The 71,595-nt window shown below is 43.8% G+C and overlaps 1 protein-coding gene, 1 long non-coding RNA gene and 1 other non-coding gene across 3 annotated transcripts; 2 read left to right on the plus strand and 1 right to left on the minus strand.

Moving 5' to 3' along the window:
* Positions 1 to 3,329: 3,329 nt before the first annotated feature.
* LOC125175286 (uncharacterized) lies at positions 3,330 to 24,314 on the minus strand. Its single transcript, XR_007155738.1, has 3 exons — positions 24,066 to 24,314; positions 18,512 to 18,594; positions 3,330 to 3,520 (listed from the first exon to the last, which is right to left on the minus strand). It is a non-coding gene; the product is annotated as an uncharacterized LOC125175286 (long non-coding RNA).
* On the plus strand, positions 22,151 to 37,421 carry MOBP (myelin associated oligodendrocyte basic protein). Its single transcript, XM_047875711.1, has 3 exons — positions 22,151 to 22,249; positions 36,660 to 36,869; positions 37,130 to 37,421. Exons 1-3 carry the CDS (start codon positions 22,170 to 22,172, stop codon positions 37,383 to 37,385), a joined length of 546 nt encoding a protein of 181 aa, XP_047731667.1. The 5' UTR covers positions 22,151 to 22,169; the 3' UTR covers positions 37,386 to 37,421.
* A 27,369-nt stretch (positions 37,422 to 64,790) lies between these two features.
* On the plus strand, positions 64,791 to 64,894 carry LOC125175894 (small nucleolar RNA U13). The gene has a single exon (XR_007156054.1). It is a non-coding gene; the product is annotated as a small nucleolar RNA U13 (small nucleolar RNA).
* The last annotated feature ends 6,701 nt before the right edge of the window (positions 64,895 to 71,595 follow it).

The following is a 71,595-nucleotide window of genomic DNA, read 5'->3' on the forward strand; positions in this document are numbered from 1 at the left end:
CTAGAAGTGGGCCAGGAAGAGGTATCTACCTACTTTTATGCAGACAAATGAGTTTAACAGAATTTTCCTACCCTTCTTGTTTGGTCTAATAAAAAATAGATATGTATATATTTGGTCTTTGTCCCCAGTTCCTGGCACAGAGCTCCTAAAATCCTTGGCAATTCCTGAGGGAGAAGAAGAGTGCCCTGTATGCTAAGATGACTCAAAGTGGGGTCCCCTAGATCACTTCAAGATGGCAGCTGCTCACCCAGAAAGCAGCCAGGTGATCAGAAGGCCAGAACTTTCAGCACAGCCCTAACCCTGTGACCTCCAGGGAGGCAAGAGGGACCAGAGATTGTGTTCAATCAACAATGATGGACAATTTAATCAATCGTGCTTAAGTGATGAAACCTTGATTTAAATAAAGAGAAAAAGAGGGGCACCGGGGTGGCTCCGTCGGTTAAGCGTCCCACTCTTGGTTTCAGCTCAGGTCATGATCGCACAGTTTTGTGAGTTCGAGCTCGAATCAGGCTCTGTGCAGAGCCTGCTTGGGATTCTCTCTCTCCCTCGCTCTCTGCCCCTCCCCCGATCACACTGTCTCTGTCTCTCTCAAAATAAAGAAATAAATTTAAGAAAAAAAGAAAAAGAAAAAAAAAATAAAAGGAAAATAAAGTATCCTTTAAAGAGCTTCTGGGTGGGGGTGCCTGGCTGGCTCAGTTGGGAGAGCATGTGACTCAATCTTGGGTCTCAAGTTGGAGCCCACATTGGGTATAGAGATTACTTAAAAATACAAATACAAATAAAATAAAAACATAGAGTGCTTCTCGGTTGAAGGACTCATCGGAATGTGGCTGTCTCAGAGAGGACACATGACATCTGTACAGATCACCCTCCACCCCCTGCACTGAAATATCTCTTCCCCGTTTTTCTTCCATTTGACGATTCCTGAGTTAGGTCCTTTTTTTTTTTTTCCCCCTTAAAGTTTATTTATTTGGAGACAGAGAGTGAGAGAGAGAGAGAGTGGGGGAGGGGCAGGGAGAGAGAGGGAGAGAATCCCAAGCAGGCTCTGCACTGTCAGCACAGAGCCTGATGCTGGGCTCAATCCCACCAACTGTGACGTTAGGACCTGAGCCGAAATCGAGAGTCAGACGCTCAACCCACCGAGCCACCCAGGTGCCCCCTGAGTTGGTAGGTTCTTTATAATAAACTAGCAATATAAGTAAAGCTAGGGGGCCATTTATTTTTATGTATAATAATTTATCGAGTGAGTCACTCCCGCATGTCACATAAGGAGATTCCTCTCAGAATTAGAAAAGCCCTCCACAGAAGACAAATTCCAATCCCACACTTATTGTCAAAAAAAAGGCAATTTTAGGGGCGCCTGGGTGGCTCAGTGAGTTAAGCGTGGGACTTCGGCTCAGCTCACGATCTCACGGTTCGTGGGGTGGAGCCCTACATTGGGCTCTGTGCTGACAGCTCGGAGCCTGGAGCCTGCTTTAAATTTTGTCTCCCCTGTCCCGCCCACTCTGTCTCTCCTTCCAAAATAAATAAACATTTAAAAAAATTTTTTTAAGGCAATTTTAGAAAGCTTGCTTTGTCCTGCCTTCCAGTGATCAAAGTTCCAGAAATATAAAAATCACCTTCCTGTTACTGGACAGGGGGTCTTGGGACCTCGCAATGGTACCATACACTATTTGTCTTTTTTGTGACTGGCTTATTACAGCAGCGTGTTTTCCTCACAATTATTATTACTCTTATCCGAAAATGAAAAATGAAAACAGAAAACCTTGACATAGAGTCACGATCTAGCCTCTTGAGAGTCACTTGATTAATGTGAGACTGAGGATTTTTTGTTTGTTTTCAGTGTATCTCCGGCCCCCTTGTTCTTCTGTTGCTCTTTTCTGGCCTTCTCTTGGGCTCCTCGTAACATTTGCAGAATTCCACCCTGATTTATATCGTGCTTTAGTATATCATTTTGTCAAAATTTGTTTGGTAGTTGCTCTAGATGTGACAATACACATACATAACTTCTCAATCAGCCAAGTGCAGAAACCTTACTTCCATTTACGACCCTTTGCTTCCCACTTTTAAAATGTAATTGTCTTAAGTATTCCCACTGTATACATTGAGAACACCAAATGGTGTTATTTTTGCTTCCAACCATCGTGTCTGATGTGAGAAACACATAAGTAGGATAGTCTATTTTATAATATCCCTATTTTTACCCAATTTTTACCTCCCCCCAACCTTAAATTTTTTTAGTGTCTAATTTAGAGAGAGAGAGTAAATAAATAAAATTAAAAAAAAAGATTAGAGGGGTGCCTGGGTGGCTCAGTCACTTATGGGTCTGACTCTTGATTTTAGCTCAAGATCTTGTGGTTTGTGAAATCAAGCCCCACATCTGGCTCAGTGCTGACAGTTAGGAGCCTGCTTGGGATTCTCTCTCTCCCTCTCTCTCTCTCTCTCTGTCCCTCCCCAGCTTGTGTGCTCTCTCTCTCAAAAATAAATAAATAAACATTAAAAAAATAGATTGGAGATAAGAAGCGTGCCTGGTTGTCTCAGAAAAGCATGTGACTCTTGATCTGCTGTGTGAGTTTGAGCCTCACGATGGGTGTGGAGGTTATTAAAAAAAAAATAAACTTAAAAAGAAACACTTAAAAAAGATAGGAGAAACTTTGTTTTTATGTGCTCTCTCTTTAACCATATCTTTTTTGTGTGTTTGTTTATTTTGAGAGAGACAGAGACAGCATGAGGGAGGGAGGGGCAGAGTGAGAGAGAGAGAGAGAGAATCCCAAGCAGGCTCCCCACTGTTAGCACTGTCTGACCTGGGGCTTGATCTCACAGACCATGAGCTCATGATCTGAGCGGAAGCCAAGAGTCGGCCACTTAACCGACTGAGCCACCCAGGTGCCCCTAGAATTTGATTTAAAAAAAAAAAATTTTTTTAACGTTTATTATTGAGAGACAGAGCATGAGCATGGGAGGGGCAGAGAGAGGAGGAGACAGAATTCGAAGCAGGCTCCAGGCTCCGAGCTGGCAGCACAGAGCCTGATTCAGGGCTCGAACTCACAAACCGCGAGATCATGACCTGAGGACGCTTAACAGACTGAGCCACTTGGCGACCCTAGAATTTGATGTTTAAACTTCTGATCCTTTCCCTCTTTCCCCACCAAAATCGTGTGTGTGGGTCTGGGGGGGGGGAGTGAAAATGGGGGGTAAATGAAGCAAGAAAGGAAAATACTATTACTGGAAGTAGGTAAAAACAAATACAGAATTCTCCCTGAATTTGGTGTATATTTAAAAAAATTCTTCATAATAAAAACAAGTTACCAAGTTATCATGCCAAACACTGTGATTCACTGAAATCTACTGAGAAAAAAAAACAAATCAATATTAAATATTTAAATGAATAAATGAAAACACTGACCGTAAAATACCATCTCCTCAGCATGTTTCCTGAAATAAAGATCGTGTTCAACCAACGTTTTCATGGAATCTTGGTTTGGGGCCTTGTTGTTGTTCTTTTCTTCTAAACCAGTCGCTGCAAGTAAGTCATATTCAAAATGTTAATTATTTGCAGAGAGATTAGAATCTCATGTTATAAAATAACTCTGATTGTGGCCCACTATGGTCAAATCTGTACAAAGACTGAGGGCATTTGTCCTTGGAGTGTAAAATCACACTTTGTGCGACTAACAAAGACACTGCAGATGTTGAGAGACACTACACGTTCCTTATTTGCATGCCTGGGTGCCCTGCCCTTCAGTATTTATTTCTTCCAGTCACTGGTTCCACGAGACCAAGTCTATAGCCTCACGAGTGTGGACTTCACGGCTTTGCTACGAATCACTACGGTTGGATATGTGTCTATCTGCAGTGTCCGAATGTTCAAGCACAGAGTGGTTTTCCTTTAGTAACCAGTGTTGCACATTTATAGAATTTAACATATACTGTATCCATAATCGGTTCATATTATTTTATTTTTGAAAAAAGGTTTTTTAAGGTTTATTTACTTTGAGAGAGTAAGTGAGCAGGGGAGGGAGAGGGAGTGAGAGAATCCCAAGCAGGCTCCACACTGTCAGTGCAGAGCCCAACGCAGGACTCAATCCCATAAACCATGAGATCATGAAATTGAGCCGAAATCAAGAGTCGGACGCTTAACCGACTGAGCCACCCAGGTGCCCCGTGTTCGTATTATTTTAAAAAGAGTATATCTAGAAGTTAATAACAATCTAAAACTGAGTGATGGGTAGCACCTTCATATGGAGAGGCCCCAGTCTCAGAAGCTGCTAATGCACCTGTTGGAGCAGGAACTGGTTGTAGGACCAAGGACTGTCGTGGCATCTGCCTTAGCAGCAAACAGAAGCAAACACTTGGCTGAATCGTGCCAAAAGTTTAGGATGACCTAGGGCTCAGTTGGTCCAGGTGGGGAACGCCTTCCCTTACGAGGCAGATACACCTTCCAGGTTCGATGAGGCTCCATATTTTATGAAGGAATAAAGGGCAAGGCTCATGGGAAGACCATCCTGTGGTCTGTACTTAGGTTGGGATCCCCCTGAAGTAGACCCAGGGACAAGGAATCTAGTACAAGTAATTTACTGGGGTGGGGGGCCATCTCAGGAAGCCTGGGCACTTAGCAGAGTGGGGAAGGGAAACTGGGGACATCACTGGGCAGGCAAGTGCTGTGGCCAAGTGGGGGATCCATCCACTGGGGACTCTGGAGGCAGGTCTCAACAGAGGGGTGCTGGGCAGGGTGGGAACTGATTACCAAGTTCCTCAGGTTTAATGATAATTGTGATCTGCTAAAGCTTCAAACACTGAAGTCGTTTGGTGCTCCATTCGTCGACTATTGAGCAGAGTTATGATGGATTTTGAACAAAAACACAACCCAAATTTAAAATAATTCATTTACAGGAGGGGCCTGGATGGCTCAGTCGGTTAAGAGCCAACTCTGGCTCCTGTCATGATCTCAGGGTTCTTGTGCCCCATGAGGGCACAGCGCGGGCTCCGTGGAACCGGATGTAGATTTTCCTCCAATGAGGCTGCACTTGCCCAGAAGCCAAACTTGGAGTCAAGAGCAGAGGAGGAGGGTCACTTGGAACTTTAGATGCAAACTGCAGTAAAGACTGTGTTAAAGATCGTCTGTTCTCAGTCACGTGTGTGCTGTCTACACTTAATGTAGACTTCAGATTTACAGGATCAGAAGCCAGATTTTTAGTGTGTCAAGGGGCAATAAGTTAGAGAAGCCAGAGGTATTATTGTATAATGATACAGTGTGGGCAGTGTGATAGGCACTTTTATTTTTGAAGAAGATTAATGGCAACTGTGATTTTCCCAAGGCACTTTCTCAACAAACTACCAGGTAACAAAATGGTACATTCTTGGCTGTTTGGCAAGCCTAAAATTAAAAACAGACAGTTCTTTTTTTTTTTTTTTTAATAAGATTATTCCCATTAACGTCGGGTCGCATCTCACTGTGTGTATTTCCTGTCTCTAGATAACTGACATCACTAACTAAAATCAGGGGTCCCTCACTGCAGCACGCTGACATGTGATAGACACCCTTCTTGACCAACCTCAGTCAGGCTCCTTTGGTGCCTCTTTCCAATTAGGCCTCGACCTTGGGACTTCCAAGTCTGTCTTTGCCTTGACCGATTTGAACAAGAATCTGGCTAAGTCAGTTTATCGAGAATCCCCCAGCCCATCTCTGACCAAATTCCTCACCCCCACCACCTCCAGGTGGATGCCTGATCTCCCTGGCTCACCTGCAGCAAGGACCCTGTCAAGCTGCTTCAGCCAGAAGTACCCCATCTCTGGGTACCCATCTCTGCGACTGTGAGATCATGATCTGAGCCGAAATCAAGAGTTGGATGCTCAAACAACTGAGACATCGGGGCGTCCCTTTCTCTTTCTTTCTTTCTTTCTTTCTTTCTTCTCTCTTTCTCTCCTTCCTTCTCTCTTTCTCTCCTTCTTTCTTTCTTTCTTTCTTTCTTTCTTTCTTTCTTTCTTCTTTCTTTCGCCTCTTGTAATTTTCTACCCACCAGTTCCTCCAACCTGCTCCTTGGCTATAAATCCCCACCGTCCCTATTGTATTTGGAATTAAACCCAGGTTTATATCAAAGTCTCTTTCCCCCTATTGCAATAGTTCCTGAATAAAATCTATCCTTAACCCTACTGATAGGCTCCGGTTTTCTTTAACGCATCACACCGACACAATCATATTCTGAGTCTCTCCTTTTGCCAGAAGCCTTGCATCTTGCTACCCTGTGTCCACTTTTTCCCGCTCTAGCAGTAATATTACAAGGACTAAATCCACGCACAGGGCCCAGGAAGCTGAGTAGCAAAGGCATGTCTGCCGCAGACCGGGTTTTAACACAGCAACTTGGACAAAACCAGACCCTCAATTAGGGAACACAATGTACATGATTGCAGGTCCCCACTGGCCAGAACACAATTGTGACTGGCCCCTGGCATAGTGCAGAGGGAGAGAGGGATTGGGTGTGGAGCCTGGGAACACACAGAGGCTTTGTCTGAGCGGCTGGCGGCTCAGTTGGTATCATAATCCTCTGTTTACCATCGAAAGTTGGGCTCTGTGTAGTCCAAGATCTATAAGACCAAAGTCAAAGTCTTGGAGGAGACAGGTTTGCCCTGAAAGCGAGGATTGAAGGGCAGACTAGAAACCATTGACTTTTGTTTCTCTCAGATGTAATCAACGAATTATTTGTCTTGTAATAATTAAATGGTCTTGCGGTTATTTATAAAACTCCACCCCCCCCCCCCATATTCTACAGGAAAAAAATAGAATTCTTGTTAGGAATCTGAAAATCTCTCGCTTGTCTTTTATCATTTTAATCAAAAAGCAACTTTTACAACACATATTTTGATACATAATTTGATAGGGGGAAGGGCTCATCTAACGGCGGATACGACTTTATGTACATTTCGTACATTTCAGTTTTTAGGTGAAACATGGGGATGTCTTTATCTCACCGATGACTTTCCTAGGGTAATTTTCTCCTATAGATGAGTCACTCATTTTATACTCATTTTCAGTAATCCCTTTAACAAAATATTTGCCATACTCTCTAACCTATTGAGCGCTTGACTATCTATGTGCTGATATAAAATAGTATTATGTCTGAGTGCTAATAAGTTGGGGTTTGTTTTTAGAGTGATGACAATTTTATAGAATTAGGTAGTGGTGATGCCTCCACACCCTTGTGGGTATACTAAAAATCTCTGAATTTTACATCACAGAATTGTGCATTCCGTGGTATGTAAATTATATCTCAATTAAACCAATTACTGCATTTGTTGCTTAAAGTGGCAGGTTAGGGGCGCCTGGCTGGCTCAGTTGGTGGAGCATGAAGCTCTTGATCTTGGGATTGCGGGTTCGAGCCCCACACTGGGTGTAGAGATTGCTTAAAAAAAAAATGTATTGTAGAAAAGTGCCAGGTTAACTCCACATGCTTATTTTATTTCCTCTCTCTTCCAAAAACTTATTAAAATTATAGTAGTAAAAAGTATCCTTTTAAAAAGTAAAGAATTAAAAAAATATATTTTATTCCAGAGGGGCAGTAGAGAATTTTTTAAAAGTTTTAGCCCCCCAAGAAAGGGAGACACCAAAAGGGGAGCGATTAGAACCCATTTTGGGGACATACAGACTTGGTGGAGGAAGTAACTGACCTGGCAGAGTAGAGGAGATTCCAATTTAAGTGCTTTCAAAGGGTGTCTGGGTGGTTCAGTTGGTTGGGCGTCCGACTCTTGATTTCAGCTCAGGTCCACAATCTCACGGTTCAGGGGATCGAGCCCCACATGGGACTGTGTGCTTACAGCACGGAGCCTGCTTGGGATTCTCTCTCTCCCTCTCTCTCTGCCCCTCCCCCATTTGCATGCACAGGAGCCCTCCCTCTCTCAAAATAAATAAATAAGCTTAATGTTTATTTATTTTTGAGAGAGAGAAAGACAGACAGCACACGAGTGGAGAGAGGGCAGAGAGAGAGAGAGGGAGACCCAGAATCCGAAGCAGGCTCCAGGCTCTCAGCGGTCAGCACAGAGCCCGATGTGGGGCTCGAACTCACGAACTGTGAGATCATGACTTAAGCCGGTCAGATGTTGAACCGACTGAGCCACCCAGGCTCCCCTAAAATAGATAAGTATGCTTAAAAAAATTTTAACTGCTTTCAGTGACGATGCCAGAAAAAGCAGGACAAATGTATGTGCTAGAATGCTGGGAGTGTCCACATGGGAAGTACTAGTCATGAAAGACAACATCCTGAATGGATTTCCAGGTTCACTGCACCAACTTGCTCCGGTCCCTGGAAGTTGATTATGGAGAAATTTCCAGACTCAGGATCTGTGGAGAGCAGAGGCGATGGGCAGGGCTTGCAAAGGGGACACATCCGCAGAGTCGTGCGGTCCCTAGCCTCTCCTGATCACAGAATCAGTAGCAAGATATTCAAATTCCCCTAACATCCCTACTCCTTCCAGGCTGGAGAACGCATTGCTCCTCCCTGAACAACCTGAATGACCCTAGAGGAAAATCTTCCAGCTACTTAGGTTTTCAAATCTGCCCACATAAAGGCTAGAGCGGCTGCCCATTGGACCACTCGTCAACAAGCCCTGTGCTGGTGCTTGGAGCATCCAGTCACCCCCTGCATGTCTAACGGACAGAAAGAGACAGTGAAGGTCAGCAGACAAAGGAGAGAGCTTTCAACAGGAAGAGGAGAGATAAAAACAAAAGAAGGATGAAGGAATCTGGAATAAGCTCGCTAATTCAATTTAAGGAACAAAGCCAACAAAGAAGCAAACAAAACAAAAGTAATGAACAAATCCCACATAGTATAGTTACTATCTTCCTGGGGCTTAGAGAAAAGACTGTGTGCTTTGAAAAAGGGAACGTCAGCAAACAAGAAAGAATTGAAAAATCTGATCACCGAAAGAAAATATACAATGGTATACAATGAATAAAATAAGAAAACTTCATGAAAGGTGGAACCAAAAGTCAAAGAACTGTAAGCTAGGAAAGAGAGGAATGAGGAACAATTTGGAGGATCCATTTAGCTTTCTATCATTACTTTTCAAGAGCCAACCAATAAAAGTTTTCAGGCAGAAGAAAAAAAAAGTGGACAGGGATAAATGAATAAAAACTACATAAAAATTAAAGAATAGAGTGTTACAAATTCCCAGGGGAAAATGACCTACCAAGTGGGGGTGAGAAAACACTCACGTTGAAGGAATGGGGGGGGGGGGTTCAGGACAATTAGGTTGAAAATAAGACCTTGAACATTTCCAGACATTTGTTAAAATCACAAAAGGAAAAAAATTAAAAAAAAAAAAAAAAAAGAAAAACGATCTCGCGGTCCGGGAGTTCGAGCCCTGCGTCAGGCTCTGGGCTGATGGCTCAGAGCCTGGAGCCAGTTTCCGATTCTGTGTCTCCCTCTCTGCCCCTCCCCCGTTCATGCTCTGCCTCTCTCTGTCCCAAAAATAAATAAACGTTGAAAAAAAATTTAAAAAAAAAATCACAAAAGGAGGGGCGCCTGGGTGGCTCAGTCAGTTAAGTCTTCGACTTCGGCTCAGGTCACGATCTCACGGTTCGTGGGTTTGAGCCCCGCATCAGGCTCGCTGCTGACAGCACAGAGCCCCAGCCTGCTTCGGATTCTGTGTCTCCGTCTCTCTCTTCCCTTCCCCTGCTCGTACTCTCTCTCTCTCTCAAAAAAATAAATAAAATAAAAAATCACAAAAAGAATGGGAATCTGAAAGGCCTAGAACTTCTCAACAATAAGTTGCCCTGTAGGAAAAAAACACAGAAAAACAATACAGTCACAATTCTGAGGAACTCTAGTTTTCTGTTTTTTAATTTTAATTTTTTTTTTTTTTTTTTACTGCTTATTTATTTTTGAAAGAGAGCGAGAGACAGAGAAGGAGCAGGGAGGGGCAGAGAGAGAGGGAGACACAGAATCCAAAGCAGGCTCCGGGCTCTGAGCTGTCAGTGCTTGAACCCACAAACCATGAGATCATAACCTGAGCTGAAGTCAGACCTTTAATCAACTGGTGCCCCTTTAATTTAAAATTAAAAAGAATTTTTTTTATTTGATTTTAGAGAGAGAGAGTGAGAGCATGGGAGGGGCAGAGGGAGAGAGAGAGAGAATCTTAACCAGGCTCCAGGCTCAGTAGAGAGCCTGATGTGGGGCTCAATCCCATGATTCTTGTATCATGACTGCCAAAATCAAGAGTCAGATATTCGAATGACTGACCCATCCACGTGCCCCAGAACTCTAATTTTCAACACAGAATTCTATACCCAGACAAACAAGCAACCAAGTGTGAGAATAGAATAAAGCAGTTTTCAGGTATTCGAGCACTCGAAAAGATTCATTTTACATATGTGGTAAAACCTTGGATTGCGAGTAACTTGTTCTGTGAGTTTTCCACAAGATGAGCAAACATTTCTAATAAATTTTAACTTGATAAACGAACGATGTCTTGCAATACAAGTAGTAGGTGACACCGAATGTCACGTGATCACAACTGAGCCAATGGTTCCTGAAATTCACTTTGATATACAAGTGCTTTGGATTACAAGCATATTTCCAGAATGGATTTTGTTTGCAAACCATGGTTTTATTGTATATACATATATATCCTTTCTAAGGAAGATACTAGAGGTTGTGCTTCAGGAAAATGAGGGGGCAAAGCAAAAATGAGAATGACATGGGATCCGGGGCACTGGTGATCTATTACAGGAAAGCAATGAAAGGGAGTCCCCGCCCTGCACTGGCTTTGAGAGCATCCAGTCTAAAAACAGAACAATTAGAGAATAGACAATCACAGAAGACAATAGATGGAAATGATTATTTGATGGATAGGAATGCTTGAGAAAATTATTGATAGATATTTGAGAGATCTGCTGGAATAATTGGAAAAAAAATGAATGATACATAAATAAAAAACTAAGCAAATTAAAATAAATAAATGAAAGCAAAAACAGGATAATTATTAACTCCAAAAAAAAAAAAAATGAAGTTGTAAAGAGGAAGGAAATAATAGAGTTGATTACGAGTTCTGTAGGAAATAATATCTATCATCTATCTATCTATCTATTTATTTTTAAATATTTATTTTTGAGAGAGAGAGAGAGAGAGAGCACAAGCAGGGGAGGAGCAGAAAGAGGGAGACACAGAATCCAAAGCAGGCTCCAGGCTCCAAGTGGTCATCACAGAGCCTGACGGAGCTTAAACTCAAGAACCGTGAGATCACGACCTGAGCCGAAGTCAGACGCTTAACCCACTGAGCCACCCAGACACCCTCATAGGAAGTAATATTTATAGAAATAGATATACTGACTGACAAGACTACATTCAGTGGGTGAAGGAGAAGAGAGAGCAAAGAGTAGAGAGTAAGAAAATGAAACCCTCATTAAGAAGTCAAAAGCCTACAATAAATAATAAGTATATAAATGGCTGTTTGTGGAATTATTTAGCAATGTGGAAATAAATCTAGAAAAAATAGCTAAAAAAAAGTTAACTGTGGCAATGTGGTTGCCTCTGGTAAGTGGGATTATGGAGCGGAGTGAGGTGGCGTATTATTTTGATAAATATGAAAATTAATTAAAATAGTACTTACGGGGACTGTGGCATATTAGTTTGCTAGGGTTGCCGTAACAAAGTACCACAAACCAGGTGGCATAAGTAACAAATGTATTGCCTCGCTGTCCTCAGGCTTGAAGTCTGAGGTCAAGGTGTCAGCAGGGTTGGTTTCTTCTGAGGCCTGTGAGAGAAGATCTGTTCCAGATCCCTCTCTGTGACTTGTAGTTGACTATCTTCTCCCCATGTCTTCTCATGTTCTCCTCTATGCATGTCTCTGGTTCCAAATCACACACCAAAGGGTGTGTGGTTTGGAGCTGATGTTTGGTTTGGTTGGATGTGGCCCGTGGTTTGATGTGCCGTGGAGTTGGTACGGAGTGAGCCTTGGTGAAGGCTTTGACATGGAGTGTTGATTATGTGGGATGAAGAAGGTGGGGGACTGAAATATTCGAGTGTATGTGGAGATATAGTGTGGATGTGGGGTGCGCATATGTGTGGGTTTGTGTGTGTGTATAGTATGGCTGTAACTCAGCTTAGCTTTTGTTTAGATTTTCCTTTGCCCTTTGTTTTTGTCTTTGTTTTCGTCTTTGTTTGGCCTTTGTTTTGTCTTTGTTTCACTCTTTGTTTAAACTTTCTTTGGCTTTTGTTTGGTCTTTCTTTAGCCTTTTGTTTAAACTTTGTGTGGCCTTTTTGTAGTCTTTGTGTGGCTTTTGTTTTTAAGTGGATCTTGGCTGAGAACCCATCAAAAATACCTTGTGTAATGAAAAACCCGGATATATAATCTCTCCCTATATATTCTGCATGCATTGAGGTAGCCTCAACCCCCCCCAGGGACCCGATCCGGTGGAGCCTCTTTCATACAACTGCTACTCGAAGGTAAGGGAATTCCATAGGTTTTCATCTTCAGGTTGTACTTCATCTTCAAGTGGCAAGTGCACATTTTGGTATGGGCCGTTTCATTATATTCCAGGGGCAGTTTGGCGTAATAGCAGTCAAGATTGGGAGAACATAAGATGGTGGAGAAAACAAAAGCAGAGGACACCAAGGTTATTCTAATGTGAGCAGAGGGCCCTCCTGGAATGGGAATTGTCTGAGCCTGGGGAAGAGGTTCCAAACCCTAACTCAGATTCTTTCAGGTTGAAAGACTGATGTTCCCGGAACTAGATTAATGGAGCCATTAACTTCTTTTTCTATGTATGTGTTTATTATTTGTCACGATTTGAAAATGAGTTGTTTTCTTCTTATCTAGGAAAAAGTCTTCCTTCATGCAGCTGGGTTTATGTATGGGGGATACTTATGGAACAAGAAAGCCCAAATCTTGTTAGAATTTTGCTCCCTGTAGACTAACAACCTTAAATGGAAAGATGTTAAAGCTCAATCTTGTGCAGAATCTCTTAGAAACCAGAGTTTTCCAGTGGGGGGGGGGGGGGGTAGAACAAGGAAAGAAAAGATTATGTGTCATGGGAATAAAACAATTAACTTGGCTAGAGTACTAGGTGAAAAATAGGGAAAATCATTTTTTCTGCTTTGTGAAATCAAACAGGAAGGAAAAAAACAGATCACTGTTATATGTATAGCTATGCTATTTTATGTTTATTTGGATTAGTGGGAGAATGCCTTCGCGAGTGGATTTTAAAAATTGTTTCGGGGGCGCCTGGGTGGCTCAGTTGGTAGAGCGTGCAACTCTTGATCTTGGGGTTGTGAGTTCGAGCCCCAGGTTGACTGTTGAGTCTGCTTTAAGAAATTGTTTCAGATTTGCAGAAAAACTGCAAACCATACAAAAATTCCAGATGTACTCAGTCACCCAAATGTTGACATTTTACCACATTTTCCTTGTCATTCTCTCTCCTTTTTCTCTATATACACATATATGTATTTTTTTCTAAGCCATTTGAGATGAATTTCCAGACACGATCAAAGCTGAAAACCAACATTGAGAAAATACTGTTATCTAATCCACAGACACGTAGATTTTGTCAATTGTCCCAGGTTTCGGTTCCAGATCATGCATCACTTTACTTGCCACGTGTCTATAGTGTCCTTTAGTCTGGAAGAGCACCTGAGACAGTCATTCTCGTTCATGACCTTGAGAAATTTAGAAATTTAAAGAGTATAGAGAAATTTAAAGAGTATAGGCCTTTTCTTTGGTTAAATGTCCCTCAGTATAGGTTTGATCTGATGTCTTCACATGATTAGGTCCAGATTAGGCAGTTTTGTAAGGAATATGCTTGCATTTCAGACTGTATGTCTCCAAATTTATCCTTGAATCTGATTGTACAGACTTCTAACTCGGGGTCTGGGTTTGCTAATGGTAACTAGAATTTTAAATGAGTTCTTAGGGGCGCCTAGGTGGCTCAGTCGGTTAAGTGTCTGACTTTGGCTCAGGTCATATCTCACAGTTCATGAGTTCAAGCCTCGCTTTGGGCTCTGTGCTGACAGCTCACTGTCTCGAACCTGCTTCGGATTCTGTGTCTCCCTCTCTTTCAGCCCCTCCCCTGCTCACCTCTGTCTTTCTCTCTCTCAGAAATAAATAAACATTAAAAAAAATTTAAAGGAGCACCTAAAATCTTCCAAGAAAACACACACACACAAAATCTAAAATCTAGAGCTTTTACAGATAATTCTCAAGTATTCACCAAAAGTGTGTAAGTGCTGCCCTTTTGTTAAAAATAACAATTGCAACAATATGTACATGAACTTGGTAGGTATATAGTGAAGTGTTTAACGTAGATTCTTTGCATGTGCTAGGTTCATGTCTATTGCTTTATGAGTGTTCATTTCGTGAATGTGATTGTTCCTTTCTAAGCATCCACTGAAAACATACAGTTCACAAAGAGTGGTCTTGGATAGCCACTCCAGGCCTGCTGGTGACCTTTAGCACATTGGCAGAGTGCTAGAAAAGAAAGAAATTTCATTTTATTTGTGAGAAAACTTCTGTTTGGAGGTGACTGACAGTTTTATCATTCTGAAGGTGGAGACTAACTTCTTAACAGACTTCCTCTCTTTTGGGAAAGTTATTTAAATAGATTCTTAAGATTTCCAAATAGAAAGCATCCATTTTTTTCCCCCTAGAGAAAATGCTGAAGTCATCATAACATAAATGTAAAGCAGTTGTTAACTTCTTATATGATCTTTGTAGTCAAGTAAATGTATTATGGCTTTAACAGGACTGTTCCCTGGATGAGGTATATAGATATTTTCTTTCCTAATATGGAATTAGATTAGAAATTTAGAGTTCTGGGGGCGCCTGGGCGGCTCAGTCGGTTGAGCATCCGACTTCGGCTCAGGTCATGATCTCGCGGTCCATGGGTTCGAGCCCCGTGTTGGGCTCTGTGCTGACTGCTCAGAGCCTGGAGCCTGTTTCGGATTCTGTGTCTCCCTCTTTCTCTGACCCTCCCCTGTTCATGCTCTCTCTCTCTCTCTGTCTCAAAAATAAATAAACGTTAAAAAAAATTTTTTTAATAAAAAATTAAAAAAATTAAAAAAAAAAGAAATTTGGAGTTCTGGACATACAACTATTTACTATGGAGGAACTCAGCTTTTGGGAAAATGTAGCATTAGCTGTTTTGATTGTCTTATCTGGAAGTCACCAAGTCTGTTGGGCTGGGCTGGGCTGGGCCCCTAGGATTAGGTTCCATTGTGTAGGCTCCAAAAGTGACCTCTTTTTGGCTGTGCAGGCCTCTCTGATTTCTGTAACCCTGTTACCCCTAATGTACAGGTAAAAACTTGGAGGTATTAGCTGTGCTCTGGGTGAGTAAAAGACCAGTCTGTTTAAAAGTGTACTCAGGATTTTGTTTTTATTTAGGCTTGAGGAGGGCAGCAGATCAGAAGATGATTGCCATTGATAAGATTGTTACTCACAGTTACCAAAAGGAGGGCATATGCCTGACCACGCAGGGCCACATGAGGAAGCACCAGGGTGATCAGAAGCCAGAGGGAATGAGGGGAAAATATGGGCAAGAGCTTTATTGTGTGTTTTGGAGGGAGGACTGGGTAAGGCAATGTAAACTGGCTAGGTAAATTCAGGATGAGCTAGTTTGAATAATTTCAGTGGGTTCCGGGAAGGCCTGTTGAGAAGGGCTCTTCTGATTTGTCTGGTTCCTGGCCTTGGGGTGTTTAGGATAGGAATGCTGGCTTAATCTGCGGGACCTTGATAAAGAGGATAATTGACAAGGGTAGGCTCTCGATTGGTTGGTTTGTGTATGAAAGACATACTCATAGAGAAGTCCTGTGCGTCCCCAGGTATTCTAATGGTGATTTTCTATTTCCCTCATTGCTTCTACATGTACTCATTTGAAATATTCTTTAAGGGAGAGTACCTCTGTTTGTTTTGATTTTTTAGATTCCACATTTAGATGTAAAATCATCTAGTATTTGTCTTCCTCTGTCTGACTCATTTCACTCAGCATAATACCCTCTAGGTCCATCCACGTTGTCACAAATGACAAGATCTTATTCTTTTTTATAGCTGAGTTATATTCCATTGCATGGATATGTACGTACCACATCCTTATTCATTCATCTATCGAGGGACGCTGGGGTTACTTCCATATGTTGGCTATTATAAATAATGCTGCAATAAATGTGGGGTGCATATACCTTTTCAAATTAGTGTTTTCATTTTCTTTGGGCAAATAACCCCTAGTGGAATTACTGGGTCGTATGGTACTTCTATTTTTAACTTTTTGAGGAAACTCCGTACTGTTTTCCATGGTGGTTGCACCAGTTTGCAGTCCCAAAACAGTGCAGGAAGGTTCCCTTTTCTCCACACGCTCACCAACACCTGTTCTTGTCTTTTTGATACTCGCCATTCTGACAGGTGTGAGGTGGGATCTCACTGCAATTTTGATTTGCATTTCCCTGGTGAGTAGAGATGTTGAGCATCTTTTCATGCGTCTTGTTGGCCACCTGTATGTTTTCTTTGGGAAAATGCTTATTCAGGTCCTCTACCCATTTTTAAATTGGATTATTCCTCTTTTTTTGGGGGGGGGGTGTTGAGTTGCATAAGTTCTCTTTGTATTTAAGATATTAACCCCTCATGGGTGTTGACCCAATAAGAATTCACTGAAAATTTAAGAGGCACGTATCCGAGCAAGTAGGATTGTAATAAGGGAAACACAGATTCAGACAGAAACCTGAATTATGTTCAGAGAAAGACTAAGAGGGGACAGGGTTATAAAGGCAAAAGGTTACAAGTGCAGTTCTCAGTCAGGTCTGTTATGCAAAACAGAGATTGGAGCAAGGTGAACTGGGATTGGTTGGGTTAATATGCAAATGAAGGATTGAGACGTGTCAGATCTCACTGGCTCCTTTGGAAGTTGAAGAATGGTGAAGATTCTGGTGTCTTGGTGAGGAAGGAGTCCAGCCCTAGGGCTTGTAGCTGGTGAAGAGTTCACAGTTCCTTCAGGAGAACGTGCATAAATTCCTTCTCCCTTATGGCCTCCTGGCCCTATTTTATTTCATTTTAAAGGTTTATATTTTTAAGTAATGTCTACAGCCAACTTGGGGTTCAAATTTATAACCCCAAGATCAATAGTTGAATGCTCTACCGACTGAGCTAGGTAGGTACCTGCATCCCTGCCCTATTTTTTTTTTTTTTAAAGAGATCCTTTATCTTGGCTCGCTTGCTGTATCTTGAAATCTCATTTTCATTAGGTATGTTATTTGCAAATATCTTCTCCCTTTCGGTATGTTGGCTTTTCATTTGTTGATGGTTTCCTGCCCTGTGCAAAAGCTTTTTATTTTAGTGTAGTCTCAAAAGTTTATTTTTGCAATATACTTTTAAAAAATTTTTAATGTTTATTTATTTTTAAGAGAGAGAGAGAGAGGGAGTGCAAGCATGGGAGGGACTGAGAGAGACACACACAGAATCCGAAGCAGGCTCCAGGCTCCCAGCCATCAGCACAGAGCCCAACTCGGGGCTTGAACTCATGAGCCATGAGATCATGACCTGAGCCAAAGCCAGGCGCTCAACCGACTGAGCCACCCAGGCGCCCCTTTGCAATGTACTTTTTAAAACTTAATTTAAATTGGGGCACCTGGGTGGCTCAGTCGGTTGAGCGTCCGACTTCAGCTCAGGTATGATCTCACGGTTTGTGAGTTCGATCCCTGCGTGGCGCTGTCCGGACTCTGTGCTGACAGCTCAGAGCCTGGAGCCTGCTTTGGATTCTGTGTCTCCTTCTGTCTTTGCCCATCCCCCACTTGTTCTCTGTCTCTCAAAAATAAATAAATAAATGTAAAAATAGAAAGTTTTTTTTTTAACTTAATTTAAATTTAAAAGGAACATGATCATCTGATTTGACGGAGCAATCTTACAATAATTTTTACAGTTAGTGACACAGAATTGTCAATTGCATCATTATTACAATGATTAGCTGTCAACTAAGACAAATTATCAACCAAGACAATTGTGATATTGTGATTTACAAGAAATATACATTTGGTCATTCAAATGGCCAAAATAAATTTTTGTTGTGTATTTGGTTTTTATCTACAGTTTCTGACTCCCAGCTCCTAAAACGTTTGGAATTTCCTAGGATAATAAAGGTGTCTTTTGTTATGTTAATGAGGTGAGTTGGGAAAGCCCTTAGGTACCCTAAGGACGGGCCTGGTTGCCATGAGAACCAACCAGGTGATTAGAGGAATGGAACTCTCAGTCCTACTCCCCGACCTTGGGGAGAGAGCTGCTAACGGGAGTTGACCAATGGCCAGTGACTTAGTCAACCATGACTGTATAAGGAAACCTCTCTAAAACCCCAAAGGCTTGGAGAGCTTCCCAGTTGGCGAATGCTTGGAGATGTGGGGCAGCAAAGTGCCTGGAGAGGGCAGGGAAGCTCCACCCCTTTCCCCCCATACCTTGTCCTCTGTATCTCTTCACTTGGCTGTTGAAATGTAATAACTGTTTCCCTGGGTTCTGTGAGTCACTCTAGCAAATTAATGGAACTTACCAAAGAGGTTGTTAAAACCTCCAAGCTGTAGCCACTTTGTAGAAGCATAGGTAACATCCTGGGGTTTGCCACGGGTCTGGAGTCTGAAATGGGGGGGTGAGAGACAGTCTTGTGGAACAGAACTCTTAACCTGTGGAATCTGATGCTGTTTCCGAGTAGCGTCAGAACTGACTTGAATTCCCCGACACCCTGCTGATGTCCAAGAATTGCTTGGTGTTGTGTGCGTGGTGGGAGGACACCCCTCCCCCCACAACATTGGGATTGGGTCCAGGAACCTTAAAAGAACAACTAATGGGAATTACAGGTTTCTTTTGCAGGTTATTTTTTGGAACTATAAGACCCCTTTGTTCAAACGACACTTCCAGGATTTGATATATATTAAGAAATAAGGGCACAGATGGTTATGGATGGTCACAAATCTCCATATTGCATGGGAAAACAAAACTGATATTCTGAAATTCTCAATTTAATGCCATATCAAATTGGATTCCTTCATTGAGTTTTCAACGTCTCTCCTCAGGAGCTGTGCTGGAGGAGGACAGTCTAACTCTCTTCCTGAGACGCTTAATTGCTATGGCTTGCATTTTTAAAGCCAGACTCCAACATTTCATGTATTTTAGGAATTTCATTCATTAGTGTTATAAGCAAAACACCAGATTTGTCATAAAGCTCCAGATTTACTAGGAGAAGTGACTGAAGAGTTTTTCCTTAATGACAGTGAATTAACTGGACATATAGCACTTTTCCTCTATAATGATAAGATGGTCTTTAAAAAGTTTGCCTGCCATTTTGTAATGCTGTCCTCTCCCTAGCCCCCAACTGACAGTTCACATTGAAATTGAACATCATAATCCTTCTTAGGGCGGTGAGAGAGAAGCTCTGTGTATAGCACATTTGGATTTATGACAACTTCAATAACCAAAACACCAAATTAACCAGAACGCATTCTATTGCTTCACTTTCAGGGGAAAAAAGGAGCAAATGATACCAAGACAAGCTCATAACAGAGATCTAATCGCCAGACGTGTACGGATGAAAACACAGGTACAAAATGAATTTCTTACACTCTTTTCGGTCTGCATCTAAATTATTGTATAATGATTCCTAGTATTCAAAACGTCAAAGCAGAATCAGCAAAAGACTGAGCAATCAAACTTTCCATAAGAGTTGAATGCTTAAAAAAAAAAAAAAGAAACTATTGCAGGTGTTTCACGGTATCCTGGATTTGGGGACATACAAATATGAAAAAAAAAAGAACAAAAACACTTCTCTACAGCAAAGGGACCATGACCCCGGCCACCATTTGTCCACTTTTGGCAAACTCATGTCCTATGCATGGGGGAGGAGCCATTCTGTGAAAAAGAGACTTCCTTCCCCTGTCTTTAAACCCTACTCGGGGGATTCCTTCTATTTCTTTGTCTTAACTGAACCGGGACAGTCCTCTGATAACAAGGCTTCATCTCTCAGCCGGTCAAATGGGGGACATGTACGCTCCAAGTGGCTCCAGAGTTGAGTGAGCCGGTGTCCTCCTCATTGCCACTTTCAGACCACTACTTCTTCACTCCCTAGCTGGTCTTCCCCCCCTGGAAGCTTGTGCTCCCTTCCCTGTGCCCGTCTTCACTTGGCCTCCAGTCACGCCTCCTCCACCGATGTTTCTGTGGTCAGCCTCCCCATCCCTCTCCGCTCCGACTCCATCCATCAGCCCACATGACTTCAGCGTTCCTGTGAATGAACTACTCACTACTCCAGTCAATTACCCGGTCTGCCTCATCTGTCCATCGCATGCTACGGCACTCAACAATACTCGAAACGACTCCATTTCTGAATCAAATGGTGCCAACATCTAGCATTTCATTTACAGCCTTCCTTTCTTTCAACCTGCTCTGTTACATTCCCCACGACCACTGTTCTTCGGCCAGGTGCTTTGAGTTGACTTTCCCTTCCGTCTCCCCGTCCCTCTATGTATCTATTCCTCAGTTGCCCCTTTCTATCTATTTTCTTCCTATTACTGGTAGATTCTGGAATCCATCATGTCAATGATTTTCCTGCAAATTCTCTGGCAAATCCCGTCCTTAGATGAACCATGTGTCTTTGCCCTGTCTGCGCCCTGGCTACTGAGAACAACCGGGGAAAAACACAGTGAGGCAGAAGGCTACCTCTATCACTACACATGAATAGTCTGTGACCCCACCCAGGCCATCTAAACTACCTGGCAGCCTGACCTTCAAATGTCTACAGAATCTCATTTATTTATTTAAAGAGGGGGAGAGAGAGAGAATCCCATGCAGGCTCCATGCTCAGCGTCTAGCCCACGGCGGGGCTCGAACCCACCACCCTGGGATCGTGACCTGAGCCGAAGTCAAGAGTCGGACGTTCAACCAACTGAGCCACCCAGGTGCCCCTACAAAATCTCTTTTAAACGTGTGTTATTCTTCTCAAATCTCCAACCGTCTCATTCTCAGCTTCTTTTGCCTCCTATTTCACTGGAAAAATGGAATCCATTCAGTGGGAACTTCATACAGCCAACTGCTTTCCCTCTTCTCTTGTGTGTGCTCTGCACTCCCGTCTCCTCGGGGTTTCCTCAAGGACACTAATTACTTTCTCCCTTGTTTGATTTCAGTCTCTTCCTCTCTTAGTCCCTTCCCATCAGCACTCATGCTGCTCTTATCTGTCTCATTATAACAACAACAACCCCCCCTCCCCCCCACAAATCAACAAATTGACCAGTCACCCCTCCGCTTGCCCAAAGTCTGGAAACTACATCTTCCTCTCCCTACCACTGCTCTCCTGCCCTTCATTCTCAGATCTCTGGCCTGAGTTGCCTAGAGTGTCTCTCCATGCCTTCAGCCCCGATTCTCTCCACAAATCCTCTAATCTACCTTCTGTCTCAACCACGCCATGGAAACAGTTCTTGTCAAAGTCAAAGTTACCTCTGTATCACTTAATTCAATGCGCGTTTTCTGGTCTTCCTACTACACCACCTCTCAGAATCATTCCACCAAGGTGTCCACTCACTCTTTGGAAACCCTCCTTCCCTTTGGCTCCCACAATACCACACAGCCCAGTTTACCTCCCCACCCCCAATTCTTCTCTTTACCCTCTGCCGATCACCTCTCCTCTGCCTGCCTGGAAACATGGGAGGGCCCCCAGGCACACCCCACCCTCTCCTCACTCCACAGTCTGATGCCAGGGCAATCCCATCCCAGGGCTTCAGTTGTTCCCTATACTCCCACAACTTAAATTCCATCTTCTTTGAAATGCTCACTTGACATCTCAGCCTAGATGCCCTTCAAACACCCCAACTCAAGTGCACCTAAAACTCAACTCATGAGTCAGCCTCCTCCCCTAAAACTTCTCTTCTGGTAGATGCTTCTGCTGCTCAGCCAGTTCCTTGAACTACACACCTTGGACTCATCCTTGACTCCCCTTCCTGCTTCTTTGGTTAGATGAGTGATTTCAATGTAATAAGTAAATATAAAGATGGAAGGAAATAAATTGCAAAATGGAACAAAGCTAAGTGGCAGCCTACCAGCGTAGCTGCTGTTGGGTGACTCACACTGTGTCCTTGGACACAAAATTTAGGTAAAGGGTAGTCAACAGCCCGGTGCTTATTTCAGCTTCTCTCTGGCTGGTTCTTTTCTCTGTCTCCCTGAAACTGATGCCCTTGGAGAACCCAAGGCAGCTTCACAGCTCTCACCTTCCCCGAGTGGTCAGTGGAACAATAAATCAGCTGATCAGGTAATCCAGGTTCTTCCTTTTACCCCCTTGCTGTGACCACAGGCCAAATTAACATTTAAGTTTCTCTATAAGATAATGCAAATCTGGAAGATGGGTTCTCTGTACAGGGAAAAGGTGGGCAAAGACCAAATTATGAGGAGTCTTGTGTGACGTATTAACTAAGAAGCAAGGCGTTTGCCTTGTAACTGGGGAAAGACTCTGTTGAGTAGGGAAATGGATACATGAGGAGACAAACTCATGCCTTTGGTTCTTTCTCCTGGACCCTCCTTCCCACCACCCCCCCCCCCCCGGGTTATAGAAAATTGTGGACTTATTGATCTATATAAAATTCTAGTGTAAAGTTCACATACCCATAAGTTAAAACAATGTGTTGCATACTTTTTAGAAGAAAGAATGTCATGTTATTAAAATTACATTCAGAAAACTACTGTACTTCTTACACATTTCTGTGGCTCTGCTATAATAAGCAAGGTTTTTACCCCCAAAACATTTGCTAAATATATTATCTATGTGCTAAGGGTATCAAACTTGGGTCTCACTTGTTCCTTTTCCTAGAACAGCTGGAGTCAGGTAGCGTTTGTTGTCAGAAAGGGCTCTGCACAAGTGTACGAGATAGTGGTGTGTGAGTGGGGTGGTCCTGGGGCCACTGTCCTTTGTCCTTGTCCCCTGGCACAGAGCAAAGCAACGCGGGCTTTGCTCTGTCTCCCCAGATGGGTGGTCAACCCCAAGATAATCGAGGCACTTCTATGCTGTTATTTTTATAGCGTCAGCCGTTCCCCAAGTCAGTGTCGGAGCTGGGCAAGATGATGCTCTCTGTGGAAAAGCACCCCGAATCAAAATAAATATTTAGATGAAATTTTCCATTACCGGGAACCGGTTTCCCAGCTCAAGAATCCACCGCTCAACATTCCTTCTACCGATTTGTAAACATCTTGGTTGCCAAGGAGATAGACACATGGATAAATGAGGTCAAACGGATAAAGGCCTCCTTAGAGACAGCACGCAGTGGTTACAACCCAAGTTTACTTTCTGCATGTATTTTTGCTGCTGCGGACTAAGCCACTCGGAAGCCATTGCCTTTTAGCGCGCAAATCGACACTCAGAGGAAAGCATTACCCTCGGCCTGAGACAATGAGCAAGGCTTTAGGAACCGTTAAAGGTCTGTGAGGAAGGTGCTAGGCGTGGAATGGCTAAGCACTGCAGTGATAACTGTTTTCCAGAGCGGAGGAGCTTTGGAAGGCTGTGGTAGCTGAACGAAGCCCTGGTCTGCAGTGAGGGCCTCTGCCCCCCGCCCGGGTTTTATTCCAGAAACATCTCTTCCACAAAGCGCCCCCCGTGCATTCCTCCCTGGTGCGCCTTGAACTCCAGCCCAGACCCTGTCCCCCGATTTCCCATCCCTGTGCGCTTCTGGGAGTCCCTTATCACTCTTTGTTTTGGAGGGAGGTCAATTGGAATGGGCATCTATTACGTTTCCTCGCTGTCATTTTCTTGAGTCCTCCAGCCCCACGTGTGTATAGAATTAGTGGCTTTTAAAGTGGCCTCTTTTTCCTGTTTTGTGCCTGTTTTCATATTTAAAAAAAATTATTGTCTGGTTTTTTTTTTTTTTTTTCCCTTTAACATTCTGATTATGAAAACGCTGCCCTCTCATTGTGTTCCTGTATTTTTCTTCTGTCATGGCACAGGTCTTTTGCCTTGTAACTTCCTGGCATCTTTTGTTCTATGACATCGTTGTGTTTATGATTTCTCTTCTTTCCCTTCACGTCCGCTGTGGGAGAAGCCACGGGAGTGTCAAGGTTAGGAACACGGACTAGCTTACCTTGGTTGGGATCCTGGGGATCCAGTTGCTAGTTCTGTGTCCTGGGGCTAGTTTTCTGACTTCTCTGGATCTTTGCTACCGTGAGACCTACTGTGAGGGGGTGAGGATTCTGTGAGTTACACACATAAAGCCTTTGAACAGTGCCTGGCTGGTATCTCCTAACATGTGTTCGCGATTATTATTCTCGTTGGGGTTATTGGTGTGCTTTCGTTTCGTCTCCCTTTTTCCATTTTCCGGTAAAAATAAAAATGCCCCCCTTGGTTATGAACCATGTTACTCTACCTACGTGGGTCTGTTTCTAAGCTCTCTGTTCTGTCCCCTTGATCTGTTGGTTCTATTTCCACGGCAACGCTCTCTTGTCTTAATTAGTATAGCTTACCATAAGTGTCTCCATCTTGTAGAAAAAGGCCCAATGCTTATTCAAAATTGTCTTGGCTCATCTCCGTCTTTTATAGGTCCGTAAGAAGTGTGAAATCGTCTTGTCAATGACGTGAAAATTTGATATTTATTAGCACGTATTCAGCCTGCTTATACCAACTGTTTCTTCTGCAGCCCTCAAAAACAGATTTGCTTTTCAGTTCTAACAGTTTGTAGAGTTTCACGGTGTTTTGTTTGACTGGTTAGGATTTCAAGCACGGTGTGGATGGTGGTAGTGAGAGCATCCTTCCTGGGGTATCTGATTCAGATGAAAATGTTTCTAAGATTTCACCCACAGTAAGCCGTTATTTATAGGTATTTTGGTAGCTAGCTTTTAATAACATTAAGAACATCCCCTTCCCTTCCTTCTTTGTTAAGAGTTTTTTGGTGATGACTGGATATTGAATTTTAGTGAATGCTTTCTTAGTGTTTGTTACTTAGTGTTTATTTCCCCCCTTATTCTGTCAATATGGTAAATCAGACGTAGAGCCTTTCCAAATCTAAAACATTTTGAGATTTGCACCTTTGGTTTGCGCTATGAAACATGTTACCTATCAGATCGGCAAAAATCTGAGGGTGTAATAACCTACTTTTATTGCTGAGGTGATGGGAAAATGGGCTCCATCATGCATTGTTTATAGAATAGTAATTCGTACAAATCCCATGGGGAGCAAGTTGGAAAAAAATCCATCCAAGTCTTTAGAATTACAAATGCGTAGCCTTCCCTGAGTCAGTGATCCCACTGTTAGCGGTTCACCCCTCAGGTATTTGCACACGTGGGAAATGAAGGGTGTATCGCTTTCTTCACTACAGCACCATTTGCAATAATAACAGATGGGAAACAACCAGACCGTTCACTTGTAGGAAACTAGTTAGGCTCTGATCCTTAACAATTTCGAGGCATCTGCCAATCCTTCTAGTCTGCTGTGTGTCATCATCACCCCTAGATCCTCATAAGCATCTCCGATTTAACATGTTTGGGGCACAGTAGGCGCTCAGTTGATATGTTGAATAAATGAGTGTTCACAACGGTACCCTTACCCCGCTCCCCCGCGGCTTTCCTCACCTCAGTAAATGGTTCCACTGGGCATTCGCTCAAGTCATAGGCATGGCAAGGATGACTGCCAACGAACCCCACATCTGACCCGTCCTCAAGTCCTATTGGTTTTGCCTCCAAGATCCACCTCTGCTCCCCTGCCCTGGCTGAAGTCCCTGTCCTCTGTCATTGGTCTCCTTGCTTCCACTCCCCCTTGCCTCCAGTCTACATTGCAGGAAGCCCGAGGGATCTTCACGGAACGTAAACAGGAAGACTTACCTCTTCTAGTCAAGATCTTTCAATGCCTTCCATTCTTCCTATTCTTTATCTCACCTTCAAGGCCCTTCATGGCCTCCCCGCGCCTCCCCCTGAAGCCTCGCAACGCTCCAGCCATCTCCTTTCTCTGTTTTCTCCAGCACATCAAGTCTCGGGACCTCTGTCTGGAGCTCTGTCCTCCTCTGGCTCCCACTTATCCTTCAGATCTCAGACAGATGATCTCTCCTTCAGGAGCCCCGCCTTAGCCCCTGAGTCTAAAGTGGTCTCGCTGCTGTATTGTCTTTTAGTATCCCACTCCTTTCCTTCAGAGCCCTCATTACTCTGCAGTCATACATGTGCTATCTTGTTCATGAGATGGGCTGGCCAGTCTTCGTCCCTGTCCCCTGCGCTCTATGGGCACCCAGACCTTCTCTGTCTTGTTCGCCTCAGCACTTCAGCATTCAGTAAATGTTCGAATGGACGGCTGAGAGGTGGTGTTGTGTTTGGCCACATTTACTTCGGGTCTTTTGCTGTGTATAATTTTTACATGTGGCAGCCTGATGTCACCTGGCCCCCTCTGTCGTTGGAGTCCACTGTGGTCACAAACTGTTCTAAAAGCCCCTCCTACACGTCAGAGGGAGCTCGCCAGCTTGAAGATTTGCCCAAGATTGCTTGAGGTCTCCAGAGGACCAGTATCTCATCTCTTCAAGACGGGGTCTGCGGGGTGGTTGGCTGGCTCATTTGGAAAAGCATGTGACTCTTGATCATGGGGTTGTGAGTTCAAGCCCCACGTTGGGTGTAGAGGTTACTAAAAAATAAAATCTTAAAAAATAAATAAAGGCAGGGTCTGAGTGTGCAGCCACCTTGCTGAGGGCCCCCTGGTTCTTGTCCTAGCCCCTACTGAGGCTGTTAGCTTCGGAGGTGTCCGGGGGTACCTGAGAGACTATCATATAGATCGTCAGCTGGTTTTAGTTGGGCTGGCTGGGTGCCCTGAGTCAATGCCATGCAATAAAGAATCTAGCTTCCTGTGGCCTTCACTGGATATTTTGGACATGTTTTCTATGTCAGTATAATCTCTTTCACCTTGTGAAAGGGCTGCCTAATATTCAGTCAATCTTCAAATGGCCAATGAATAATTCCATGATTAATCAATTATAAAATATTAATAATTCAACAAAAATCAAAGTGTGACCGATTCCACTGTATTTGCACAAAAATGCTAGGAAATCCCCTTGCCTCCCTTCTCTTTCTAATAAGCTAGCCTGATTAAAAAAAAAAAAAAAAAAGCCAGCCTGATTTTAAGAAATGTCTAGAATAATGAATGCTGTCCTTTTTCTGTTCTGACAACTTCTTGAAAGACCGTCCCCTGTTTCTGGGGGAATATGCAGGAATGAAGCTGGGGGTTTTCCTACCATTGTCCCCAGAGAATGTCCCTCCCAGTAAGTAAAAACCCATTTACAATTTTTCCCTCCATATTCTTACATTATTACTGAAAATGTATTTTATGTCTGTCTCCTCTCAAGGAATGAAAGGTTAAAAGAGTTTATTGCTCTCAAGGGCTTTGCTTTTCAGAGAAAATGTTAAATTGTAAAGTGGAGGTAAGTTTAACAGAAATTCATTGAAGATTTATAAATAATTTAGTATTTTATTTTATTTTATTTGTTTTTAAGATTTTATTTTTAACTAATCTCTACACCCAATGTGGGGCTCAAACTCACAACCCTGAAGCGTCACGATACTCCACTGACTGAGCCAGCCAGGTGCCCCTAATTTAGTATTTTATTTTATTTTTATTTTTTTTAACGTTTTTATTTTTACTTATTTTTGAGAGAGAGAAAGAGAGAGAGAGAGAGAGAGTGTGTGAGCCAGGGAAGGACAGAGAGAGAGAGAGAGGGGAAGAGAGATATCCAAGTAGTCAGTGCAGAATGTGATGTGGAGCTCAAACCCATGAACCGTGAGATCATGGCCTGAGCCGAAGTCGGACGTTTAATGGACTGAGTCACCCAGGTGCCCCTAGTATTTTAAACACCAGACATTTCAGGGGCGCCTGGGTGGCTCAGTCGTTTCAGCGTCTGACTTTGGCTCAGGTCATGATCTCATGGTTTGTGGATTCGGGCCTCACGTCGGGCTCTGTGCTGACAGCTCAGAGCCTGGAGCCTGCTTCAGATTCTCTCTGTCTCTCTGTCTCTCTCTCTCTGCTCCTCCCTCATTCATGCTCTCTCTAAAAATGAATAAAAGTTAAACAAAATTAAGAAAAAAATACCAGACATTTCATCTTGTTCTCGAAACTAGTCTATGAGAAGTACAATTGCTGGTACTTTCCATCTCTTCCTTACCGATTTCCTAATTGCTTGAAGGCAGAGAGGGTGGCAGGGAGGGATTTAATGAGAATCTATAACCATGTATCAGGAGGAGTTGAGTAAAGGAAAGAAAAGGTCTAGGAAGAATATGTCCTTATTTGCTTAAGCCTTCTCCACTTTGCAAATTTCTGCAGGAACTCCTCACCTTGTGAAGCTCATTCAAGGTTGGGGGAGAGAGGGAAAGTTAAGGAACAAGGATTCATGTTCTCTCTTTTCTCCAGATGAAGCCTGAGAATCATAGCAGGGGACGTGGTAGGGTGTCGTAGAAAGGTCCAGATAGGTGTGAAATTGTGTGTATGCGTGTGGGGTGTGTGGGGGTGGGGATGGGGAGGTCCTACTGACACACAGGAACAGTGAGGAGAGGCTTCAAGTCCCTGGGAGAGGCCTGCCATCAGCCACGTCCAATGTGGCCCATGAGTGAGTGTGCAAGTTTGACTGGGGAGCTGTCTAGGCCAATGGCCCCAAGATAGGGTTCTCCGTTCCCCACCTGTAGCTCATGCATGGGAACCAGGAGTTACCCTGAGTAGACATGGAGAAGCTGAGAGGTCCACCTGTTCAGCTCGACCAGAACAGGGGGTTACTGAGCAGGGACGCTGATGAGCAGTGGCTTGGTGGGATCAGCAGTAACTTGTATTAATGCTATGGCACCCCATGGCCAGCAGACGAGGACACTACCCAGACCAGCCACCCCTTCCCTCACCGCCATGAGGACCGTCAGCCTCCCTGTACCCTTATCCACCATGAGAAGGATCAGAGGGAGGTGGGGAATAGTTCTGCCCGGGAGCTGAACTTTAACCGACCACTTACTAGGAAGAGATAATTTATGCCAGAAGTGATCACGGTGGAATGAATTCAGAAGTTAGTTTTCTCTCTTCTTTCCCAGCCAATACAGCTACACCAATTATGCCATTATAGTGAGATGAAAAAAGTCCTTTCTGGGGGATACAACAGAGCTGATTTTAAATAAATGAAGAATTTCTTGCTTCATTTTTTAATGAAAAATTTTTAAGCGCATATTAAACATCCCATTCCTTAATCCATATGACACATTAAGTCCTCGGGACGGATCATTGTCTCCCTTTTGGAGTCTTGATATCTGAAGCCAGAATATTGTTCTCACATGGGCTTCCTGCCCTAGATGATTGGGGTGAAGGCTTGCTTCCTGTGCTTCGCACGTTGAGTTCCTTAAACAAGATAAGTGCAGGCCTTTGCTCATGGCCCTGAGGATCTGACTGCTAAGAACTGAAGGACTAGTGTGTTTCCCAAGTGCTGATCTGTGTCCACTCTTCACTTCACAGAGCCTGCACCCATTTCCACATTTGACTTCCTGTGCTGCCACATCAGCTCACTACTTGCATTGTCTTTCCTTGCCAGAGGGACGGCCCGGGACAAGGGCGACATTCCACTTCTATTAAATACCTACAATTCTCTTTTAAGAAAACATGGTAGGAAGGGCAGATGGATGGGAGGAAGAAAATCCATTTTATTTATTTATTAATTTTTTAAGTACTAAATTTTTTTTTAATGTTTATCTTTGAGAGAGAGAGAGAGAGAGAGAGAGAGACAGAGCACGAACAGGGGAGGCACAGAGAGAGAGGGAGACAAAGAATGTGAAGCGGGCTCCAGGTTCCGAGCCATCAGCACAGACCCCGACGCGGGGCTCGAACTCACGAACTGCGAGATCATGACCTGAGCTGAAGTCAGATGCTTAACCGACTGAGCCACCCAGGCGCCCCGGAAATCCATTTTAGTTTTTGAATCTATGTTTTAAATTTAAATTTTAGTTAACATACAGAGCAATATTGGCTTCAGGAGTAGAATTCAGTGATTCATCACTTGCATACAACTCTCAGTGCTCATCACAAGTGCCCTCGTTTTGTACCCATCACCCATCTAGCCCATCACCCACCCGTCTCCCTCCAGCAACCCTGTTTGTTCGCTATCGTTAAGAGTCTCTTGTGGTTTGTTTCCCTCTCTTCTCTCCCCCTGCCCCACCTTCCTATGTGTTCATCTGTTTTGTTTCTTAAATTCCACATATGAGTGAAATCATAGAGTATTTGTCTTTCTCTGATTGACTTATTTTGCTTAGCATAATGCACTCTAGCTCCATCCAAGAAAATCCATCTTACATTTAAGGTCCTAGTAGCCACCTGCAGTCCCCTTAGGGAAAAGTGAAGCCATGTTTAAACACATGTTTAAATACAGAGATGTTAGTGCCATCTCTAAGATGTGTAATTAAATGTGTTGACTAAAGCTTGCTAATTAATTTGCATGAATTAAGAAAAGATGTAGCAGGTTCACAGAGTCTTTGGAAATGCTCTTTCTAAAGAGCCCAATTTTATAACTTTCAAGGTCAGGTGGAAAGGTCCCTTCCTGTGTTGCCCTTCTCATCGAACAGATTCTGTTGCCTGAGCCAGAGCAGAGGTCCCTGCGGGGACGAGGGGACTGCTAAAGAGCATCGGGGGACAGGAAGCACTTGTGAAAAATGTCCTTATTCATTCTCTCATTTTAATCAAGTATCAACTGAACACCTGTTCTGAATCAGGCATTGAACAAGCCTCCAAGGACAGAAAATTTAAAGAGGTGGTGAAGCAGGCATAACAAAATTTCCAGATGCTTTCTTAAAGTTATGTATAGCACACAAAGTTGGCGCTGGAAAGAGGGAGAGGCTATCATTTCTCTTTGGGGGAAGGGAAGGCTCTGGAAAGTTTCGAAGGAGTGACTTGCTTTTGAGCAAAGATGATGGAGGTGTTTTGCTGTGTAATTGTTGGGTGGGTAGGAAGCAGCGAGAAGGAGCCCTATGGACCAAGGTCCAAGGGCTTGAAATAATCTTACCACTTGGGAACGGGGGAACAGCTGAGTTGGGCTGAATGCATTCACCAGGGGGCAGTCCCTTCTTGAATAAAGCCTATTATTAAAGAAAGGTCACGTTCTTCATGGACTTTTGTCTATATCTCATTGGCTACAGTGTGATCACACAGTTGTATGTACTTAACTCGACATTATTAGGGTGCCAAACAAAATCCAGGTTTCTTACTGAAGGGAAGAGTGGATATTGGGCAGTCAACTAGTCAAATGGACAGAAATGAGTTTGCCATTTTATTATTAGTAGTATTATATGATCTTGGAGAGCTTACTTCTTTAGGCCTTGATTTCTTCATCTCTAATACGGGTTAAGTAGGGACTAGCTAGAAGGGTTACTTTGGAAATTAGAAATGATGGCTATAAAGCATCTGGGACATAGCAGGTAGTCAATAAATAGTGGCAGGGGTGGGGGGGGGGTTCTTGTTCCCCTCTATTTGGTTTCTCTCCTTCATTTCCTTTTTCTTCTTCAAATACCTGCCTTACTTTCCCTCCTCTTTTATTCTTTTTAAAAAAATTTTAATGTTTATTCATTTTTGAGAGATATATAGAGAGAAAGCATAAGCAGGGGAGGGGCAAGGGGAGAGGGACACAGAGAATCCCAAGCAGGCTTTGCACTGCCAGTGCAAAGCCATGAACTGGGAGATCATGACCTGAGCCAAAGACGGATGCTCAACCAACTGATCCACTCAAGCACTCCCTCCTCTTTAGTTTTAGAGTATGTGGAAACATCTGGAAAGCCTTGAGACAAGGCTTTGTAATTCATGTTTGGATTAAATGTCATCAGAGATACACATTGAGATTCTTAGAGAATGTGTCTGACAAAGTCGTAGAATTAGACCATTCGAAGGAATTCTCGGGAGAGGGAAATGGAACTTATTAAGCAAATCATTTGCATTAGGTACAGTGCTAGTTTCTCTTCCTATTTATTATCTTCAAAGAGCTGCTGATTTAAGCATTATTTTAAAAAAACTTTTTATGTAGGCTCCATGCCCAACGTGGGGCTTAACCTCACCACCCTGAGATCAAGAGTCACAGGCTCTACTGACTGAGCCGGCCAGGCATCTCTTAAGCATTATTATTATTTGTTCTTCCCTCCAGTTACGGACTGAATGTTTGTGTCCCCCCACATTCATATGTTGAAATCTAATCTCCAATGTGATTGTGTTAGGAGTAGACCTTTGGGAAGACCTTCATGAGAGTTGGAGCCCTAATGAATGGAGTTTGAGTCCTCATACAAGAGACCCCAGAGAGCTCCCTTGCTCATTCCAGTACATGAGGACGCAGCAAGAAAAATGCCACTTCTGAACCAGGAGGGGGCTTCTCGCTAGACATGGAATCTGCTGGCACCTTGATCTTGGACTCCCCAACCTCCAGAACTTTGAGAAATAATTTTTTGTTGTTTGTACACCACCCAGTTTATATATAGTATCTTGTTATGGTAGCCTACACGGATGAAGACACCCTCTTTTAGATGAGGAAACTGAGCATTTTAATTTGAATTGTACATGCTTGCAACTGAAATAATAGTGGTTTAAAGGAGATGCAACTTTGTCTGTCTCTCATGTAAAAGATGTTCAGTGTTTGAGAGTCAGGCCTAGAACAGCAGCTTCACGGTCCTCAGACTCAGGGTCCTTCAGGCTTTGTGTTCCTCAACATGGCTTCCTTGTCGGGCTGAGCCATGGTCCAATATGGCTGCTGTGCCCAAGCCTAGATAATTCCAAATTGTTCTGGAAAAGACCATCCTTTCAAGCACATTTAAAAATACTGACTATGAACGAGGTCATAAAGCAAATCTCAACAATTATCAAAGAGTCATTATCATACAGACCACTTTCCCTGACTAAATGCATTAAAATTAGAAGTCAATGCACACTTGGAAATTTTGCGACAGATTTTTAAAAACAATGGATGAATCAAAGAACTCAGTCATATTTAAAATGAAGTGAAAATGGCTTAAGGTAATACTCGTGGTATCCAGCTAAAGTTGTACTTACTGGAAAAGTTGTAGCCGTAAAAGCCTATGTGAGAAATGTGTGACTCAAGAATAGAGAGGGGTGCCTGGTGGGCTCAGTCAGAACAGCATGTGGCTCTTGATCTCAGGGTCGTGAGTTTGAGCCCCATGATGGGTGTAGGGATTACTTAAAAATAAATAAACATTAAAAACAAAAAGAATATAGAAAAAAAAAAGACCCAAGGACATAAACCTAGAAAAAAATTGAAGAAAATAATAAATCCCTAGAGAAATTAATGAACTAGAAAAAAATTAAAAAGAGCAAAGACAAGCAAGAAAACCAAGAGCTTGTTTTTGAGAAGAATAATATGGTAGGAAAACTACTGGCAAGATGAATTAAGAAAAATGAGACAAGATGCAAATAAATGATATGAACTATAAAGGGGGCTGTAACTATAAAATTTATCACAGATTTAAAAAGCATAAGAATACTATAAATAATGTGTATATCTGTAAAACTTAAAATGGATGATTTTCCAAGTATATAAATCTGAAGAGTATGTAAGGTATGGTCCTGCTTTTTATTAACTATATATTTATCTCTAAATATTTCCAAATAAAAAAATGTCCAAATATTTTGTAAGTGGTTAACTATGGGATTTTTGTTATTTTTATCCATCCAAGTTTTCTAATTTTCAACAGTAAATGTAGATTTTAAAACCCATTAAGGGCCAATTGGGGAAGGGCAGAGGAAGCACCCGTGGGACACACTGTCTTCAGGACACTAGGGGTTTACATCCCAGTGCCCCATCATGTGTTTCTTGCTCTGGCAGGGAGGTCTAGGCCGCCATATTGTGTGATGTCCCCAAGCCCAGTCTCTATCCTTCCTTCTTCGGTGAGCTGTTTTCCCAACTTAGAGTCTTTCTCACCCCAAGACACAGACCCTTGCATCTATGCAGCCTTATCCCATTCTCTGGCCCATTTCCAGCCCCCCAAGGTCCAGTCTTTTGGGGGAGAGGAGGGTTGAGCACAGCAAGGCACGGATAGTGTTGGACCTCGTCAAAGGACAGGGATGTTGGGGTCACACAGACATGGATTCATATCCCCTGTCTCTTTCTTTCTGGCTTTATGAAGTTGGTCATGATTTTTAGCTTCTTCCGTCTTTAGTTTGTTGGTGATAATGCCCATGTTATAAAAGGAGGTAAAGTATAGAAAGCAACCACCATACAATGGGTGCTCAGTAAATGTGAGTTCTTTCCTGTGCTGTTATTTGTGGTTATAACTAATATACTAGTAAGCCTGGAGTGTTGGGAATGAATGACTCGCGTGTGTATTGCTGTTGCTTAGCGTGTGGGGTTCAACATTCCTGAACTGGAACATGGTGCGGGCAGAGTTGGAGAGGCAGTGCGCATATGCAATTAATCACGTACCCCAGCTAAACGCTGCATTTCCACTACGAGGAGAAATAGTAGCCAGAGCCTTTCCACAGACTATAAATATTATACTAAGGTAAAGGGGGGGAGGGGTGGATTTTCAGCTGGTTGCCCTGGAAGAATGTCAAGGTTCCACGGAAGAGAACCTCTTTTCCTTTAGGGAGTCACACACGGAGGGTAGCAGGAGGTGAGGCTGCCCCCTGCTGGACATGGTTGGGGAAGGCAGAGGGTGAGAAATGTCATGGAATGAGAATTTAAAAAATTTCCCTTGATGTGCTGGGGGAAGAAATGGCTGGGTGTGGGTCTGGACAGGCATGGGGTGGGCCAAGGTATCTCGTCAGGTGGGTAGGAATTGAGAGTTCAGTCAGAGCGGGGACTCAGAGTCACAAGAGATTTTAAGTCCCCCTTTTACCCCATGCCAGTCATTCTTAAAAATCTGGGGCAAGTGCTAGATTTTCTGCTGTTTGTGTTGAATACCTGACCCTTTTGGGAAAAGAGGATTCCAGAAAGCTGGAGGAATTGGGGGGGGGGGTGTCTGGGTTGACTGTGAAAAGCCGGATAACATTGTCTCCATGTGCCAGGAGTGAAAGGAAATGACTCCTACAGGTTAGTCTTGCAGTGTTTCTTTATTTCCAACCCTGGGCTGAACTTTTTGCCACATTGTGTAGGGTTTGGGTAAGGATTTGGCACGTCTTTAAGGATTTTACAATGAATCAGACCGTAAAAATCAACTTCAGTTTCTCATTGTTCTAAAAACGCCTGTTTGCACCAAGGGTTTCTTTGAGAACTGTTGCCCATCTCCTCTGCAAATTTGGAAATTTCTCTTCTAAGAGGCTGCTATTCCTCCCACCTCTCTGGCTGCCTCTGTTGTTCCTTCTTCCCTTGCCCCTCTCCCTGAAGTGTGAAGGTAGGCCCACTACCCCTCCTGGGAGCCTTCCCTGGCCTGGCTTCTTGCTCAGTTCCTACTCATCACATCCATTCCCAAGGCTGGGCTTCTTCCAGAGGTGAGGGACTCTCAAGATGGCGGCTGTAGCTGCTGTGTTTTGGATACCCACCCACCGTCCACATGAATGTCCTGAAACAATGAACATATCCCCTCAGAGTAACGCAGTTGTTTTTAATGTATTCATCCTTAAAACCCAGATCATCTGTTCTGTCTTCAAACAATTCATCCCCTCTCAGTGTGCTTCCCTCGACCTTTGTACATACGTCTATTGATCACCATCACAGTTTGTAATTACGGACGGCACAGCTGTGTGTCTACCTTGACCTTGGGTTTGTTGAGAGCAAGGACTTTCTCAGTGTCTAATATATGCATGTCACCGTGTGTATTTGTCGACTCTTAATTGATTAATAGTCATAGTACATGCCCTGCGTGCTACAGTGTTGTGCTGTTAGGTGGGACACTTACTGCATTTGTCCAAAAGGGTGTTGTAGTGATTCAATTTTTTACCCTTGTTTGGGAGATTTTTTTCAAGACTCAAACTTCTCTTTGATTTCCTCCTCCTCCCCATCTTCCTCCTTCTCCTCTTTCTTTTTAACCCAAGTAAATAGTGAGATGCACAAAAATTAAGTGTGTAGCTCACTGAATTTGTACATACACGCGCACCCAAGCAATCACCTCTTAGATCAAGACCCAGAACATCTGCCCCCAGCTGGCACTTTGATGCCCCTTCCTAGCCAGACCTCACCTTCTCCAAACATAGCTATGTTCGGATTTCTAGCACTGTAGACTAAGCTTTCCCTGTTTTTGAGCCTCATGTAAATCGAATCATACAGCTTATATTCGTTGTGTTCAGCCTTTTGTTGGTTCAACATTGTGTTCATGAGATGGAAACATGGCGACTGTTCCTTTTCATGACCGTGTAGTATTTTTTTGTATGAACAGTGACCACGGTTTTAGTACCAACCTATTATTATTATTATCATTATTTTAAAGAAGAGGTCTTTCTGAAACCTAGAATATTATTTTTCCACAAGTGTGTTTGGTTTTGTAATGTTTTTCCTATCCTAAACGGGTCATTGGCACGTAAGTTAAAAAGTGTCCGTTTTCGGAAAACATGATTGAAAAGTAGGCCAATAAAAAATTAATAAGCCCTGAATCCCTTTCCGTAGAGCCGGGCCAGAAACTGAGCTTCCAGATTCAGGGTGTAGGACAAGGCTGAGTGTGAATTTTGGACGGCGGGAATGGCCAGCGCTAGGCTCCTGGAGTAGAAAGCTCCCCCCTGACGTGCTGTTTCGTGTCTCCCCACCTCTCCTCGCATCAATGACTTCTAGTGAGATGAGTCAGAAAACGGTTAAGGAGGGCCCCAGACTCTCCAAGAACCAGAAGTTTTCGGAGCACTTCAGCATACATTGCTGCCCGCCATTCACCTTCCTCAACTCCAAACGGGAGATCGTGGATCGGAAGTACAGCATCTGTAGAAGTGGCTGCTTCTACCAGAAGAAAGAAGAGGACTGGATCTGCTGTGCCTGCCAGAAGACCAGGTAAGTGGGCTGCACTGCCCACTGGGCATCCGGCTGGGCGCTGGCTCCACGCCCCGCCCTGCTCTGCTCCGAGAGTCTGGGCCGCTCTTCCCCCAGTGCCCTGCGGTCCCCTCCCTGTTAGGTTCCGAAGGTACCGGAGGGCGATTGGAAGGTGGGAGGGGGGGCAGGGCCTGCCTCCCTGTTTCCAGCTCCTGTCAGCATCCCTTAAGCAGCAGAGGAGAGCCACGGCTCCAGCCTCCAGCTTCTTTTGGCCCCCTCAGCACCAGCCGCCGGGCAACGTCCCCTCAGAGGCCCAAGCAACAGCCAGCGGCACCCCCCGCGGTGGTCAGAGCACCGGCCAAGCCACGGTCCCCTCCGAGGTCCGAGCGTCAACCGCGCCCCCGCCCAGAGGTCCGACCACCACCAGCCAAGCAGCGCCCCCCTCAGAAGTCCAAGCAGCCGCCGCGCAGCAGCCCCCACAGAGGGCCGGGCACCAGCCGTGGGGGGTCCCCCATCAAAGCTTCTAGGTTCTGGTAACACCATCTCTTCCCTTTTGTTGCCCCAGCCCTAAGGTTAGTAGCTGCGTCCTGTGTTTACTAACGTCTGGGCTACCTCAATGGCCCTCTCTTGGCCTTACCCAACCCCTGTCAATTCCCTGCATTAAATCCCCATGTTTGAAATACCTAGTGTGGCTTCTGTTTTCCTCATCGAGCTGTGGGTGTAGTACTTCAGGGGACAGTAGCTGTTGCTTCTTTGGTCCGAGAGGACTGCAACCGATTACTGTATAAACTCAGAGTAGCCACCCCAGAAACAGAGCACGCAAATGAGGCCCTCCATCGCTGTGCCTCAGAGACAAGAAGGGTGACTCTAGGGATAGCTGCACACGAGTAGAAAAGGAGAGGTTCAGCCAGTTCGTCCACCCGTCCCCCTGACACACTTCAGCTGCTGTTAATCTCAGCGGCAACATCATCCATTCACTCTCGCACTCATCCAACAAACTTGATAGCATTCCACAGAGTTCCATATGTCATGGTGGGGGGGGTGGGGATACGGCAGTGAACAAGTCAGGTTGTGACTCACCAGGATGAAACAAGGGAGTAGTTGGTCACAGTGTAGGGTGTACGTACCTTAACGTTGTCATAATCAGTAAGTACGCTGGGGCTATGGGAGCCTGGAACAGGTTTCGACCCATCTGGGCTTCACAGAGGAGGTTAGGCTAGGGTAAGTAGAGAATAAAAAGGAACCTATGCAGAGAGAAGGTGAGGCAGAGATGTGTTTGTCTCATCTTAGGAGGGTCAGCTTTTTGTTTTTTAATAGACTTCATTTTTAGAGCAGTTTTAGGGTCACAGCAAAATGGAGTGGAGGGTACAGAGATTTCCCATATAGTCCCTGCCCACACGCATGGCAGGCCAATTGTTTAGTTCTTTTAATATGTGGAAATGAAGCTGCTTTGTAGGTTAATGGCGGGCGCTAATTGTGTTTGAGAATCTCATCCTTACTCTGCATAGCCCGTTACTCGGGGTGCATGTCACTTGCTGTTTACCGATGTACTATGCAGAAGAATCCAAGGAGGAGCGGATTAAAGACGCCCCCCCCCCCCCAAAGAATCCAGTTCCTTGGGTGACCCATGAGATCTGGAGATCTGCCTTTCCAACAAGCAGCACCTCCACCCCAGCATAGCGACTCCGCTGGTACCCGGACCACCCTTTGAGAAGCGCTGACCTACGTCATCCATAAATAAGTGACCCACGTTGTCTGTGATGTGCAGTAAAGACATGTGGAAGGGGCCACACGCGTGGCACTAAAAGCGAGAGCATTAGAAAGGTGCAAGATGGGGTGAGGTTAGTTTGCGAAGGAGGTAAGAGCCCGCCAGTGTCTAACTCTGGAATAGGAAGCTGTGTGCCAGGTTACCGAGTCCTTAATGGGGGCCCCCCAAGGGGCCTGAGTCCAGGGGGCCTGGCCAGGTAAGTTGTGATATATGGAAGTGGTTAGGAAGTGTGAGAAGTAGAGAAAACCAACTGGGTATGAGTCCTGTCATCTGCGGGGGTGGCTTCAAGCCACACCATGTGTAGTGAGTTGTGTGATGGCTGCTTGGGTGGCTGGGAGTTCAAGCAGAACATGGATAGGAGAGGAAGACCGTGAACGCCAAGTTCATCTGTCTCTGCCCAGCGGAACTCAAGAGGCTGCTGTGATTTGCTTCCCTCAGTTAACTGTTCTCAGTGGGTATCAGGCTGTCCTTGCCTCCTCAGCCATTGTCGCTCCCCTGGGATGGGGGACCCACCAGCCTCTGTTCATAGGGTCCCGTGACACTGAGGATATGCCATTTGAGCCCTTCCTGAGATCCTCATTTTTCCTTCTCAGATTCCCTGAGGAGATGCACTAGAGCCATTGCTTTGCCACGAGTTTATTCCCCCTGTTGACACTCGTTGGCTATCCCAAATCAAAGGGGTGGGAGGAAGGTTAATGGGAAAAAAATTCACTCTTAGGCAGAGCTACTAAGCTGCACTTAAAGACAGGCTCAAAAAAAGATTTTCTGAAGCACACTTCCCTTCTGAAATGGTGCCACTCCTGAATTCTGACCTTTAACGGTTAAAAAAGATATTGACAAAGGCCTTTCGGATCCTTAGTAACCCCCTTGGGTAGATCTCAAGAACCAGAGAATATTCAAGACTTAGGATTGGTAGAATTCCTTGCAGCCCGACTGAACATTCTCATATCTGATGGGAGGAAACCCTGGCATCTCCCTCTTAATTTAGCCTACTCTCAATTCCTCAAGATTTTAGGATTCACAGGTCACCCTTGCCTTTAGGGTTGACACCTGTTTCCTGGGCCAAGCCTCTTTTGGCCCCGCAGGGCTCTGCTTTGGGAGCGGAGGACCTGCGGTTCTCTGAAAGCCACTGTGGCCTGTGAGTGACTGGGGCCAAGTGCACATCTTCGAGCAGTGCTGTGTGCGCCTTTGACTCATTCTTTCACAGAATTTCTTGTACCAGATTGGGCCCCGCACACCAGGAGCTTGGAGGACCGATCTCTTCCCACGTGTATTTTCTAGCTTATTCATCAAGACCATGTGCACAGCAATGCACCAAGCTCTGGGCAATCAAAGGAAATGACGTTCGCCCCTGGTCCGGCCGCCCAGATGAGATTTCGGAGCGGCCCCTCCCTCAATGATGTTGTTCTTCCCTCCAGGAACCACGCTGAGCTCGGCTGTCTCTATCCCAGCCCACATTCAGGGGTCCCACCTGCCTGGTTCATCTCCTTCCCCAGCTTGCTTTTTCACTCTCTTGTCTCACTTCAGCAGGTGATAAAGTCAAAGCCCAAGAAAGACAACCGTATTGCTAGAGGGTAAAGGTTCTAAGTGGCTCTCAGGTTCTCCACAGAATTTGGTCTTTTGGAGACAGGGTGCTTCAGCTTTGAGTCTCAAGTTGAAGCAAGCAGCGTTCGGTATTTTATTGGCCGAGGCATGAAAGGGCATTGCTTCTAAAGGTTAAGACAAACACACCCACTGAATGATTACATGCTATCTATATCTGTATCTATCTATCTATAATAGTATATCTATCTATAATAGTTTCGAGTTTGTTTGGAATTATCGGGACTGCCAAACAACAATCCAATTCTAAATACTTACATACTTGACAAGCTAGGACTTACTTCCAAAGAGCGCTGACCCAGAGCAATTACTCTGAGGGTCTGAGAGTGTGCACTGACAGAACCACGTATTGGGGCTGAGGTTCAGACTGTTAGATAAGGGGCATCTTCCTGCTTTTCAGGTGTGCAGACCCAAGTTTATTCCAGACCCTTCTACGACATGACTTTGTCCTCTTTTTGTCCTTCCTCATGCCAAGAGGTACATTCTGCCATTTTGTACTTCTGGAAAACCGCAGACCATTTTCTCTTTCTTTGTGCAGGACTGGCCAAACTAACCCTTCTGGTCCCTTTTCTGAGCCCTCCCTGAGTTTACACAAGGAAAAGCATTGACTTTGTATTCATGTCTTAGAAAGAATTTATTCCTTACGTGCTTGTGGAAAAATCGCACCCAGGCATATATTATGCTTAATCACATCCCAATGTTTACACCCTGGCAATCTATTTTTGGGCTCATCAGCCAAACAGAAACAGAAATGCATCTACCAGTTCCCAGGTAACAGTGGAGTTAGGGAAAGGTAACTCTCAGATTGGGCTCTGGTCTGCCTGCCTCTCAGATTGCATCATTGCTTTTATGAGTTTGGATGACTGAACTCTTGAGTCTTGCTCTACCTCAGGCATAGATCCCTTCCTGTCCAGGAGCAGGCTTCTACACATCGTGGCCGTCCCCATAGCATGGTGCCTGAGCAGAGCAGGCTCTCACGGAGGCCGGGGTTAGCCAGAGAGGCCTCTGGTCCCATGAGCTGTGGGTACTCTTCCATTTGGACAGCTCCTGCCTGGTTCCATGTCCCCAGTCTAGAGCGCATGGTTAACCACCCTCTCTAACAACCTTAATGCCATTGTTGCCCATCCTCTGGCCACACTCATCCCACAAATCCCTCACCTAGATCAAGTTGATGCCCTACGTGCACTACTCCAGCCTCCAGCTGATTGTTGATAGAGTAAGGCTCCACGGTTGCAGACAGCTGCTGAGCACAGCTAGGAGAAGCCCGTAGCCTTAAGGGTTGGTGCCACCATGAATGGTGAGCACCAGCCTCTCTCCAGACTAGTTTGCCTCCACCAGCTCCAACGTGTTTATCAGGATATGCACCTGTCTTTAAATCCTTTCTGTCAGTCCCAGAGGGGGAAGCATTTTTTCCTGATCAGGTCAACCCCTCCTTCCACCACTCATGTGTGATCTGCGTGATCTTCCTCCCCCAACTCGTGTTTCCTCCGGGGTCTTGCTGCACTTCCCCAACAGCTTCAGCCTTTTTCTATGGTCTCAAGAGAAAGTGCTTTAGCTTTTAAACATGCTCAGTCGTCTCATAATGACTGAGTTCGCCTCTGGCCCTGTCTGGTCTCTCCTCTTCTCAGGCAAATTAAAAAAAAAAAAAAGTAGCGTAAATTTATCACCTTTACTTCTCTAAATTGCATTTACTCCTCAACTGACTATGCCCTGATTCTTCCCAGAGCACCTCACTGAAATCTCTCCTGTGCAGGTTCCTCCAGAAGCAACAATGCTTGGGCAAGCAGTTCATCTGGGGGGAGGCAGAGGGAGGGAATGCTGGAGGAATGGGGAAGTGAGACAGAAAGGGAAGCAGCTGATAGAGAGTGTGTTATCAAACCAGTTCTCACTGTGGGCTCCCAGGGCTTAGTCCTGCTAGGGAGCCCTAGTTGCTAACGTAGGACGTGCACTCAGTTTTCCCAGCCAAGGGGTGAAAGAGCTGGGGTATTTATACACCAGGCCATCAGTCATTGGTCAACTAATGCTGCTTTGAGGATAGTGTTAATTCCTTGACACTTCTGACCTGCCAAGCAGATGGCAAAGTGAGCTGCTGTAGCAGGAAAGAGCCCACAGGCAGAGAAAGGCATCTGGAATTTCAGCCAGTGTGCACACAGTGGTAAAGGCGAGGGGCCATAGGCCAGGTACTAGCAGCACCCGCTTTAACAGCTTCCCTGTGGTCTTTGTGTTGCTTTGCTAGATGAATGCTCAATCCAGTCTTTATATCGATGGTGCTGTCTGTCAAATTTGTTGACTACTCACTCACTCAGTCATTAAATTCTCTGCTCTCTTTAGGGGTGCCTGGGTGGCTCAGTCAGTTAAGCATCCGAATTTGTCTCAGGTCATGATCTCACTATTTGTGGGTTCGAGCCCCACATTGGGCTCTGTGCCGACAGCTCGGAGCCTGGAGCCTGCTTCCAATTCTGTGCCCCCCTCCCTCTCTGCCCCTCCCCTGCTCTCTCTCTCTCTCTCAAAAATAAATAAACATTAAAAAAAAAAAACTTTTAAATTCTCTGCTCGCTTGCCTTCCATGACCCTTCTATTTCCTAATTTACCGTGTGAACTTTTCTTCTGCCTCCGTTGTGAATCCTTGCTCTTCTGCTAATTGTGAAACCTTGGGATCCTCTGGGGTTTTATCCTGAGCTTGCTGCCTGGGCAATTTTTTGTTCTTTCATCATGGGCACACTGATGACTTTCAAACCTTACTTGAGTCCTGACATTAAACTCTGGGCCCATTTGCCCAGCAGATCAACTTGGATGTTGTCAAACCCAACCATCTCCACTTGACTTCTTTCCCACGAAGACTTGCTCTTCCTCTTATTTACTATCTCAGCAAGTAACGCTACTGCCCCTCCCAGCATCCACATTGAAAAGCTAAGCGCCATCTTAACTTCCAAATTTCCCCCCTAACACATGACTGCCAATTTTACTTCTAGATTTTTTCCCCCTATAACTTAGAGCACATTAAGGGCCAATGGGAAGGGGTATGGACATGAGAATGAGACTGGAAACAAAAGAGGGGGCATGGAGATTGTTGATAGAGTAAGGCTCCTTCGTAGTATGTGTGGAGGGACTGGCCTTTGATGGGAGCAGGAAAAGCCATTTGGTTTTGCAAAGGAATGAGAAAGACCCATTAGTGGGCATTAAGATGAAGGCAAGTCCTACTCAAGGATGAGAGAGCCAGGGGGTGGGTGAGAAGGTTAGAGTTTTGAGCACCAGAGACCAGGCTGGGGAAAGTACTGAGGGTTAGCTGAGCTCTGATCCATGGAGCTGCATATGAATCTTTTGTTCTTATGGAGATTATTCTCCAGGATGGGAAACCAGTTACCATCTCCATAGTCGCCAGCAGCATCATCCAACTCCACATCAAGTCTTCTTTTCTTCCAGTTTGCTTTGCCAAACGTTCCCACAGCAACTGTTCTTAAACTTCACCAGGAACCCCTAGTGCTCTGACCCTTGTTTTTCCTTCTCCATTCACCAGACTCTCCTTTTGTTCTCTAGGTAGTTTGATTTTTATATTTATTATATTGTATAGGATTGTATTGTATTGTAAATTATTCAATTTATGAAACTAAAAGGAACCCAAGTTCTCTCATTTCTCCTGCCCCCTACTCCCCACCCTCCACCTCTGGCAACCACCAATCTGTTCTCTTTATCTATGAGCTTGGTATTTGTCTCTCTCTGTCTGACTTATTTCCCTTAGTGTAATACCCTTAAGGTATATCCATGTTGTTGCAAATGGTAGTCATTTTTTTTTTATTGCTGAATGATATTCCATTGTATATATAAATTTATTAATCCATTCATCCATTGATGAACACTTATTAATCCATTCATCCATTGATGAACACTTAGGCTGTTTCCATATCTTGGGTATTATAAATAATATGGCAATGAACACGGAGCTACATATAGCTCTTTGAGTTAGTGTTTTCATTTTCTTTGGATGAATACCCAGAAATGAAATTGTTGGATCATATTGTAGTTTTATTTTTGAGTTTTTGAGGAATCTCCATGCTGTTTTCTATAGTGGCTGTGCCAATTTACATTCCCTCCAACAGTACACAAAGGTTGCCTATTCTTCACATCTTTACCAACACTTGTTATTTCCAGTCTTTTTGATAATAGCCATTCTCATAGGTGTGGGTGATATCTCGTGTGGTTTTGACTTGCATTTCACCGATGATTAGTGATGTTAAACATCTTTTCATGTACCTGTTGGTCATCTTACCTCTTCTCTGAAAAAATGTCCATTCAGACTCCTTTCTTCCCTCTCCTCCCTCTCCAAATTAGAAGCTGTGGCTCAACATTTTAATCTCTTTAAAAATACCCTACACCCCCCTACCCTCTGAATATCCATCTCATATTTTTGGAAAAACTCTAACTTTGGATGAATCCGGCCATCTGTCTTCACCATGTCGGTTTCCAGGCAGCTGAGTCTCACCAGGCACTGAATATCCAAGCAGGATATTCAATTGTACATAGCAGGGCAGTGGTAGTTGGGCATAAGTAGAATTATGCCCATAATATCACGTAGCTTGTTAAGTGTTAGTTTTGCGCAGTCATAGTTAAGTTACCTGCATGCAGACAAAGGAGGAAGCCATGGATCCCAAAAGTGTCATGCATATATGTGAAATACACCACCCAAACACATACCCTACATATAGAAGGTTTGTTGAAACACAATTTGCATGCAACAGAAGTCGACCTTTTCAGCAAACAGTTCTCTGCACACCATTATGTAACTACCATCCCAATCAAGATGTTGAGTATTTTCATCACCCTCTCCCCCAAATTTCCCTCAAACTTCCTCTTTGCAGTCAATCCCCAAGCCCCTGACAACCACCAATCTGTTTTCTGTTCCTACGGTTTTGTCTTATAAGTCTAAAATGTCACATAAATGGAATCATACAGTGTGTGCCCTCTTGAGTCTGGCTTCTTTCACTTAGCATAATGCGTTAGAGATTGAACTATTTGTTGCACAAATCAGCAGTTCTATTTTCATATTTATTTCTGGGTAGCATTCCATTATATGCATGTGCCTATCATAGTTTTCCATTAACCAGTTGAAGCATATTTAGGTTATTTCCAATTTTTGATGACTATGAATAAAGTTGTTGTAAACATTCACGTGAGTGTAAATTTTCTTTTCTCTTGAGTAAATACATAAACCTGGTATTGCTAGACCACATGTTAACTGCTAAATTGTTTTCCAAAGTGGTTGTACTATTTTGTATTCCCATTAGCAACGTGGGATGCTCTGTGTGCTTGTCAGCACTTGGTATTGTCAGCTTTAAAAACTTTATCCACTCCGATAGGTGTGCAGTGCTATCTCATCGTAGTTTTAATATTGTGTTTCCTTAATGCCTAATGGTGTTGAGCATCTTTAAATGAACTTATATATCATCCACTAAAGATGGGTGATATTTGTTTATTGGTCAGGCGTGTGTTCAATCTTTTGGCCATTTTAGAAAGTGGGTGATTATTTTCTTGTTATCGTGTTTTGGAAGTTTAAAAAATATATCTGGATATATTTTACTGTATATGCAAATATATCAAACTTAATATATTTATCAAATACATGTTTTGCAAATATTTTTTCCCTGTCTGTGGTTTGCTTGGCTTGCTTTCTCATTTTCTTAACAACGTCTTTTGAAGAACCAAAGGTTTAATTTTGATGAAGTCCAATTTATCATTTTTTTCCTTTTATAGATCACACTTCTTGTATTGTTTGTGGGAATTCTTTGCCTAACACAAGGTCACAAAGATTTTCTCTGATGTTTTCTTCTAGAAATCTAAAACTTTAAGGTTTACATTTACATTGTTGTCCATTTTGAGTTAATATTTTGTAAATGATGTGAAGTACGGATTGAAGTTCAATTTTTTTTTGCATATGGATATTCAATTGTTCCAAGACCATTTTTTTTTAGAAGATTCTCCACTAAATGACTTTTGCAATTTTGTGAAAAATGGGTTGACTATAATGTGTGAGTTTATTTCTGGACTTCCTATTCTGTTCTGTTAACCTATGTATCTTTCCTTTCAAATTTCAACTTGATTACTGTCGCATTATAGTAAATATTGAAATCAGTTTAATGTGAATTCTCCAACATTGTGCTTTATTTTTGAAATTGGTTGTGACTATTCTAGTTCCTCTGCTTTTTCATACAAAATTTAGGGTCACAGTGTCCATTTATGTAATGTATCCTGGTAGAATTGAATGGGATTGTATTGAGTTTATAAATCAGCCTGGTGAGAATTGCAACCATATTTAATACATGAACATAGTATATATCTCTCCATTCATTTAGATCCTTTTTGTTTTGTGGTTTTAGCGTATAGATCTTGTACATATTTTGTTTGCTTTATAATGAAGCACTTTATGTTGTAGGTACTATTAACATAATATTTTTTCTATTTCAATTTCCCATTGTTCATTTCCAGTATATAAAATATTATTGATTTTTGTATATTGATCATGTATCTTGTGATCTTACTAAACTCACTTATTAGAGCTTTTTTCTGGGGTAGATTCTGGTATTTTCTACATTGACAATCATGTTGTCTGTGAATAGAGAGGTGGTTTTTTTCCCCCTTTCAATCTGTATGCCTAGTTTTTGTATGGTTTAAACTATTATTTCACTGAGAACATTTTCTTCTTAGAGAAATAGTTTAACAAGATTAAGTCCTTGCCAAATTGGCTTTCTGGATTACTAAAAGGAGTTAGAGCCCAAATTAGATGATCAGTTATGTGGACAGTCTTTATAATTTTCATTCTTCAGAGCTGTGCTACAAGAAGATGACTAGGGCATTTTAAATAGGGTCTGACTCTTGTGTAATAACTACCTGTTATTTTCCTATTGTGAATTGGTCAGTGGGGATGATGTGCAGAGTATTTCACGTAGGCAAAGAAGTCCCCTCCTGCGTCTGCAGAATCATCATTATGCTAGGGAGCCTTTGCATAGCCCTTTGATTTAAGAGCCTTCACACTTCTGGCCGATCAGATGGCCACCTCCCCCCTTGGCTCATCTGGAACCTTCCACTGCTGCATTTCAGACCCAGTAGTGTGCATCCCTCTTGCTGGAGTGTGCCTGAGTCTGGACCTGGAACTCTTATATCCCCAGAGTCTGACTCAGGGCTTGGCTGATCTTACTGACTGAATAAGACCTGGAAATACAACCCAGCTGTCATTCTGGCACAGCGGGAAGGGCAAGGACTCTGATACGAGGTTTGAGTCTGAGCTCTTCTGTCAAAGTTATTCTTGGAAAGCTCTATTTTTCCCATCTGCAAAATGAGGATGTTATCTTCCTCGTGAGTTATCATTGTGAAGGACTTAGTTCATCATCTAATCCTATTAGGTAAGTTGATGCTATTAGAACTGTTATTTAATAGATACATTGTGTCACTTCATCGTGGCCCCTAGCAGATCCTCCTTAATTCCGTTGCTTCCTCTGGTTGAAATGGAGTTTCAGGGGCGATTGCTGCCCAAACTGGCCATCCCCCGCGGCATCCGTGTGGCTGCCACTGTCAGTGGAGTGCTAATGAAAAAAATTAGGTGCTCACACCATCTAAGATGCCGCAGTGGCTGGTTGCAGTGCGACCTGCACAGGTGATGCCTGGGATCTGTGGGCTTCCATATGACTGCCAGCACCCGGGGTTTTGTATCTGGCATGATTTATGGGGGGGTCTAATATGAGCGGGCAGTCCCCCGTCTGAAGGGCATGCAGGCGATCCAGCAAATGTACAGTGATTTTCTTCTCAAATTTCAAGGGATGCATTCCAGCCTTCTCAGGCTACCATTCATCCTACGAATTCCAGCCGAGTATTTCTTCGTTTATTTTTCTCGGTATCCAGCCTTGTTAGCTTGATATGTAATTAGAGGTTTTGGAAAATGTTATTGCTAACACCTGAATACGAACTTTATTTCTGATTTTTAACCCTCCCCCTCCAAATTATAGGAAGAGCTGTGTTTCTCATAAGCTTAGTTTTCAGTGTGAAAGTATTGTACATTCCTAAAGCACATATCTTGATGGGGTTTCTTCCTCATTTGGTTTTTTTAAATTAAGAACTTTGGTGACGTTCTGTAATTATTTGACATGGCCTCATTTCCAAGGTGGCCACATAGAGTTCTGCTGTCTAAATAAATTGTGGTTAATATAATGCAATCCCTCAGTTGGAGAGCAAGTTTGCAAGCAATTGTTGTCCAGAGCCACATATTTATAATGTGTGTATGCATGCGCACGTGTGTAAGTTTATTTATTTATTTATTTGAGAGAGAGAGAGAGTGAGAGAGAGAGAGAGAGAGAGAGAATAAGCAGGGGAAGGGATGAGAGGGAGGGAGAGAGAGGGAGAGAACCCAAGCAGATTCCATGCTGTTAGCACAGAGCCCACCGTGGGGCTTGATCCCATGAACCCCAAGATCAGGACCTGAGCCAAAATCAAGTGTCGGATGCTTAACGGACTGAACCGCCCAGTTGCACCTATTATGTTTTTAGTGGTGTTATTTGAAACACAGTCTGTTCCCCGTCAAAATAGGAACATGTCAATATGGTCACAATTTCATAATGTGAGTCCATATACCCTAAGTGTATATATGTATACATTCATTTCTTTATGTCTATGGCCGGTAAAACTACGTGGGTTTTGTTTTGTTTTTTTGTTTTGTTTTGTTTTTTTTAGGAGTGGAGTGGTATTTTGATTTCCTTTGTGGTTTTATGTATTTTAAAATGATCTGCAATGATTAAAGTGTAAAGCAAGAATTATTGTACATAAACGTAGAAGAACTTTAAAAGAATATCTTTTTCCTGGCCTGAGCCAGGGGAAAAAAACTATGTTATTTTGGCCAGATGCTGCCAGAACTGGGAAATTAAGCAAAGGGATATTAAGGTTAGATTTCCCGGGAGAATAACAACCCCAAAGGTAGTCTACAAATTCACAATTATGTTAACTGAGCACAGAGAGTGTTTGTTCATCACTTAGCAACACTGTGGATTTTGTTTCTCTTTGTAAACCAGATTGAAAAAGAGGAGCAAGCCGACCCCACGGAAGAAGTGAGGGGGCGGTTTCAAGCGAATGGACCACCTCAGCACCTGGACTCACTGCTTCTTGACCCCCGTGCCCTTGGGCAAGTTATCTGGCTTCCAGTAGGATGCAGGGACAGACACCGGCTGATGTGGCAACAGCTGATGCCCACAGGCCCCTCGGTGCGGGGGCCGCCTGGAGGTGAGAGGGGGCATCTCTGTGCGTCATGCTCCAGTTGGCGGGTCCCAGCAGTGGCCCTCGGGCTCCAGAGCCCAGTGCATGGCTTCTATGGTCTCAGCTGCGGTCTTTTCTCCCTGAGAACATGCACAGGCTTTCAAGGTCTTTAGATCAGGATGGTCAAGTGACAGCCCTTGTATTGTCCTCCAACCTCTGTTCTCCTCCCTCTCTGGCATCCTGTTGCCTAATCTGACTTTTGATCCTTGACCTTCTTCTTTGTAATTAATCCTCTGCCTGGTTCCTCTCTTCCTCTCTGCCTTCGGGTTCCCATTTGACCTCCTTAATCAGTTCCCCGCACTGGCACACAGCCAGAGACACAGTTAGCTCTGGGGAAGATCCAAGTTCTTTTGAGTAAGATATTAGGTGAGCAGATGAACCAGGCGTGCAAAGAAATTCCCAGGGAGGGTAGGGGTTGTCCAAGTCCACATGTCGGAAGCAGCCAACGTGCTGTGTCAGAGCTGAGAGTAACATTGTGAACAAGTAGCTCCTTCCCACTCCCCAGGCCCCTGTCTCCAACCTCACACAGGGATTTGTGCATGCCTTCTGATCCCTGCCTGGGTGAGAGCATACACTCTCAGGCACTACCTTTGAGCCTTGTCCAATTCATCTGGACAGTCCCAGATTCAGAACTAATTGCTTCAATTCATTGTAACCTTGGGAAAGTTATCTGGGCTCACTCAATGACTTATCCTTGCCCCTCTCCCAAAGGTTCCTGGAGACCAGGCTGCTAAGAGGGCCCCTCTGTGAGGCCAAGTTGCTACTCTCCCACCCTCCCACATCAGGACACCAGCAGGTGGCCCCAGGGCCTTTCACAGGACCGGAAGGGGTATTCAGAGAGTTGCTATTTCCAGGCCACAATGTCCCAAATTCTTGGGGAGGGCTGAATCCCTCTATGCTGTCCCTGGTTGGTGCCTCCACATACTATAGTGGGGTCAGGCAAAATAGGAGAGGAGAATTAAGTGTGGGAGAGGAGAGGAAGTTAGGGTAGATAAGCAGTCCAAGACTTCTCTCCCTATGTGGGAGGTTATCCCATGATATGTGTAAGTCTGAAACCAATTGTAACGGAGTAGGGTTAGAGTTTGATTTCTCATCTCTGATTTGCTTCCACTATCTATAGCCCCAAACTCGTGGAAAGAACTTTGACCTTGAGTATGGGATCTCCATCAGGGACATAGGAAATAATCCCTTGACTCTGCCTTGGTTAGATCATGTTCCCTACACACACACACACACACACACACACAGACGCTTGGTGGGGTTTGCCCCTGGGTTAAGTGGAGGACTTTCAGATCATCTTGCTTTCCTGTGGACTGGCTTGTGTGTTTGTGTATATGTTGGGAAACTTGGCTTTGGGGGAATAGTTTTGGGCTCTCATGTTCTTTCCCAGGCACAAATACTAGAGAGACCCTCCAAGTCTCATTTCAGTTCCATGCTCCCTGGGGACCCTGACCACTGAAGCTGATTATGAGCGAAGACTGCACACTAATAGATTCCCTTCAGGGACCTGACTTTGACTTAGGGTTCCACCATTTGCCCGGCAGTGGCTTTGAAAGAGTCTTTCATCATGGATCACTTTCCCTACTCACCTCAGAGCTGGGGGATGGAAGGAGAGGGGTTGGAGAAGGCTCATCTCTCTTGAGTCTCCAGTGGGATCCATCCCAGAAGCCATCCCTGCTTGTTCTAAGCCCAAGCTTGGCTAATTTGTTTGTTGGCTTTAAAGTTGGCCCTGAAGGGTGAGAAATACAGGCAATAGATCCGAGCTCAACCCCTCCTCAACCCCTCCAATGCTTTTCTATTAGGAGGCCAGTGGAGGGAAGCTGAAGCCATGACCCAGTCCCTAGGGCATAAGGCTCATTGCCTTTCCAGGTCTGGCCCACCCCACTTGTGATTCAGAAGCCCTTTCCCTACCCAGCAAGACCACACTTTCCTGTCTTCCTTCTTTTGTCTCCTTTGGTATGTGTAAATAATATGTTGTCATAGCTACTCAGTGCTTATACGCATTCGGGTCTGTTCTTACTATGCACTCTGCCTGTGATGCTCTCGTCCAAGATCTCTGCACTGGTGACTTCAGCTCAAATATCATCTCGGAGATGTTTCCCTTGGAAACTCACGGTGGTTTCCATAGTTACTCTCTGTCTCGTCACTCTAGTTTTGTCAGTTGTGTTTGTCTTCACAGCACTCATCACCCTTGGGAATTATCTTGTTCATTTATTTGCTTGTTTACTGCTTGGCTGTCCTTCTGCTCCTAATGTAACTTCCATGACCACCAACACCTGTTTCCTGCCACATCCTCAGTTCCCAGCGCTAGGAGGAACTCAATAAACACTTGTTGACCGAATAGATGTTTGCTTGTTGTTTTTTTTAAAATAGGAAGGATTTTTCAGAAGTTTAGATTCTTTTGAAAAGTCAAAGGTGTCTACTGTACTTAGCAACAAGGAACCATTGGTGACATTTGAGGGCGCTGTTGGAGTAAATAGGAGGCGATGTGACCACGAAGGGAAGCAGGGTATAGGGCAGTAGCTGGGGTGTCCCATGAACTCAGGAGACACTTGAGCTTGGTGAAGTCTGGTAGGAAGGAAACAGCAGAGCAGGTGTGTGAAGGAGGAGGAAATACTGAGTCAAGAACTGAGGAGGCAGGAGGGAGAATCTGGGGCACAGGTGAGGGGATCAGGCATGTAGCAGGAGTCCCTTTTCAGTGGGAAAAGGGGAAGGAGAAAAGGAGTGTGTAGATTCTGGTGGGTTGGCAGGGTCAGCGGCAGGGGCTCGAGGGCAGTTCCTGCCCGTGGCTTTGATTTTCTCTTGAAGTTGGAGGTGAAGTGACCTCTTCACCATGGGGTTAGTGGTGGTGTCAGGGGTCAGAAATATGAGGATGGTGGAGACAATTATAAAGAGATCACTTCATCTCAAGTTTTTGAAATATACATATTTTTTTAAAAAACCCTTTGCCAGAGGAATCTAATTAACCAATTAATTAACAATTCAAAGCAACATTTTGCCACTAAGTCACTGCATACAACTTCATATTTAGACGTAAATCCTAGGCCTAAACTTGAGTCCCATATGGTCTCAGATGGAAGAAGAAGGAATAGGAGAAAGAAAGGCAGAGTCTAATCTTCTCAAGGAATAAAGAATCACGAGGAAGCTTTCACAAGGGGAAGCTGCAAAAATTCTGACAAATCATAGCAAGATGGGGCTGTGCTGTGACACAGTAATTTGCTGAACGTCCATCTGGACTCTGTTCTAACACCAGAAAGATGTAGAAACTCAGGCCTGGAAGGGTCCAGGATGGCTTCTGGACTGACTCCATAGCACAAGTCTCCGTCTCATTAATAATACCATTAATAGGTACTTATTAGCTCTGCTTGAACAAAATGAAGTGTTCTTAATGGATAAAGATGATTCCATTGACCCAACAGTACAGTGTGCAGTTGCAACTTGGAGAGATTTTGCATACTCACTCTTCTTGTTTGTCACATAGGTACACACTTGTAGGAGTGTTGGTTAAGGGTAGTGATAAAAATATCTTCTTTCTATTAAATATCAACGATGCATCCATCCTATACTACATAGCGTTTTGTGTTTGTAAATGGCTGCCATGAAACCATGACCTTGGCCTTCTTGCTATCATGCTGCGATCTAGAAATTTCCAAAATGAGTTTGATGGAGCCTTAGGGGTGCTTGGGGTGCCATGTTATGAGATGAGAAGGAGGTGGAGCCAACGTGGCTCCAATCTGCATCCCCACATCGACTAGGCAGATTTTAAGGTCTACGTTGACTTCCAATTTCATACAGATAAACGGTTGCACTGGGATAAAAGAGTCTGACAATCTTCACCGTCATGACTGAAATCAAATACTGGTAAAATGATTATGCTAGTGACTTTCTATATGATTTTTTAAATCAAAGAGTGTACTATTTGGCATTGCATCATAGGTTTGGGTTTAATTGACTGCTATTTCAGTCACAACATTTCCTTTTAGGCAACAATTCACCCGCCACCAAGTTGAGTGTTTTGACCTTTGATCAACTGGCTAGGTTTATCCAAAGAACAGATGAGCAAAAGTACTAGATTAGCAAAGAGTCTTGATAATTATATCTGTATTTTATTTTTAAGCAAATTTATGTGAAAGTATTCTATTCAACATGGTACTAAAAACCCATTTCTGTTGCATAAACTACGTGAACTAAATAGACTACATTAATAATACATAAAATAGGTTTGCGGAGAGTGGAGAAAATGGGAAGCCATAGCGTAAATGGTGGTCTTCATCGCAAATCAAATATCTATCAGATTTGAATCATTTGGTTCAAAAAGATCTCTGCACAATAGAACTAAGTTCTAAAACAGTGTTAAATCTAAGTACCAAAGTAATATTCACATTGGAGTTTGAAGCACATTCATTTTCCCAAGAGTCCATTCGTAACCACAGCTGGGGGCTGCGAGGTCCAGGGGTGGAATCTTGAGAGGCTGGTGCACTTCCCTCTAGAACCCAAAGGTTGTAAGTATTTTGTAGAGAGAAAAGTAGATAACCTCAAGTAACTAGGATCTCGAAAGAAGGTACTTTTACAGCAAGAGGGTCTAGGTTTCTATGGTTTCCTTTCCTTCTAAGGAGGAAAGGTTGGGAGTGTCTGGGTCCATGCTTGAGAAGGTGGTGATGGCAGCTGGAAGTCTTTCGTGTGTTGATTAATGACGGATGTTCCTTATAAAGATAGGAAGTGATTTGCATCAGCGCTAGCCAAACCCGCCCTCCCTGCAGAAAGTAAGAGATATTGGGCCAGGCTTTGTTAATGAAGCCTCTAGGGCCACTATTAAAGGCAGCTATATTAACATACTGAAAATGGGCCCTTGGCCCAGGTGGTGGTTCACACACAGCCCCCTGTCGACCTCCAGGCAAATCTGTTTGATTAATGCTGAAGTAAAGATACCCCTACTGTGACCGCCATCGCCAGCCATGCCATCGAGGAGGGTTGGGGAGTCTGTCTTTCAGTGGGTGTGAGACTCAGTAGACATTCTGGCAACTTCCCATCAAGGAAGTTATGTTTGCCTGCAGATCAGAGGGTGAGTTTTTCCTGACACCTCATAGGCTACCCAGGTGGCGGCCCATTCACAGCTAATTCAGTCCTAGGCATGCCTCTTCCATAGCGGGAGAAAGGCGAATGGCACAGTGGGCAGTGAGTACCGGGGCAGTCACTCACAAGGAGTGTCCCATGGGAGCCAGCCTGGCTTCAGGGACCTCTTATTGACAGGAGTTCCTTGGTGATCTTCCTGGGTTGGGTTTTATTTCTGAGACCTCTGAAGTACACCAGTCTCTGGGTTTGTTACTTGCAATTCCTGTCTCAGGAAGGCAGCACTCTCTTCCCATCCGGGAAGAAATCTTAATGCATCAAAAGGAAAGAGTTTGGTCTCTTAGGCTTTCTTTACCGCCACGTGGTGAGCCAACAGATTGCTACCTAATCTATTTTCACTGCATTCGCCCTCTGTTTCTCGAATTCTCGGTAAACATCCCTTTCTGCAGCTGACAGCCTCTGTTCTTTCTCTCTGGCTTATAAGCTTTCTGAGTCAGAGCCTTTGACGGAATCTTAGTCTTCTGCTGATAGAGATCATGAAGGACCGTTACTGCCAGCTGCAAGATTTTGCATTTAATTTTCAACTAGAGCTTTGGCTACAAGCAGTAAAAAAAAAAAAAAGAAAAAGAAAAAGAATAATTTTCCAACTTTTGTCTTCCAGTTGATGTCTTGCTGACACCTCATTATTTGGCTCGGAATGCAAATGGTGTCTGTTTTCCTCAACTCTTGTTACTGTGGATTTTGGTGCCATCTGATATCCCTGACTCTCTCCCTTCTTCCTGTGGGAATCTGCCAATTCGCTCCTATTTTTAAAATGACCCTGTTTATCTCCTTCCCTGTGATTTTTCTCCGCTGATGCAAAGATGAACGGCGAGTGGTTTGAGATGCAGAGCACATTTATTCAGAACTTCAACTTCATTATTTTCCTAAGCCACAGCTTCTCTCTGAGCCTGGAGATTCTCCTGATTTGCTTGCTGATCTCAGTAGGTACAGCTGGGAGGGTAGAGACCAGGGGTGTGGGGGGGACCACAGCCTTCTCTCCACTCTGCCTCCCCCAACGGCTACGCCTTCCTCTTCAGCTCATGTCTTCCGGTTTCCATCTCATTTGTCACTCATCTGTTTTCCTACAACTCACATTCACAAAAGACTTCGGTTTTTATTTTTATTTATTTTTATCTTTTTTGTTTGTTTGTTTTTTCACTAGGCTCCACGTGTAATTCGGAGCTCAAACCCGACCCTGAGATCAAGAGTCGTGTGCTCTACTGACTGAGCCAGGCAGCCACCCCAAAGGACCACGGTTTTTAGATTTCTTTTTTAAATATTATTTTATTTTATTATTAAAAAAATTTTTTAATGCTTATTTATTTTTGAGAGAGAGGGGGGAGGCGCAAAGAGAGAGGGGTGACAGAGCCCCCGAAGTGGGCTCTGAGCTGAGAGCAGGCAGCCAGATGTGGGGCTCAAACTCATGAACTGTGAGATCATGACCTGAGCCGAAGTCTGATGCTTAACCGAGCCACCCAGGTGCCGCAATTATTTATTTATTTTAAGTGTTTATTTTATTTTTGAGAGAGAGAGAGAGAGAAAATGAGTGGGGGAGGGGCAGAGAGAGGAGGACAGAGTATCCGAAGTGGGCTCCACTCTGACAGCAGACAGCCCAACTCAGGGCTCGAACTCACCAACCACGAGATTATGACATGAGCCAAAAATCAAGAGTTGGTCGCTCAACAGACTGATCCACCCAGGCGCCCCGGGTTTTGAGATTTCTAGCAGGGCTACCAACAGCCTCCGTGCGTTTTTATTGCTCTGGTTTTCACGCTATCTTCACTGCCCCTCCCCCCCGCCCCCCTCCCCCCCCCCCCAGCTTTTGTTCCCAGCTGCTGAGATTCTGCCCAAGCCTGAGTCACCCAGATCCCCACCGCCAGGAGACCAAGGATGATCCAGATGGGCTGGTGACCCACAGACGGTTCATTCTCACTCCATGTCCTTCCAATCCCAGTTTTCCTCACCTTCCCACATGGCATGATGCCACCAGGCCTTGCAAATGTGGTCATCTGAGTTGGGATGGTTACATCATGGCCGACTCTACCTCCTTAACTTGCGTTCCCCTGCGGTTTTAATTTGCTGGTACTTGCATTGTCTCATGTCTCCAAAAGTCCTCAGTCACGTACTTGAACCCAGGTTCTCACGCGATCCCCACCCTTTTCTTCTGGTGTAAGTTTCACTTCGGTGAACTCTTGGAGTCCTAATAAGAGAATCTCTGGAGTCCAAAGGAGTTCGCACCAAATGTGCATGTGGGTGGGAGAGGAGAGGGAGAGAGATTCCTCCCTTTTTGTGGCTTCTTTCCTTCTGTGGCTTCATGTGCCTGGGGAGAGGTGGTTTCTTTCTCTTCCATTCTTTGTCTTCCCCTTGGTCAAAATCATATGCAGGTGGAAGGTAGAGGCCCCGTGGCAAGGGTAAACCTAGTGATGACTCTTACCCATGCAGAACGAGGTTTGGTTGGCATGTCATTCCAATTTCCTCTCTTTTCTGACTTGTGAAATGCAAGTTGCTCTGAGATGAAAAAGCGTTCATGTACATACATCACCCAAGAAAGCTTCATATAGCTGCTTCGTAAGGCAGCTCTGCGTTCTGAACATTTTTAACCCTCTCTGGGATATGACTCCTTTAGGACAATGTTATCTAGTGACTTTCTCATACAAGGATGCATTATACCAACAAACCTGTTTAACCTAGGACATTATTTACACAAGAGAAAAATCAGGCGTGTGTGTGTGTGTGTGTTTTCTTTCTAGATATAGAACTCATTTTGTCTTAAAATCTGAGTCCCCATTTAAAATGTTCAGGTGACTACTTGGACTTTGCTCTCCACCCGTGTTTTTTTAGGAGCCCTCTTTCTTTGGGACCTTGGAGCAGTAAGCACTTTTGTGCTTGTATCTAAGAGATCAAAATAAAAGTGCCCTCAAGTCCAGGGACAAATGTACTCATCACAAGTGTCCTTGGCCAACAAGGCCAATATTTGTTGACCGAATACATAAGGAAAATATATTGAAGAAAAATATCATTTAGAGTTTTATTGAGTATTTTAGTAAAGACTTAGAAATGAAATTTCCAACCATCAGAGCATGAGAGCCCAAGCTCACACAACTATTCCAGAGGATAACTGAGTTCACCTAAGTATAAGCTGCCGTTTCTTCCATTCATCCGGGACTGGAGCCCAGGGTTCACAAGGTGTATTGAGCATGCCCTGTGTTGACGAGCGCTTGCTTTATTGGTTGATAGTGTCATGGTGGGAAGTGTATGGGTCTGGGTCTGGGCCAAATCATTTTTCCTCTGCCCCGAGCAATAGTCTACGGGTATTCCTATTTAGGTTTTATCCACAATGAATATTTATAAAGTAAGACTTCAATTGAATACGTTAACCTCTCAGTATAATCTGACTTAATATATATCTTGATTTTTAAAAAATTATCTCAGTTTCTTGGTATTTCTTATCGTGTCATCTACATCTTGGCCGTTTTGCAAAATTTCAATACCTTCAGATGAGAGCAAATATAGTAAATTAGTATGTTTTCCAATTGTTGGTGTCGAAAGCAGTGCCTCGAAGAAAGTTTCAAGAAAATTAGCAAGGGCACTGGATTCTGGAAAGGGCGTTTGTGTGCAGGAAAGAAATTGAGCAGGGACATGGCTTTGTTTCTCACTAGCTGCATGACTTTGGACGAGTCGTTTCAGCCAACGTTCCCTTCTCAGGGCTGCCTTGCAGACTAAAGAAGATAAAATTTTGAGTGTAAAAGATTTAGCACGCTTACATGGAAATAAGCTTTCAGAAGGAATGTTATAAAGGGTGCTAGTTGACAGAAGTCAGCTTTCGCGTTTTTAGTCACATAGAACTCCAGGAACCTCAGTACTGTGATTAAATAGAGTCTAGGTGGCCTGTTGATTGGTATAGGACAATATTTGGAGGCACTTTGGACTGGGAAAAGGATGTGTTGGTTCCATACTCTGGACAGAGAACCTTGCATGCACTACCTGTAACCCCCCAGGCTAAACAAACCCTGAGGTGGGATGGCCTTGAGGAACATGAGATATTTGGCAAAGCAAAACACTTTATCTTGCCAAGTGGGGTTTACAATGTTAGTGTAGGATTGTAGGATTGTGGAGCCAAAGGGCTCTGGACAAAGGAGGGGGAGTTCAGGAATTATAGGACAGAAGAAGCAGGAAGAAACTCCAAAGGAATAAGATGGATGAAGAGAAAGACTTTGGAAAGAGAATACAATAGACTTGATGGCAAAATTTAAGTATTACCAAATGGCTTGTGAGGTAGTCTTTGCTTCAGTGCCTCTTGAAATCTTCAATTTTTTTTTTTTGAGTGGGATTTTTTTTTCTTTTTGGGATGCATTAACGTGTTGAGCATGAATTTTTAAAAATGTTTATTATTTTTGAGAGAGAGAGAGAGAGACCAAACAAAGTGGGGGAGGGGCAGAGAGAGAGGGAGACAAAGAATCTGAAGCAGGCTCCAGGCACTGAGCTGTCAGCACTGAGTCTGACCCAGGGCCCGAACCCATGAACCATGAGATCGTGACCTGAGCTGAAGTCGGACACTTAACCGACTGAGCCAGCCAGGCACCCTGGTTGAGCTCAGGTTGTGATCTCACCGTTTGTGAGTTTGAGCCCCACATCGGGCTCTGGGCTGACAGCTCAGAGCCTGGAACCTGCTTCGGATTCTGTGTCCCCTCGCTCTCTGCCCGGCCCCCACTTGCACTCTGTGTGTGTGTGTCTCTCTCTCAAAAATAAATACACATTAAAAAAATTTTTTTAAAAAGTAAAAAATGAGCTCCGACTGGAACCTCTTGAGTTGTGCGTCTCTCTCTCTTCCTCAGAAAGCTTCCTTTCAGATGGAAGCGACCAAAAGAAAGAGGATGCAGCTTATATGTTTGCTTATGTACATACTCTTTGACCCAATCATGCGACCAGAGGGCATGAGGTTCTAGGATTTGCCCAGCTTCAGACACCTACCCAACCGTGGTCAAGGAGCAGTACCTGTTTCTGAAAAAGGTGGGGGGAGGCCGATCGAAGCCATGCTGATACAATCCTGGGAGAATAATATAGAGTTCTAGTGTGACAGGTTTCTTTTACCCCAACAGCCTTGTGAAGATGTCATCCTACTGTCTTCCGACGGCCAATGGGAAATACGTTGTCAGTCTGCCTGTCCTTCCGTTGTAAGTAAACCGTATTTTCCCTTTGATTAAGATTTTTCTCTTTGTCTTTCATTTTCTGAAGTTTCACTCTGATGTCATTAACTACGGATTTATTTTTATTTATTTTGCTCAGGACTCAAGTTTCTTCAATTTGAAGATACATATCTTTCTTCAGGGATGCATGAAAAAAAAAAGAGAGAGAGAGATTGTTGTATAACCATCATAATGGCAAAAATTAAAAATTATCAAGTGTTGGCAAAGATTTGGGGAAAATTCCGATAAGCCATTGATGAAAATTTATAAACTATCGTGGTACTTCTGGGGTGCAATCTGGGGATGCTAGCAAAACAAGATATTGTATAACTTATGACCAAGCAATTATTTTAAAAAAGCAATTATAATTTTAGGTACTGATCCTGGAGAAAACTTGCATTTATAGGAAAAGGAGGCACACATACAGCTGTTCAGCAAAGCCTTGTTTGCCATTGGCAAAAAAAAAAAGAGAGAGAAAGGGAAAGAAATTAATAAAAATGTCCACTAATAGGAGAATGAGTAAATCAATGATGGTATGTTCATAAATAAAATTTTGAACAGCAGTTAAGACAAAGTGAAACATATATACCTATACCAGATAAACAAATTTGGAAGACAAATGAGGAATAGAAAAAGCAAATAGTAGATGGTAAGTGCAATCTGATGCCCTCTGTGTACTTTTTAACCACCCATGGTACTATATTTCCATAGTAAGCAGAAACCATGAGCTCTCAAACGCTCTCTATAATGGAATCAACTTTTAAAAAATGACAACAAAATGAAAACCTATCCAAGAAATATCCAAGAAATATCTATCTCCCTGGAAGTCAAAAGGAAGATCTGAAATGATTCCTGGTTTGAAGAAATAACAAAAATTAAGTAAACAGAAATTAAAACCTGTATAGAAACAGTCAACATTATTAGCCAGACACAAATGTGTTTGGAGGGATAAGTGGGAGACTAGTGATCAGCCTCGGGTCTCTCCAAGGTCACAGGTCTTAGAAAACAGAACCTTTTCCCTGAGTCCATTTTGGACCTGGCTGGTGCTGTGGCTTCAGCAGGTGTCTGACATGGGGACAAAGGCGTAGAGTTAGAGTATATCCTCCTTCCCAACCTTCCTATAGTAATAGGTAGGAAAGCATAGTAGAAGATAATGGAATGTTGTAGAATGTGGAGGGATGTAAAATGGGCAGTATTAGGAGAGGGAAGCTCAGAGTACAGGAGAGTGAGGGCATCCGAAACAGTCTTGTGCTGGGGTCTGGGTGGCCAAGCACAGGCAGATGTCTGTAGCTCCAACAAGGCCGTGGCTCTGTGTCCTTGAGCGAGCACAGCCCGACCCAGCCAAGTTTCAAAGGCAAGTGGGAATACGGGGGGAATGCCAGAGGAAGTCTGCTCAAGGTGTGGGGCTGGGGGGTGAGGGAAACCAGAGATTAGGGAGGAAGAATGCTGGACTCCAATGAGATACAGCTCAGAAGCCCATACCTCCACAAAGAAGGGATCAGGCCACATGCTGTCCCAAGGCAGCTGGAAGGTGAGGCCAGAGGAGGCCACTTCTCTGGGCAAGTGGCAATAACAAGGCAGGGGAATTGAACTACACAGAGCCTTCAGGTACAAATGTTTCTCCTGCCTAAACTCAGGTGCTAAACGAACAACAAAATGAGAACCTCTACTATGAACACTTTTCAATGATAGATATGCGAGGCCATTACATTCCTGGGAATGACACCAAGGGGTGCCATGACAGACAAATTAGTGGGCCAGTCCCACTCAGATCCAATAAGGAAACTTAATATTCCTTCGGCCCATTTTAGATTTTGGCAAAGCCAGACCTCGTACTCAGAGCTCGCTTGGCTCTATCCTCCATATCATCCAGAAGATACAGTTATTACAGAAAGCAAAATTGGGGTGCCTGGGTGGCTCAGTCAGTTAAGCGTCCGATGTCAGCTCAGGTCATGATCTCACGGTTTTTGAGTTCGAGCCCCGTATTGGGCTCTCTGCTGTCAGTGTGGAGCCTGCTTCGGATCCTCTGGTCCCCTCTCTCCCTGCCCCTCCCCTGCTGGTTCTCTCACTTTCTCTCAAAACAAATAAAAAAATAAATAAAATTAAAAAAAAAAGGAATGCAAAATTGAGAAGCCAATACATTGGTGTGTATTAATTCATGTAAACTTTGGATATTAGCACAGAAATGCTAATAACTAGAAATTACCGAATTCTCTGTGTTTGTCTGTTGTGGAAATAAAACCCCCTGGGGATGGATGAAAAATATCTGGAAATTACTTGAAACCGGTGGATAACTAAATGGATGTTACAACTAAAATGTGCTATAATCCAACTGTATTTTTTTGTCTTCTAAGGGTTGGCTTTGGCAAGCACCGTGCAGTGAATATGCAAAAAAAATTACATAAAGCCCCAAAAGCTGTTCTATGTAAACTTCCTGAGTGGGGGATTTTTGACCATAATCTTTGGTATATTAACTCTGATAATTCTGTATGTTAATTGATTTCATGTTCTGACGTTTTGACTGGTTTGGGGAAAACTGAATTGTCCCAAAGTTGAACCCAGAGTTGTGCTGGTAAATGTTTAACAGCTGGCTCTTTGGGTGGAGAGCCCTGATTTGCAGCATTTGCCAATTTCCGTGGCAGAAATATGTCCACCATGGCTGATTGCAAGCCATGCGCGTGATGTCACTGAATGCAGAATCGGGAGCCATGTATACTGCCGACCCTTGTAAGTTGGCGTAGGCCACTGTATGTACCCAAGGGCGTGTGTGAAACTGCAGTTTTTTACTAAAACTTCTGCCCCATAGATAGACAAAGGCACTAGTGAAAGAAAAAATATATAAAGGGAAAATAAAATAAATTCAAGTTGGGAGCTCAAATGATGATAATTGACAGTGGATTTCTTTTTAAGAAGCGCTATTTGTGTATATTCCGCATTTTATTATCTTTTATTATGCGAACGAGGTATCGATGTATCACACTGAGTGTTCAGAACTCTGTTTCATTGGTGTTCTCCTAGACGAAGGCTAGGGCTTCTTCCCTTCCAGATGTTGGTGTGAAGTTAATATGACCCAAGAATCAATGGCAGTTGCGTACCGTGAGGCCAGTTTCGGGATGGCTGAGCTGAGGTTCAAGACAGAAGAAAAAATATGGAGCCTTCTGAATTTGGGGGAGACAATGCAATTTAGACCCATGGTTTGGTATGATAATGTAGTGGGTTTTAAAAAAATTAATATTAATGAGGGGCGCCTGGGTGGCTCAGTCGGTTGAGTGTCTGACTTCGGCTCAAGTCAGTCTCGCGGTTCTTGAGTTCAAGCCCCACATTGGGCTGTGTGTTGACAGCTCGGAGCCTGGAGCCTGCTTCAGATTCTGTGTCTCCCTCTCTCTCTCTGTCCCTCCCCCACTGGCTCGCTCTCTCTCTCTTTCTCAAAAATAAGTAAACTTTAAAAAATTAAAAAAAATTAAATTACATTGATAGTAATACAAACAAGGAAAATTAGTTGTTGAACAAATGAAATGGATTAATAAACTCTTCTGTAAGGGCAGGGCAAGAAGCACTTATTAAAATAGAGGTAGGGGCGCCTGGGTGGCGCAGTCGGTTAAGCGTCCGACTTCAGCCAGGTTCAGCAACTCACTGTCCGTGGGTTCGAGCCCCGCGTCGGGCTCTGGGCTGATGGCTCAGAGCCTGGAGCCTGCTTCCGATTCTGTGTCTCCCTCTCTCTCTGCCCCTCCCCCGTTCATGCTCTGTCTCTCTCTGTCCCAAAAAATAAATAAAAAAACGTTGAAAAAAAAATTTTAAAATAGAGGTGAACTGGAAATCTCAATAAGAATGATAAGCATTCTTTAAGGGAGGCTTTATCTGTTCTGTCCCTACAGTGATTCATGCTGTTGGACATTTTTGCTATCATCCTGCCAAATTCCAGTCAGGATGTGGAAGAAGCTTATTTGTAAAGCTAGAGCCTGTGGCTTCTAAAGCTATTCTCCAGTGAAAAAAACAAATGCCCTTGGAAGATAGTTGATTTCATATTTCTGGGAAGGGAAAAAAATCAGGATTAGTTTGCGGCTCCTGGATGTTGAAAGAAAACAAGGTTGCCTTAGGGTATCAGAGAACCGTAGTCCATAATGATGTAAAATACATAAATAAATAAAAAAGATAAAACAGAACTGGCTGAGAAACATACCTGGTCTCTGAAATTGTTTACTTAAAAAGCTGTGTGCTGATGACTACAAATTATGTGAGGCCTACGCTTAAGGTTTTAAAACCAACAGTTGGAAAATGCCAGATGCTGGTTTTCTCTATGAAGAGATGGGCCGGTAGCAGGAGGGTGTCAGAAGGGGTATCGCAGGACATTATCAGTGTGCCAAAGGTCTCCGTGAGATGCGGTTGGCTTGATAAGCCAAGGATGCCAGCAGATTGGCGAGAACCAGGATTTCTGGATATTTCAGCAATGACCTGTAAGAGTTCTTTGCCTCATCTTTCCGGTAGTAAATCACGATCTTCCCTAAGCGTTGCCAGCAGCGATTGCACGGTGGATAGAGGCATCCCCTGGAATTCACACGAAGTTTTATCAACCAGCCAGCACATGTGCACTATTGCAAATTATGTCATGTTGTGCTGGCCATTTATCCAACAAGGCTTCACTGTGCACAGGCAGGGGCTCTACATCCTATCTCTGTATCACTTTTATTACCATGTGGCTATGTGCCTCGGATAGCAAATCGGAGCCAGCTTCTCTACCTGACTAAGCCTCACCCGAAGGGGAGAAAATCCTACAGGTGTCACAAAACGTTAAATGGACACTGATGAACAAAAAATTTTGAGTGGGCAATACCAAACAAACAAAAAAAAAGCATGCTGGTAAAAAAGTATCAAAGGTATTTAAAAAGGAAAACGATAAATTAAAGGGAAAATATGCCATAATAATGTAAATTTTAATCGAGCTTTTCTTTCTAAGGAGATTTTAAAATTAAAGAAGGAAAAGAGATCCTTTTGTAGTTCGTAAGTGTGACGACTGGATGTTCACGCCGTTGTGTGACATGTGCCTCCCTTAAACCTTGTTACGATGTCGGCACATTACCCGTCTGATGTGGAAAAAAATAAAGAAAGAAGGAAAAGAAATAAGTGAAGGAACAGAAAGTCGAATGATAAGGAGAAAGTTTGGTCATAAATATATGAGGGAAAAGACGCTTGCATTAAAAACAACCAAAGTACCAAAACCAAGTAGAAAATGGGTCAACACCATGCGGGTTGATGTGTCTGTAAGTAAGAATTAAAGGTACGATGAAACCAGTGAAGAAAAGGTCATTTAACACCAGTTGGTGCCTCTGATAACATCCCGCTCTTAGCAAAATTTGTATCTGAGACACATACTGTGGTTTATTCTGCAAAATTGGAATAGGACCAACTAACAACAGATTTATCATCAAGAAAGGATGGCACAGTTGCCCGGAATATGCAAGTAGGCAGTCAAACCACTTTCCCCAAAGGAGGTGGTAATGGAGGTGTGCTTTGGGCAAGAAGTCAGCAGCGCTGTGGGACAGTCTGATGGATGTGTGATGGAGGCACCCGGTGAAGACACAGTGGGATTAAGGGAGGAACAAAGGAAAGAGGGTGTTGGCTTTGTAGAACACATAGATCCAAGGAGGGGGGCTTCAAGCCTGTGGGCACCATCCATGGTCAGTGTCAATGACTTGGGATTGGCAGGTTCTCTTTGTTTAGACTTCTCCGCCATGGGGGTCACTGTGAGGATTACAAGTCAGATGGGCTTCATAGTAATGGAGAAAGGCTACTGCTCTAAATAAACTGTCCTGGCTCCCACCGTCTCTGAGGGACAAGTGGGACTCCTGGAGAGAGGGTAAAAAGCGAGGCTGTCAGCATATGAACATCCCTCCTTTACTGACTCTTTAAATAACTGAACAGAACGTGTAGCAATTTGAGGGATGTTGTTCTGGACCCCACTGAACACCTACTGCATGGATGTACGTGAAAAAAAAAAATCCAGAAGGCTCTTTCCCTAGGCCTTCTATAAGCGGGAGAAACAGGGACATTTGCAGGCGGTGAACAGCAACTCGAAGAGAAGAAAAGGCTGACTTATTGGTGACTGTTGAGCAAGGCTGGGTTGTCAGCCCCGTTATGTACACTCAGAAAAACTTAGGGCTATTTTGAAGAGTTCAAATTCTTTGCTTCACAGATTGGGGACTTGAAGTTGTTTTTGGAACAGATATGTAAATGCTGTCTCCTTTCTGTAGTCATAGGCTGGTGAAATCGATAATCCGAATAATGTTCTACTTACAAATGCTCTCATTCCTACCCTCACTCTCCCACTTCCCTTCTTTGCTTCTCTGTTCATACGGAATGGGTTTATATTATGTAGTTTTTTGATGATGCCCCACTGCTTCCTGGTTCTTGCCATCACTATCTGACCTTTCTGTGGCCCAGCTGTGGCTTTCCCTCTAGGTCCTGGGCCATGGCTTCTACTTGGCGCTGAGGATCTGGGCCATCTGCTTGGCTTTGCTTGCTCCTCTGACTAAATTCTAATACCCATGGGCCTCCCTGCCCCCATCCCAAGACACAAGTGGACCAGATTACTCATCTCTCTCATCGTGGGTCAATCTTTCTCTGTTCTCTTACATTGCAGAAAGAATTTTGCTTGAATTAATTCTTCACTAATATTAGTGTAACACAGAATGGATCCTACAGTTTCTTACAAGAGCGGGTGAAGTTTTGGAATAAGAAATGTTCCCATGCATGGGCGTCATCTGAGTCTGTAAGAGAGCTCATGTTCTAAAACAATTCCTTAGAACCACAGACCTGTAGAAGGCGTATAGACATCAGTCTATAGTCCAACGAGCCTAATTTGACAGGGGAAAGGAAAAAACGAGTTCCAGAGAGGGTAGATGAATTGCCATGAGTCTCTCAGAAAGCTTCACTGGCAGCCACACTTCCTGGCCCACTGTTCGAGACATTTTCTATCATTAAGAAGGCTTTAGGGGGCGTCTGGGTGGCTCAGTCGGTTAAGCGTGCGACTTCGGCTCAGGTCACGATCTCACAGTTTGTGAGTTCGAGCCCTGCCTCGGGCTCTGTGCTGACAGCTCAGAGCCTGGAGCCTGCTTCCGATTCTGTGTCTCCCTCTCTCTCTCTGCCCCTCCCCGACTTGTGCTCTGTCTCTGTCTCTCAGAAATAAATAAATGTAAAAAAAAAAAAAATGAAAAAAAAAAGAATGCTTTAGTAAGGTACATCATTCTGGAGATTGTGAGGACAACTTTGAGTAGGGAGGGAGGCAGAAAAAACATCTAGGAGGCTGTTGTGAAGGTCCAGGAAAGAGATGATGAGGGAATGGAGGCTAATGTTGAAGGAGTAGACAGTCATTCATTCATTGGACTCGAATTTCCTCACCTGCAAATGACACAAAGATCCATCTACCCCATCTGTACCATTCCCAGGGATCAACCATTCCAAGCCGAGGTCATGCTGTGTATACGGAGCCATGAAAGGGATCTCCAGGTGGTTCAGCATGGGTAGCATGTAGGATGCATGTAGGAGCAAAGGGGGAGATAATCCATTCTGTGGAATTAGAGTTTCCTTGCAAAGTCTGCAGCAGATGTTCATTGTACCCAAGGGCTCAGCCCTTGGGAAGTTTCCAGAGGAGGATCCGGCACAGAGGGGAACTACTGAAAGCTCCACCTAAAGAGAATGCAAACACAACGACCACAGCTTCCGTCTGAGAACCGGGAGCCATAGCACAGTGGGCAGAGGAGGCGATGATGGAGGCCATGGGGGGACACCTGGAGCAGGGAGGAAGTGGGTGTCCCAGACCATGGCCAAGAGCAGTCCTGAGAACAGGGGGAATAGTGCTGAGGAAACAGGAGGGTCTGAGGCTGCCCCACTGGATGGAGCACACACTCGCTCACAGAGTCTTAAATGTATTTATATGTCAGAGCCAACTCAGCACACACTGGACATTGTTAAGTGTTTACTCACAATGAATAATGCTTCCAAATGTGGTTTTCAGAACAAACCAGTCGTTCCCACGCCCGGCCGAGCCACTTACCCATCAGCACAGACCATATAGCCACCATTTCTCCCCTTTCACTGACATGTGTTAAGGATTTACTGAGCTACGCCCTATCAGGTATTTCATAAGCTGATAGGCTACCTTACTTAGTCATACTTCAAGCTCTTTAAACATCATATTTTAGATGAGAAGAAAAGAAGGTCCAGAGACCCGCCCAGAAGTCACATAGCTGACATTTAGAGGATCCAAGATTCTGACACATGGGCAAGCCCTCTTTTCCCGGTAAATCTCAGAGAGCTGATGCTGCCTGGTGTCCGCCTCCGAGGCCGCCAAGCCTTGGGGTTCCTTCCCTCAGGGACGGGTGATTCCCGCTGTTGCTGTCCCCTCCCCCGTGGAAGTGGCTGACCTGCTCCTACATGCTGCTCCTACATGGTCTGCTCTTTGGAACAAGACCAAAGATCAGAGGCCCCAGCTTCACATGGGAATTTGTACTGGCCAAAACCCTGCTTCTCACACCTTCCGGCCTTGCTCCTGATTTGGGCCACAGCCTATTCTCCCCAGGTATGCTCCATAATCTGTCTCGTTCATCTTAATTTAAAAACAAAAAAAGTCATCATTTATTGATGGCTTACTATGGGCCAGATACCGACCTTTAGCTGTATTTAATTTTCACACAGCCCTTTGAGACACATAGCTTTGTTATCCAAGTTTTATAGAAGAAGAAATAAATCAGCCCAGAGACATTAATAAGTCACTCAAGGTTCCGTAATTAGTCAGGAGTGAAGCTGGGATTTGAACCCAGCAGACCGGACCCTGGCTTTCTTGACTTCCGTATTGACCTGCCATCCCCTGAGGTTCTTGATTTTGCCACCTTGCCTGACTCCAGACACTAACCACAGCTCTAGCAACCCAGAGGAGGCTGGGGAAGGCGAGTTAGACGTGTGCCCAAGAAGAAAACCTGATTTTGATGAACAATAAGCTGTCCCTGCCACGTTCCCCTTCTGATGAGTAACAGTCTGCATCTTCGTGCTTTAACTTTCTTCTTCAGTTTGCTTTTCCGAGTTTTCCAGGGCTCAACTGTTATGTATTTATAGTTTTCTACTTCATCGAGTGGGTTTGTTCTTTTAGGTCTGTGGAAGGTGGCAGGAAAGAAATTAAGTACGTGAGTGATGGTACAAAGAATGTACGATGAAGGATAAGAGGATGCCTGATTCTTCATCCATCTGTGGAAGGGAACATGGGGAGATAGTAGGTTGTTGGGTTTTGAAGAAAGGGCTACATTTGGGTAACGTGCCGGATCGTACAGGACTTAGGATGCACCCTGGACGTTGCTCACTTCTTTATTGATATTTCTATAATTGTAATCTGGGTGACCGGATACCCTTCATGAGACCAGGCACATTATAGATGTAGATGACTGAGGAAGGGAACATCCATGCTTATCTGGAATTGTAGTTACGGATTTTTTTCATGAAGACAGAGCCAATAAAAATCACTGTATTTATAAACATTCCATATAAAAAAAGGCAGGGTCTTTCTCATTTCCCTTGAAATGTTATTCTTCATTCTACCTTCAGTCTTGAATAAAGATTTCCTGACTTGGGGGCACCTGGGTGGCTCAGTTGGTTGAACATCTGACTTTGGCTCAGGTCATGGTCTTGAGGTTTGGGAGTTTGAGCCCCTGGACTGATTGTGATTCTCTCTCTTTTTCTCTCTCTGTCCTTACTCCACTTGCCTGTGCACACCCTCTCTCTCTCAAGGAAAAATAAACTTCAAAAATTAAAAAAAAAAAAAAAGAAAAAGGGATTTCTTGACTTGAATTTCATTAGTAAAACTTGTCAGGTTAATTAATGGAAATTCATGTATCGGACTAATGTATAATACTGAAAAAAGAATTAAAGCTTTGTTTGTTGTTACTGAGTAATCTCCAACACCTGAATGAAGAAAGCGAGGTCCAGGGACGTCAAAGCAAGTCCTGGTTGATATTCCTAGCAATGCCTGCTCAATTTCAGACGGAGGGTAACGGGAAGACTTTGCTCCCTTCCCAAAGAGAGAGCCAACCCTTTTGTGTTTGTTTTGTGTTGAGAGAAAGCCAAGTCTTCTATGAGAGCCACATAATTGGGTTTCTACTCAGGAACTTCTGAGAAAGAAAAAAAAAAAAATCAAAATAAATCTCCTTAAAGAAAAATATACCTGCAGTTCCAATACGAACTTGTTTGCGTGAAAGGGTAATCTTCTCTTGTGTATTATGAGAACGAAGGATGAGGGGGGAACGTGTTAAATATCACCTAAGCAAATAAAAGAGACAAGTAAGATCTAAATTTCAAGAAATTGGGGCTGTGAAGGCAACCGAAATCAGCACAGAGGCTGCTGGAGAGAAGTGAGTAGAGGGGCACCTGGGTGGCTCCGTTGGTTGAGCGTCCGACTCCGGCTCTGTCATGATGGGTCATGATCAGTCATTATCGGTCGTGAATGGTCATGATCTCACAGTTGGTGAGTTTGAGCAGCATCAGGCTGCTTGGGATTCTCTCTCTCCCTCTGTCTCTGCCCCCCCCACCCCCCCTTCAAAATAAATAAATAAACTTAAAAAAAAAGAGAGAGAGAAGTGAGTAGCAAGGTGCCCCTCTGGTAGTGGATGTCAACAATGCACTTCCTGTAGATCAGGGCTGGCACAAGGGCATTTCTTGCACGTATCAGGGGCTGAAGGATCTGGGAAGTGGGGTTGGGGACTGAATGGAGACTATGTGGGAGAGCAAAGGTAGTGACAATGCACGGTAGAAACTTACACATCAGGCAGAGGGCTAAATTTTTTATTATTAGAAAATACATGATCTTTGATGCTAAAGAACTTCAACAAAGAAAATGCATGATGGAAAGCAAGCAAAGGCAAATCTCAGAAAACACCAAAACAAAAAAATGAAACAAACAAAAGACCACCCTAAAAACTAAACAACAAAAACGGGAACTTCCCCAAAACAGACAGGAGAATCCAACTAGTCAATGCTGAGGATAATAAAAAGTAGTTGGCCAAGAATCATGGAAAGATAAAATAATTTAAAAAATCAACAGAATTTATCAGATTAACAATATTTTGTTTAAAATAAAATGAACATTTTAACCAAATATTTTATCTCGAGTTAAAAGAAAAAAAAAACCTCTTTAAACATTTTTTTCTAATGTTTACTTATTTTTGAGAGAGAGAGAGAGAGAGAGAGAGAGAGGAGGGGCAGAGAGACAGGGAGACACAGAGTCCCAAGCAGGCTCCAGGCTCTGAGCTGGCAGCACAGAGCCGGATGCGGGACTGGAACTCACGAACCTTGAGATCTTGACCTGAGCTTAAGTTGAACATGTAACCGATTGAGCCACCCAGGCACCCCAAGGAAAAAACAAACTCTTAAAAAACAAATTGCCCCTATGAAGGCAGATTCCCAAGCAGAAATACAAAAACCCAAGGGAGGAGATACAAGGTGAGCTGTCCAAAAGAAAAAGCAGAAAATAAAAAGCAATTACTCTGTACAAAGGAACCTTGTAACACCCCGTTGGTTTGCAAACTCCTTGGGAGCTTCTCAGGTGTAATGTGACACCGGGGCCCTGAATGCAGAGAGCAGGGAGAGAAGAGAAAGCAAGAGGCAGGCCAGCCACTCCAGGTTGGTAGGTGGCTGCTTTAATACGGAAGGAAACTTACGAATGAGGCTTGTCTTGGTAGGCAGCAAGACGAACGGATTTTTTTGCGCCCGCTTGCCAAACCTTAAAAGTTTACACAGAGAGAGGCCT

This window comes from Prionailurus viverrinus, chromosome C2 (assembly GCF_022837055.1).
Source record: "Prionailurus viverrinus isolate Anna chromosome C2, UM_Priviv_1.0, whole genome shotgun sequence".
Lineage (NCBI taxonomy): Eukaryota > Metazoa > Chordata > Mammalia > Carnivora > Felidae > Prionailurus > Prionailurus viverrinus.

Coding starts and splice junctions, on each gene's coding strand:
- MOBP (XM_047875711.1), top strand. CDS start 22,170: ATGCCCTTGGAGAACCCAAGGCAGCTTCACAGCTCTCACCTTCCCCGA. Junction 22,250..36,659: donor ACAATAAATCAGCTGATCAG/GTAATCCAGGTT, acceptor AATGACTTCTAG/TGAGATGAGTCAGAAAACGG. Junction 36,870..37,129: donor TGTGCCTGCCAGAAGACCAG/GTAAGTGGGCTG, acceptor TGGCCCCCTCAG/CACCAGCCGCCGGGCAACGT.